Below are 72,089 nucleotides of genomic sequence, written 5' to 3' on the forward strand. Positions count from 1 at the left end.
ATAAAACAGAGCACTCAATGGGTTTTAATAAAAATTACAAGTTTACCCTAGGGTCGACTCATGACTAGGAAAATTCAAAAAAAATGATGGAAAAAATTTTGAAAAAATTTGAAACTTGAGGGAAGGGTGTCTATTTAAGAGATTGATCATATGAATAATAGTTTTGAGCTTTTAAAAAAGGAGAGATGAGAATTGAGCTCAAAATTTAGTTCAATGAATTTTTGGTAAAAAAAACTTAGAATCAGAAAGATACTTAAGCTGATGGATCAAGGATTTTTAGTTCTCTCCTAATTTCACAAAATCTATCTTCACTTAAGGCCTTGGTAAAGATGTCAGTCAATTATTTTTCAGTACATACATAATCAAAAATTATATCATTATTTTGGATATGTTCTCTTATAACATGATGTCTAATTTCAATATACTTTGACCTAGAGTGCTAAATTAAATTTTTAGTTAGATTAATAGCACTAGTATTATCATATCTTATGAGAGTTTTATTGAGTTTGATACCAAAATTCTCAAGTTATTGCTTAATCCATAAGATTTGAGCACGACAACTTCTGACTGCAATGTATTCGGCCTCGGTCGTAGATAGTGCTACCAAATTTTACTTCTTGCTAAACCAAAAGATTAAGTTAACTCCTAGAAATTGGCAAGTTTTACTAGTACTTTTTCTATCTAATCTATATCCAGCAAAATCGGCATTTGAATAACCTATTAAGTCAATTGATGAGTCCTTAGAATATCATAATCTTAGAGTTTGTGTACTTTTTAAAAATTTAAAATTTTTTTAACTATATTTAAATGTGATTCTTTTGGATTTGATTGAAAGCGAGTACATAGACAAACACTAAATATAATATTTGGTCTACTAGCAGTTAAATACAATAAAGAACCAACATGCCTCTATAAAGTTTTGAGTCTACATTTTTACCTCCTTCATCCTTGTCAAGCTTACATGATGGGCTCATGGGGGTACCAATTATTTTGGAGCCCTCCATTCCAAATCTTTTGAGTAGTTCTCTTATGTACTTGCTTTGGGTGATGGAGATCCCTTTGTTTGTTTGATTTGGAATCTGAGGAAGAATGTAAGTTCTCCCATCATGCTCATCTCAAACTCTCTCTGCATGAGTTTAGCAAAATCTTGACAAAGAGTTTCATTAGTAGATCCAAATATAATGTCATCAATATATATTTGTATAACTAAGATATCATCATAATTTCTTTTAATGAAAAGGTTTGTATCTATATTTTCTCTTGAAAAACTATTATTAAGCAAGAATTTAACCTTTCACACCAAGCCCTAGGTGCTTGTTTTAAATCATATAATGCTTTGTTTAATTTGAAAACATGATTAGGAAAAAGCATGATTTTCAAAATCAGAAGGTTGTTCTACATATACTTCTTCAGCAATATAACAATTTAAAAAAGTACTTTTGACATCCATTTGGAATAACTTAAAATTTATAAAGGATGCATATGCAAGTAAAAGCCTAATTGCTTCTAATCTAGCAACAGGTGCAAAGGTCTCATTAAAATCAATTCTCTCTTCTTGATTATAACCCTTTGCAACCAATCTTGCTTTATTCCTAATTACATTTCTCTGTTCATTCAATTTATTTCTATATATCCATTTTGTGCCAATTACTGGATAATTTTTTGGTCTTGATGCTAAAGTCCATACATTATTTCTTTCAAATTGGTTAAGTTTCTCTTGCATTGCATTAATCCAATTATAATCTTTTTCAGCTTCATCTATGGTTTTAGATTCAAAATGAGAAACTAATACAAAATGATTGTATACATCTCTAAGTGAAGAACGAATTCTTACTCCATGTGTAGGATCACCAATGATTAATTTTTTGAGGTGATTGTGATCATACCTCCATTCTTTGGATAGATCATTTGTACCTTGAGATTGTTCTTGTTGTTCTTCACCTTCATCCTCTTATTTATTTTCATGTTCTTCTTCATTTTGAATTGTTGAGTCTTTTAGGATGAGCTCCTTCATCTCTTCCATAAGAGGATCTGCATCATCAATACCTTCACTCTTTCTTGAAGGAAGATCATTAGTCTCATCAAAAACAACATGTATTGACTCTTCTACTACTAAAGTTCTTTTGTTGAAAACTCTAAAAACTTTATTAGAAGAGGAGTAACAAAAAAAAATAGTTTCATCAGATTTTGTATCAAATTTTTCTAATCTCTCTTTACGATTGTTCAAAACAAAACATCAGCAACCAAAAACATGAAAAAATATAATATTTGATTTTCTTCCTTTCCAAAGCTCATAGGGTATTTTTTTTAGAATTGGTCTAATTAAAGTATGGTTTAAAATGTAACATGCCATGTTAATTGCTTCCACCCAAAAGTATCTTGGGAGGTTGCTTTCACATAGCATGGTACGGGCAATTTCTTCAAGGGTTCTATTTTTTTTTTTACTACCTCATTTTATTGAGGTGTCCTAGGTGCTGAAAAATTATGGTCAATACTTTTTTTATCATAAAACTTTTTAAAATCTTGATTTTCAAATTTGATTCCATGATCACTTCGAATATTTTGAATTGAAAAACTTTTTTCATTAGTAACTTTTCGATAAAATTTTGAGAACACATGGAAAGTTTCATCCTTATGTGCCAAAAAGAAAACTCATGTAAAATGAAAGAAATCATCAATAATTACAAAGCCATATCATTTTTCACCTAAACTAGTAGTTCTAGTGGGTCCAAATAAATTTATGTGCAATAATTTTAATGGCCTAGAAGTTGAAACAATATTTTTAGATTTGAATGAGATTTTTATTTATTTACTTAGTTGGCATGCATCACAAATTCTATTCTTTTCAAAATTTAGTTTAGGTAAACCGGTAACTAATTCCTTTTTAATAAGTTTTGAAAGTGAATGCATACTAATATGTGCAAACCTACGATGCCAAAGCCAACTAGTCTCATTAATTTTGGCATTCAAAGCTACTAAGTATTGCATGTTTATCTTAGAAAGATCATTCAAATCTAGTATATAAACATTACCATGTCTATGTCCTTCATCATTGGGACTAGTTACTATGCATAATGAAGATTCAAAAATAACTTTATACCTTTTGTCATAAAATTGACTAATGCTTAATAGATTATGTTTCAAACCATCTACTAATAAAATATTTTCAATATATTTGGAGGGAGTGATACCAATGTTACCTATACCGATGATCTTTCCTTTGCTATTGTCTCCAAAGGTGACCATCCCTCCATCTTTTGCATCAAATGTGATGAATTGAGATTCATCACCGATCATATATCTTAAGCATCTGCTATCAAGATATCATTTTCGATTTATTCATTAGGATGCAAGATACACCTACATATAAAAATCAAGTTTTGACTTTAGGTACCCAAATTTTTTTGGATCCTTTTTGGTTAGTCACAATGGTTCTTTTTGGAACCCATATTTTTTTCACATTAGAATTTTCAGATTTGTTAGAGAAATATGTATAAGATTTATGTTCTACTTTACCATATTTAAAGCAAGTAATATTTAAAAACTTGTTGCTTGATGAGTTCACAAAGATATTTTTTAAAAATTTTTATTTCTTTAAAAGGTTGTAGCCAAGACCGGCTTTATCATAAACGGCCTTTTGATTATCAAGTATCATTTGAAGTTTATTTGAACTTAGAGTGAACTTTTTTATCATAGATTTTAACTTAGCAATTTTATTTTTTAAGTTCAGATTTTTTGTGTCAAGATCAATTTTTTATTTGAAATAATCTCATTTTCTTTTAGTAGAGATTGATTCTTTGATTTTAATTCTTTATTCTGTATTCCTAACTTCTTTAAATCATCAATTAGATCATAAAATACTTTTTGAAGTTCTTCAAAAGTAAAGTCATTAGGAGTTTCAGTGTTTACCTCATTTTCATGTGTCATAAGGCACAAGTTGGCTTGTTTATTTGAATCTTCTTCTTCGGAGCTTGACTCATCACTATCACTCCATGTAGCCATCATAGCCTTTTTTTTATACTTCTTGGGGCCCTTCTTAAGTTGTGGATATTCGGACCTAAAATGCTCTGGCTTCTTACATTCATAACAAATAAGAGGCTGCTCCTTATCCTTCTCCTTGCTATGCTCTCCTTTTGTAGGTGGCCTCTTCCTCATCCCTTATTTTTTTTCTTCAAAAATCTTTTAAACTTTTTCATGATGAGGGCTATTTCTTCATCTTGCTCTTCATTTTTTGTTTCATTGGATTTCTCATCGAGTTGAGCAATGAATTTAAGGGTGATTGTCCTCTTCTTCTTAACATCTTCTTCTTGATATTGTTTCATGCTTAGCTCATGTGTCATTAGCAATCCTAGAAGCTCCTCTAAGGGTAAAATATTCAGATCTTTGGCTTCTTGGATTGCGGTCACTTTGGCCTCCCAAGTCCTTGGTAAAGACCTAAGAATCTTTCTCACAAGATCACTGTTAGAATAAGACTTACCAAGACTTTTTAAATCATTAATAATATCCATAAAATGAGTAAATATTTCAGTTATTGATTCATCATGCTCCATTTTAAAGAGTTCATATTTATGCACAAGCATGTTAATTTTTGATTTCTTAACTTGATTAGTACCTTCATATGTTACTTCTAACCTATCCCATATTTTCTTAGCCAACATGCATGTTAAAATGTGATTAAATTTATTAGAATCTAAAGAATAATATAAAATATTCATGGCTTTAGCATTGAGTTGAGCTATTTTCTTGTCAACCTCATCCCATTCTCTTTCAGATTTGGTTGATTCTACACCATCAATTATCTTAGTGGGTGTGTGTGGTCCATTAACTATGATACTCCATATATCATAGTCAAGTACTTGAATAAAAATTTTTATCCGAGCTTTCCAATAGGTGTAGTTTGACCCATTGAAAAGTGGAGGACAGTTTGTGGACTGTCTCTCGGCTAGGGAAGCGCCAACTTGAGTTGCCATAGATCTTTAGCTCTTTGATGGTTAAATCAAAATAGGACTAGAGCATCGAGCTCTGATATCACTTATTGTCCAGCTATGCAACCCAAGAGGGGGGGGTGAATTGAGTTTTTGAAATTTTAAAGTTAATTTAGAACCACAAGAATTAAGTAATAATAAGTAAGTTATATATCGTAAGTGATTTAAGCAAAGTGTAGAAATGAGATGCAAGAATGCAAGAAAATAAAAAAAAATAGATAGAGAGTAAGTAAGCACACCATAAACAATCAAGATTTATAGTGGTTTGGTGCCAACCTTGTACCTACATCTACTCCTCAAGCTCCTACTTGAGAATTTAAATCCACTAAAACATATTCAACAAGAATACAACGTCGATACCTCCGACTCTAGCTATCCCAAGCTAGAACACTTATTTCTCGAGTACAAGCCAATCCAATACAATCCGATTTAAGGTTCGGATCAACCTATCCAAGTTTTGAAACCCTTCCAAAACTAAAGATCAAGATAAAAATAGAGTATAAGAATTAATGACAAAGAAATATAAGTTTAGCTCCTTTAATGAGAAAATAAAATTTTAAGTATACTTTACACAACAAAGAGGAAGCTTGTCTAATTTTTCTCAAGGTTGTTGAAGACTTGAATGAGCTCTTGAGGGGTTGGTAAACTTGAAATAAAAGCTTCTTTTACTTGAAGAGGACTTTTTGCTTAGGGCTAAAATGAATGCTTGAATCTCTTATATTTTTTTCTCCTTTAAGTACTTTTATATCTTCAATAGATGTTAGAGAGAAATCTGGATAGATTTTTTTGAGCCGTTGGAGAGCTTTAAATGAGCATTAAATACGGCCAAAATAGACTGAAAATTAGCTGTTACAGAGATTTTTCATCACAGGGGTCGACCCTAGGGTCATCCCCTGCACAGGTGTCGTCCCCTGCACAGGGATCAACCCCAAGGGTCGACCTCTGTGGTGCAGAACAGAAAGTGATAGGGGTCGACCCTGGCACAGGGGTCGACCCTAGGGTCGTTCCTTTTGGGTGTGCCAGCCAAAAATAACGTGTCATTCAGTCCCTTTTGATAGGGATCGACCTAGGGGTCGACCCTTTTCTTTAAACTTGATTTTCTCTCAAAATATACATCCAAAAAATATAAAATTACCTTTAATAGATCACAAATTTTTTATTCTTACTCTTGAGGCTTTCAAATCAAAACTTGATAAAATTATGATTTTGCCCTTGAAATACAATAAATCTTTTTCCAAGCTAAAATCATTAGTAACCCCCTCAAATATTTTGTAATCATCAAAATTAATTTATGGAGCAACACCAGAGGAGGGTATAGCTATTTCATTATGTTCATAGATGATCTATCTAGGTATGGATACATCTACTTGATGAAACACAAGTCTGAATTATTTGAAATGTTCAAATGATTCCATAATAAAATAGAAAAATAAACAGAAAAAAGTATTAAAACTCTTCAGTCTGATCGAGGAAGTGAATACCTTTTCAGTGAATTTCTGATATATCTAGGAGAGAATGAGATTCTCTCCCAATGGACCCCTCTAGAGACACCACAGCATAACGATATCTCAGAAAGGAGAAATCGAACATTGTTGGACATGATTCGGTCGATGATGGGATTTGCAACTCTGTCAATCTCTTTTTGGAGATGTGCACTTGAAATAGCCTGTCTTATACTCAATAATATTTCAAGCAAGTTAGTTAGTAAGACACCATATGAGATATGGTCAGGACGTAGGCCAAATCTCTCTTACTTTAGGGTTTGGGTGTATCCGACTTATGTTAAACGATTACAAACTGACAAACTCAGTCCTAGGTCCGATAAGTATAATTTTGTAGGGTACCCCAAGGAAACAAGGGGATATTACTTTTACCTACCTGTTGAATAAAAGGTATTTGTCAGCAGTAAGGCACACTTTTTGAAAAAAAAAATTTAGTGAAGGAATAAGTGCCTCTAAAATCAAGCTTGATGATGTTCGACAGGTAGAAGAATCGACACTAATGATTGAATCTGAACCAAATTTGATAAGATCAAATTTGGAGCCCAATGAACAAACATCCTTAAGACGATCCGGTAGAGTACCGTATCAGTCGGATAAATACCTAGATTTCTTGGTCTGGGATGGAGATCCTATCGAACTCGATGAGAACGATGAAGATCCGATTACCTACATGGATGCCATGTAGAGGTCTGACTCTGATAAATGGCTTAAAGCCATGAGATTCAAAATAGAGTCCATGAAAGTCAACGATATATGAACATCAGTTGACCCACCTGAAGGGATTAAACCCATAGGGTATAAGTGGATCTTCAAGAAGAAGAGGGGTGCAGACGGAAAGGTGGAGATCTATAAAGCCTGTTTGGTTGCCAAGGATTATCGTCAGCATTATGGTATTGACTATGACGAGAAGTTTTCTCTTGTAGCAATGCTCAAATCCATTTGGATCATGCTTGTGATAGCAGTATACTTAGACTATGAAGTCTGGTAAATAGATGTGAAGACAGCTTTTCTAAATGGAGAGCTGAACGAAGAGATATATATGATACAACCTGAAGGGTTCATATCCACAGATGAGTCCAAGGTGTGAAAGCTTCAGAGATTCATTTATGGATTGAAGCAAGCATCTCGGAGTTGGAACATACATCTTGATAAGGTGACCAGAACATATGGCTTCGTTAGGAACGGAGAGGAACCCTACATATATAAGTGGATAAATGGTTCAATAATTATATTTCTTGTATTGTATGTGGATGACATTTTCTTAATCGAGAATTATGTCCCTGCATTACAGGAAATAAAAGTTTGGCTGTCGTCATAATTTTTCATGAAGGATTTGGAAGAAGTAGCCTACATCCTAGGGATGAAGACTTATAGAGATAGATCTAAGAGGCTGCTCGGACTCTCCCAATTTACATACATAGATACCATGCTGAAACGGATCAGCATGGAGAATTTTATGAAAGGCTATCTTCTGATAGGCCAAGGAATTTCTCTTTCGAAAGGAGATTGTCCGATAACTCCTCAAAAAAAATAGCGTATAAGTAGAGTTTTATATGCTTCGACAATGGGTTCTATTATCTATGTGATGACATGTACGAGATCAGACGTGGCATACTCATTAGGGATAGTGAGTAGATACCAGTCTGATCCAGGAGAAAATCACTGGAAGATCGTAAAGACCATTCTTATATATTTGAGAAATACTAAGGATCAGTAGCTTGTGTGTGGTAAAACTGATTTAAAACTTGAGGGGTTCACTGACTCCAGCTTTTAGTCTGACCATGACGATAGTAAGAGTATGTCAGATTATATTTTTATCCTAAATGATGGAGCAATCTACTGAAAAAATTTTAAACAGAATACTGTGGTAGACTCTGTTTGTGAAGTCGTATATATCACGGCATCCGATGCTATGAAAGAAGCTGTATGATTGCAAAAGTTCATTGACTAGCTCAGAGTGGCACCCTCCGTTGATGGCCCTGTCTTGTTATACTGTGGCAATACTGGAGCCATTGCTTAAGCTAAGGAGCCAAGATCCCATCAGCGCACTAAACATATTCTGCACCGTTATATCTTATCTAGAAGATCATGGATCGAGGTGACATCAATCTTCAGAAGATCGACGGAAAGAAAAACCTAGCTGATCTATTTACTAAAGCTCTCAAATCAAAGAGTTCAATGATTACAAATCGAAGATGGGTATACAATACTTTATCGATTGACTTTAATCCAAGTGGGAGTTATTGAAAAATATATCCCAAAGCCAATCGTTAGACGATTGTGCTCATCTTGTAAATTATATATAAATTTTTATTAATAAAAATTATTTAGTATTTTTATTATAAATTGATCATCTTTGAACTCTTGTGTTGTAATGAAGTCTTTAGAACTATTTTTAATTGACAAAAGAGGATTTGTCGTTAAGTCTTTAAAAATATTCGTAATCAAATGATACGCTATTACTAGGACGATAGCGATATCAAGTGTAGGTCAGTGTGTACCATATGAGTTGGTTATCCTCTTAACCAAGGAGTGTGGAGACACTATTATGGTATGTAGATGAAATGTAGGAGTATATTTGCATCGAACGTGATCATGTGCCGAGCACTCTGCTGTCAAGAGTAACTCGTGAAAGGTATGGATATAAGTGTCCCTTCGATCTAAGACCACCACGGTGACTTATAAGCAACTCACTATTTTTTAGTACTGGACCATCTGAATTTCTAACTTAGTGATGGAAGGATACTGAGTGCAGTCAAGTACTTATCAAGTCAGTGTGTGAGTCAAGATAGAATTGATCCCTCTGAATTGGTAGGAGATATGCATCAGTGTATTTCAATTTAGCAAAACTTTGATCAGGATAATCTATGAGATAAATTTAAAATATTCCAATACAATATGGTCGACTTAATTAGGATTGACAGTTAAACCCTAGGTCACCTTGAGCATTTGGGTTAAAGGGATGAATTATACAATAACCATACGTCAATAGGTTCTAGAAGGTTGCTTTGTAATACTTCGACCTATCCGATCGTCGGGTCATCATTGCTAGATGGTTATATTGATTGGTATAGAAAGTTATTTCTATACTATCAACTTAGGTTCGGACCTATAGGGTCACACGTATTAAGAAGATTTGGTCAGATCTGATGGCTGAAGAGTCTAATTGAATTGTAACTCTGGTGAAGAGTCCTACTTGGACTAGGACTCAGTGGGAGAGTCCCACTGAGACTGAGACTCTACCATTTATAGAGAATTTATTAGTAATTAGATTACTAATTGACTCAATTTGATTGAGTAAAGAGCTTTGGAATAAGTCTAACTGAATTAGATTCAATTCGACTTAGATTGGGATTGATATGATCAAATTCGATTATAAAAAAAATTTGATCCTGATTCGATCAAAGTTTGGACTCAGATAATTCTTAATTGGGTTAGAAATTTGATGAGATATTTAGATTTCTAATTGGATTAGGTTCATTTCTATCAGTGGTTTCAATCTAAATCTGATTTGGATTAGAATTAAATTAGAAATGAAGAGTCCAAGTCAAACTAAGACTCTATCCTTATCTTTTGCACTACATCTAGATCTATGCCAATTTCTTCACGTCTAATTGGATTTGGGTTATGATTTTTAGCATCATGAGAGAGGATCCAATAAGGGTGGGTTCCAATAGCTGATGAGTCATAATATTATCTCTTGCCTAATTCGAATGCGATCCGAATTAGAGATAAGATGCAGACTAAAAAAAAAAAATTATATATGGTATATTATTAGCATCATATTATTTTTTTTCTTATTTTTCTTGAGGAATCCTTTGGTGTGTGAGACTTTAGATTCCTTCTCCACATCTTAAAGATTTTTTTAAAATTTTTTGAGATTCCAAAAGGAGATTTTGGCATTGATTCATGACACCCTTTCTTGGAAAGCCCTAATTCTTAGTCTATAAAAAGGGGTCTCCTCTCTTGGACATCCCATAATCAATTTTCTTGCTAATTTTTTATTTTCAGAGCCTCTTCTCCTCCTCCTCTCTTCATCCTCTAGATCTCCTATCACTTTGGAGTATCCAAGGTGCTTGTAGAAGAAGGAAGAGATCAGCTGTCGAAGTTATTCGCAGACTAGCATCTCCGAGCCCCTAATATGCGCCAATCTTCGCATGGATTTTTCTATAGAGGCTAAACAACTTCGTGTGGCTGCGAGTGATCTGAGGAACACCCTCTCCAACCATTGGATCAAAAGAGATCAAGATCAAAATTTGTTTGGTAACGATCTCTAACCTGTTTTGATTTTTATGATAGTTCTAATAGTTAGATCTAGAATTTCAGCATCGATGAGATCGATATGATTTTTATTTTTAGATCTAAAGCATATATTTTTATATCAAAGATCTTGATGTGATAGTCTAAGATTAGATCTTATACATGTGATTAGGATTAAATTATTTAATCTATTATTTTTGCTGCATAAAAATTTTAAAATTGCATGTACTGCACTACCGTATATTTTCTTCACTTAAGAGCGTTGAGACTAGGTCGGTTAAGAATAGCATTATAAGCAGATGGGACTCTGACTACTAGAAAAGTAAGCTCACCATTGATTGTCTTGGTTTCTATCCTACTATAACCGGCAAGGTAATTTCTCCCTCAATCACCATCGGATTTTTTGAGAACCCGATGAGGGGAGTATCGACCCGCCTGAGCTATCCGATCAGATTTATTTTTGAGAAAGCATCATAGAACAATACATCAGTAGAGCTTTTATTATCAACAAAAAAAATTTTTACATCATATTTTACTATCATCATAGAGATGACGACAGCATCATTATAAGGGGTTTGAATCTCCTTTACATCATTTTCAAAAAATAAGATAACATCTTCAATTCTCTTCTTCTTGGGAGATGGGTCATCAATGCCAGGTAGGATGCCGGATATCATATTGACAATACCAATGGTTGGTCGGTTGTGGTTATCAGAAGTTCTTTCTGCTGAAGGCCTGTATTCTTCGATTTTGGCCAGCTTGAATATTTGTCGAGGTAATCCCGATGCATCAAGATTTTTATCTTATCTTATAACTGCCTGTATTCCTCGGTGTCATGGTCATGATCTTGTGGAAGCAACAATATTTTTGCTTGTCTCTCTTCTCTGGAGGGGCCTTCAAAGGATCAGGCCTTCGGAGATATTTTTCTCCTTCAATTATCATCAAATTCTGAGTTCGGGGAGCGAACAGAGAGGCATAAGAATCAAAGCACCGAGGTGGGCTTCTTGACCTTGAATTTTTTCAAGATCGATTTGAATTTTCAATCTGCCATATCTCATCATTCTCTTTTGATCATTTTTTTTCATTTTTATCCTTTCTTGCCTGTCTTAAGATAGCCTCCTCTTTCTCAACTTGGGCATACTTACGCACCTAGTCAAACATCTCATCATAGGTATCCGAAAAGTTCTTATTCAGAAAAAAAATCAGATGATTGCTTCGGAGTCTTCTTTTCAAAGCAGACATAGCAACTGATTCATTGAGATTCTTTACTTTTAGGGTGGCCGCATTGAAACGAGCTACATACTTCTAGAGATCCTCTCCTTCCTATTGCTGAACAGAAAAAAACTATTTACATACTTCAAATGAGGTCTGTTAGTACCAAAATAAGTGAAGAACAGTCTCCTAAGTTACTCAAAAAAAGAAATGGACCCTTGTGGTAGTCCAGAAAACCACACCCTTGCTATCTTCTTGAAGGCTGCAAAAAAAGTGATGCACAATGGAGCATCAGAAGCTCCTTGCAAAGCCATGAAGATTCTATAACCCTCGATATGATCCATTGGATCAGCAGAGCCATCAAAAGAGTTGATGGCGAGCATCTTGAATCGGTTTGAAACTGATTCATTCAAGATCTCATGAGAGAAAGGAGATCGAAGATTGAAATTATCCTTATTCTGAGATTGACCTCCTATCTGGAGCTCCATCAGATGCTTTTCAAGATCCAGGATCTTGTGCTCCAAGTTGCGCTTTATTTGAACTTTCAGAGTACTAGGAGCAAATTCACTGTCAGCCTCGTCAATGTGGTGTTCATTTTGATGGACTAGTTGAGGGATATGCTGAGACAAAGTATTCAGGAGAGGAGCTTGTTTCAACTATTGCTTCTTCTTTTGAAGCTGTTGAACAGCTACTGTCAGAGCTTGGACTTGCTGAATAAGGAAGCTGAATTATTGAGGATCAACAGTAATTGGTTGCTGCGGTGACACCTTAGGTGCTCCTTTCGGAATGGAGGAAGAGGAATACTGAGCTCGTACTTTGACCATCTTTTGCATAAAAGAAATCAAAAGATCCTTCTTCTAGTGCCAATCTATTACTGCAAGTTTTAAAATTTGAAGTAGGGCGACTCGAATCAAGTGAGACTAGGTTGGAATGATTCTTGCGACCTGGTGAAAATTTCTCCAATCGGCAAAATTAGTAAAAAAATTCAGATGATGATCCTCCAATTTTTGATCCTCCGATGCTTAAGTCAATTCGAGCCTTAAGAACAGAGGTGGAAAAGAGTTGACGAGTAAGAGAGATTGAGTGGAACAAGAAAAGAATTAGATAGAAGCCAAGATTCTAGCATAATTTTCTACCGATAGAATCTCTCCTAGTTTCAAAGAGCAAAATCTACCTATGGAGGATCCTTGACCCTCTATTATTTATAGAGGGTATGGAGAGACCGTTCCAAAGTTTGTTAGGCTGTTAGAAGAGTTTGTTAGGTAGTTAGAGAGCCACCTGTAAGTAAGCTGGCGTACAGCTGTATATATGAGCTGGACATGAAATCGTAACCCGCTGTGGTCGGGTTGTAGAAACTACAGGGGCGTTCACAGAATGGCTAAATCCGTCACTATAATAGTTATCTTCGATATATGATCGGGATGAAATAGAGATATCATAATAGTCATCCTGGATAAAAGAGGTATCAGGGTTTAAGTCAGTAAATAATCGATCTGAATATTTTCTTATCAACTGAGATGTCATCCGAATAGAATATAAGGATGTCCTTCATTCAGATCAGTAAAATATCGAGCTGAATCTGCTAACCGGTAAATTGATCTGCTGGAATCTAGCACTTTGAGATTGATATTTTTTTGATCTCATATAATGATGCCATGTATCTTGAGGCTGATTTAATGCACCAACAGTTGAAAATAAAAAAAAAATAGTGATTCAAGGCCTGCCATGGGAAAATAATAATAAGTCAGCAAATACTCACCAATTTCCTTCTCCGATAAACAGCACAGAAGTGGAATGGCTTTTAAATCTCTTCGTAGAAATGCAAGTGGAAATCCAGCTCAAACAGCCGGTTCCAGTGAAGAAACCCAAATCCACACGGACACAAGCTTTTAGCATTTATATAGGCAGGGGAAGGGCAGAACCAGCAGCGCTTCTTCCAGGCAGGTGGGGGTGAGAACATCGCTGGCTGGTATAGTTGCATGCCAGCCCAAACAAACGCAGGGCCACCAATTTAATTTCTCTCATGTTTATAAGAAAGATTTGGTGGCTACGAATTGGTTTCTAGAGACAATCCGACAAGAGGCATGCATGATTCCGTATGAGATCAGTACAATTTAAGTTAGGCGGAAAACGAGTCAGATTGGATTTAACTAGTTGGGGGGTTAGGTCAAAAGTCAGATTGGACCTGGCCCAATGCTCTAACGTGTTAGATGGTGGTGAGAGAAACACTATAGGGCTGTTTAGACTCGTGTAAGTAAAGCTGCATGACACTCAAGTTGCAGGTGTGGTTCAGTCTGCTGTTTGGATGCATGCAAACTCAAAATTACATATTACATTGGGTTGCATGTCAATGAGTTCTGATCAGGTTTGATTGAATTTAATCGTTCACAAGTTTAGATGGATTTTATATATTACGTCCCGCATTTGAACTTTCGTCTGGATATACAGCCAAGCTTCAGTTTGCCCGCACTGATGTCTGATAGCTATCTTAGTTCGCAAATCATCATCAGACCTACAAGTCCAGATTTCATATCTAAATCATGGCGATCCAAGATGCTTGCCTCTTATATAAGCAACCACTGACAGTCCTTCGCATGTACTAATTTTATCCGCACTCTCTCTTATGGTTGCCGTCTTCAAAGCATTCATGTTGGTAGCAAGCGTTGCGAACTCATTTGGCTTGTTGTAAGAGGAGGAGAAAAAGTATTGTCAATAAAAAAATGGAGAAATATGGCATAATTAGTTAGAATTTTTCAAAAGAGAGAAGAGGAAATCTAACTTTCCTACAGAAATAAAATTCTTCCATTCCATAGAAAAAACCGATATGTTACCATTGCTTTAGGATTAGAGTAAGTTTTTGTCAAAAATACTTTCAAACTTTTAGATAGAATAAGATCTTTTCCTTTATTAGAGATATAACAGGTATTTTTAACAACTTTTCAAAAGAAAATAGATATTCAACTAAACATAAATTATTCTAAAATATAACACTTTCCTGTGATCTACCAAATGTGCAACATCACTTTTCCAAACATCAACCTCTCAAGGAAAAAGTTCCATGAGGAAAAACTTTTCTCACAAACCAAACGAGTCCCATAAAACAAGAGCACAGAACTGATGGATTTGAATGACAAGGAAACCAGCGGATCTGAATAATGGCATAAAACTGGCAGAAAAAGGCATGCATCATCCAACACAAATAGGTTAAAGGTTTCATCTAACTATGCCTTTCTCCAGACTATGAAATATACTTAATTTTCACCAAAGAAAAAAAAAAGATATTAACTTACTGAAAGTCATAATGCCCATAACAATTTCATAAACATCATCATTATTAAGATATATGGTAGCTCGCACTAGCCAATTAATCAACTGCCGGAATGCAAACTACACATATAAACCATATTAGCAAGTTAATCAGCCGCTGGAATGCAAATCATTTGGACAAAACAAATCCGATTGCCAAACTATGACACCTTATTTTAACTTCCAGTAGCTGGTCGAGTTACACTGACTGGACTTTTATCACATTATAACTTGTAAGTAGACCAACAGACAAATTCACAAGCAGTTTACGTTCCTATAGCCCACATCTGACCTGGATTAACAGGTGTAAAGCAATATTTTTAATCAAATGTGAGCAAAATCTCCCTGCAAGATACTTGCACTGGCTCAATAATTCAAAAAATTGCACTTAATGTACAATAATATTACACCAATCACCTTAGCAAGCTCTGCTGAATTCATTCTGCTTTTCTTTAAGGAGATCATATTATTAATGGAAAAAAAAAAAGAACAAAGCTTGTGTCAATCAGGCCACAATAACACATTTCAATGGTATCCCTTCAGCAGCAGAAAACAATATATTAAAAATCGAACCATCTCAAAATCTAATTCAACTTGTGCAATTCTCTGAACTTTTCAAGATAGCCATCTCATCTAAAGCCACGATGCAAGGCACAGATAGATGGCTTCAATGCTTGCTTTAGCAAGTTATTACTTCTTGTGAACAAGATAGGATTCCCAGACTTCATCGGTAGGTGGTGGTGGCTGAATCCAGTGCCCAGGTATCCGACTGCACCCAATTTTTCACCAAACAAGAGCTATTAGTTAGAGGAAAACAAAGGTTAGGAACAGTTTTTTCACTTTGTTCTTCATGTAGAATGATGGGAGATTTGGTGAAAGAATGAAGAATAAGACACAGCACTGCAATATTTTAAGCAGCGCTAGCAGATAAAAGCCATTTTTGCATCAGAGTAGAACCAACTGTTGAGTGAATACATGGTTGTCCCTTCAGAATCAATCAGATAGCAATATACAATAACTATAGAATTGAATTTGAAATTGTTCTCGTCATTCCTCATTTTCCACAATTAAAAATAATTGATATTTAAAAGCAAGGACTCGGATCCCAGCGGGACACCGGAATAGAGTACCATCCCATATGTCAGGACAGAACTGTCCTACTAGCATCCCAGCATTACAATCAGAATATCTTGGGACATCCTCCATCCCAATTATCGGGATAGGGTGGGACAGCGGCACGTCCTGTTCTATGAAAAAATCGGAACAGCCCAATCCCATAGGATTTATGCACATTTTGAACCCTTACAAGGACAGTATGTCGCAAATATTTCTTGAGAAAGTAACATGATGAAACAAAATTGAGAGGATCAAATTATCACAGAAAGAGAATGCAAATCAAAGATTTTATAAAATATTTAGCTTTCATCAGTTTTTGACAATATTGTAAGAGTTATGGGTGACCTATGAGAGGGTTCAGAAAGGACATTCATGATACTGTATTCTTTATCAAATTGAGTATTGAATGCTGGAATATATTTCAAAGATCAAAGAAAGCTGCATCATTACTTCCTATTTCTAGCATAGCTCACATGAGTTAATGACAAAGTCGTAGGGAACATACCTTCCTCCAGGTCTGATGTAAGCATCCCACACTTTTCTGACCTGAAAATGAGATAGAATCGAATAAGTATGTGCATGATGATGATGATATCTATCAAATCACATATACACAAAACTGCAGAAATCATATGCTTTGGACTACCCGTATTTCAGTAAGGTAGAAGAGCAAACAAAAGAATGAAAGAGTTTCAGAAATAGAAGAACTAGATTACAAGGGGATCAAACTTTTAAGATACCTTGAAAGGCATTTATTTTACAAACCAAATTCAAGCCTTAACAGCACCCTATCAGTGATATTAATGGAACACCGGATCAAACAGTCTCTGGCATTCAAGATATCACCATTGGCATCACCTATTGTGCCATTAAAGAAATCATCAAATATACATTAAATCACCTGTGCTCTCACACTAGACTGTCATAATATCCAACTAGTTTAGAGAGAGAGAGAGAGAGAGAATTAAGTTTAGAAAGATATTAAAGAAAGCAAAGAAGTCAAGAGAAACACAACTTGCATGGTTGGGCAAATTTGATACATCCAAAAGGTCATGTCTGCACCTTCTTGAGTTATAAAGGTAGATCCTGAGAGATTTAAAATGTACGTTCAAGATTTCCATGGCATCATAAAAGGACATCTAGCAGTTGCACCAAAGTCCGCATGCCTAAGTGCATATCTAAAATTGTCAACAGTATGTATGAGTATTTGTACAAGAAGGTGACCACCATGGTTTTCAAAACCGGATCGAACCACCTAGTTCAGGGCGTGCCGAACTAGATTGGCGCTGAACCAGGTTGGTTTGGCTTTGGTTTTCGGCACCCAACCAAAAAAAAAAAAAAGAAAGAGAACCACCTGCTTCGACCTTGAACTGCATGGTTTCGGTATGAACCGGATGGTACGCAGCTGAACCGAGCCAAACCGCCTGATTCGGCTTTCTTTTAACATAAGTTGAGACAGAGAAGAAATCTTTCAACTTCTTCTCTGTTTCTCAGCCTCTCTCTCTCCGTTTCTTACTCCCCAACACTGAGAGACATAAGAAGACTCAAAGAATACATGGATTAAAGCTTTTTAAAATATCTTTCTCAAAACCATGCTCTCTTTTCTCTCTTCCTCTCTTTTTTTTTGAAAAATTCATGAAAATGAAAAAACAAGGGGAAACCATATCAATTTTTTTTTTTTTGATATGATTTTAATATATGTTATAAATCTATGGATGATCTATATAATGATACTAAAATCATTAATTTCGTTAAGTATATAATTTTTTAAATTAAAAATATATTTTTAAAATAAAAAATAAAAAAATAAATTTCAAAAAATAACTGTAAAATCAGATTATCATTTAGAAACTTGCAAGCTACTTTTGACATAAATTTGATACCCATTTATTAACGTTTTAATGCATCTTGCGCATAATGGCCTAGGCCTAAATTTGAAAAAAAACAGCATTCCATGCATGTCCACCGTCTAAGAAAATTATATGTAGAATCCATGGTAAGATTCTACATCGATCTAAGATTAAATTATTTTTCAAAATTTTCAAAATTTTTAATATATTTTATTTAAAAAATTAAAAAATAATTAAAATATTAAAAAATATTAAAAAATTAAATAAATGAAATCTATCATTTTTACATAATTATTGAAATAATGTGCTGATCAATTTTCAGGAATAGATCCATCAAAGAAGAAAAAGGCTCCAAAACGTGACATTGATTGGGAGCACGGGGAGATGATCTCATGTCGGCATCATTGGAGATGTAAATAATGTAGTATAGAATTTAAGAGAGGAGTTACACAGTTGAAGCAACGTTTGGCTGGCGGCTATCCGAATGTAACTATATGCTGTAAGTATCCACAAAAGGTCCATCCGTTAATGAAGAAACACTTCACTGAGTTTAAAGCAGTGAAGAAAAAATTTGATGAAGAAGGCAGATGTAGATCATCGACGAGCAGAGCCACCTTTTTATCACTCTAGGAAGTCAGAGAAAGGATCTGCTCCAGATGATGAGCAGACACAAATTGATACTGCCATTCGGACGAGCTTGGATGATCAATGATAGCTAGAGAAGGTAGCCAAGCACAAAGCTCGATTTGAGCCGTCAGCTTATGAGGATGGGTCAGGCTTAGGGAGCACTGCAGCAAAGTCTGAATCACGATTTAGAAGGACATCCTCAGTTAGAAAGTTCATCAATAGAGGCACTAGCCATCTTGCATTCATGTTGGGAACATTTGGCAGTATAAAAAAATTCTCTAAGAAGATTCCAACAGGAGCCACTATCCACAACTTGGATCTATAGGTATTTTCTAGTAGAGATTCCAAGCAACAAAGGATTGATACTATGTTGAAGAAAAATAAGAAGAATGATATGTGGTGAGATATTGGATCTTGATTTCACTTTAGTCACATCCCAGCAAATGCAATAGACAACCCATATTATCGCTCTGCCATTTCATCTATACAGAATGCTGATCCAGGTGTAGATCCTCCGAGACCAAGAAATATCCATGGTGAACTTCTTGACCAGAATAAGAAAGGCCTTGAAAAATGGATTGCCTCGTATCAGAGCAAGTGGCCGGTATACAGGTTGACTGTGATGGATGATGGTTGGACTGGTCCTATTAGACGAAGCATCATCAACTTCTTGACATATTATGATGGAAGAATATTTTTTCACAAGTCTGTTGATGCTTCGACTGAGATGCATGATGCCAGCTACATCCTCAGATTAATAAAAGTTATTGATCAGATAGGAGAGCGGAATGTCGTGCAGATTATTGCAGATAATGGACCACAGTATAAGGTTACAGGAGAGATTGATGGAGCAACGACCATATATTTTCTAGATCCCGTGTGCTGCACATTGTATCAATCTGATGTTGATAGATATTGGAAAGATTCATAGGATGCAGAAGGTAGTAGAGTCAGCACAAAGCATCACTAGATTCATCTACAACCATACATGGGTCCTACATTGATGTGGCAGTTTGCTGGGGGTGATATATTGAGACCAAGTGTAAAACGATGTGCTATTAATTATATAACACTTAATAGCCTGATTGAAAAGAAAGTATATCTGTGTCAGATGTTTGTCAGTCATGAGTGGCAACAGAGCAGATATGCTCAGACAGGCATTGAGGGAGCAACGTGCAAAGCTTAGTGACGAGACAGTTATTCTGACAGCAGATCGAGAAGATAGTGGTGGCTATCAAGCCTCTATATGAAGTGCTTCGGATCGTGGATGGTGAGCGATGCCTCCAGATAGACTTTTTATATTATATGATGGAGAGAGTAAAGGAACAAATCAAAATGACAGATCCACAACATGTCGATGAGCACATCAGGATCATCGACCATCGATAGAGCTATCAAATGAGTAAGGAGTTACATTTAGCAGGTAAGCAGCAAATTAAAAATTCTTTTAAAATTTGTATAAATAAACTTAATCAATTATGAAAATCTACATGCAGTTTATTATCTGAACCCGAGATTCCAGTACTCCATACCTGGTATTGGCATTGATGAAGAGCTTTTATCCATCCTACAAAATGTAATAGACAAGATGGAACCTGATCTAGACATCGCGTCTGTGTCTTGAATAAGTTAAGTTCAATGATGTTTATTAACTTAGCTGTATCTTCAACAACTAAGATTTTATAACAAATAATTTTTTTATAGACGAAAATATTTAGGGAGGGCACAAAATCATTTGGAAGTAATGTAGCGCTCATAAGTAAATCAAAGATGAATCTAAGTATATATTAATAAATCTATTATCATATTGACATGTTCAATCTTCTTTTTAATTTTGCTAAATTTTAATGATTTTGTAGCTGAATGGTGGATGCATTTTGGTAGATCCGTACGAAATTTGAAAGATGTTGTCATCAAGATCCTCTCCCAGATAGTTTCATCGAGTGGATGTGAGCGCAATTGGTTAATCGTTGCCTTTATCCACAGCAAGCAAAGGAACCGTCTAAAATAGAAATGCCTCAATGATCTTGTGTATGTGCACTATAAATTAAGGCTGAGGCTCAAATGCATTGATAAGAAAGTTCAGCTGAAGAACTCAGATCCGATTATGAGTGATTTTGTTGATGAAGATGAAAATCTGATGATCAGATGAGTTATGAGTCAGTAGCAGGAGCTAGAGCTTGATGAGCCAGGATCACCTCCACGACCTGCCTGTTTTGTTGCTAATGAGGCTGGGGTGGATGCCTCTCAATGGGCAAGTAGCAACATTCCACATAGGCCTCCAGCCGATACGCCACAGCATCCACCCTCGCAACCTAAGCAACCAAAGCAAGGCTGACGAGAGGGCAGGCAACTGCTAGGCATAGAGACGAGAAAAGAAAAGGCAGTTGCAGCTCCAGTAGAGAGTAAGCATTCGGTTCACTCAAATTTAGACACCAGACAAAACAGTAATGATAGTTCTTCAACTACTCATGGATCTGATGATCATGGAGGGATTGGAGGGCAGGAGATGCAGCTAGCGGATGGTCTTCAATTTACTAGTGAGTCTCAGTTTACGCACGCCACACAGATTAGGGACATGGTGTACGAGCTGATAGAGCCCCTGACGATACGATTTTATACAGACAACGGGCTCCGCGAGGTCGTTCAAGATATGATGCAGCTACAGATAATCTCGCACATGGAGTAAGATCCATAGATATATCAGATTTATCCTCGTATTCTGAATCCTCTTACCTGCAGCCATAGGCAGCCTATGATCCTTACAGATATGGATATGAATATGGTGCATCGGAGATATCTTCCAATGGCTACTATCCTGTGCAGTCCGGAGCATCTTATGGGTCGGAATTTGCTGTCGGTATATTTGGATGAGCCTCTTCACAACCAAGCTATCAGTCCGACGATAGCTCTCAAAGTCAGAACCTCAGTGAGAGATCGAGGATGAGTTATGATCCAACATGCCTACCTTATGGAATGAGCATAAAGGATTATAATGCTATATGGCTAGAGAGATGGACTGATGTTCTTCGTGACTATATAGATGATCCTGCTATTTATGGACATCGACGATCGATCAGATTCTAATGATCAGTACGTATTGAGTATTCTTAAACTTTTTAATTGGTTTAAGCATTTTAGAATCCAATGATATCTAGTCCATGTATTGATTATTTAGGATGCTAAATAATATAATGTTATGTTTAAATTTGTGTCGCATGCAATTAAAGATGTATCGGAGTGATACGAACATTAATGAATATCACTAAATATCATTTTGGACTTTAAATTATTTAATAACTCATAAAAACTTAATTGGACATCTTCCACCCAAAAAAAAGAAAAAAGCAAAAAAAATTGGTGTGCCGGTTTGGCCAGTATGCTGCCGTACCGGTCGGTATGGTACCGATTCGATACCGTACCGAACTGGCCAGTGATCGAGACGATCATCGGTACCGATTTTTAAAACCTTGGTGACCACCTTTAGTTTTTTTAATAATATCAAGAAGAAAGTACAACTCTCAATAGGTTGATGACCTTACTATCTAGATTGTACATGATCCCCCCTCCCCCCCCCCCAAACCAAAACACACACAAACAAAAAGATGGAAGGAGGAAGGAAGAGAGAGACGGAGAGAGAACAAAAGAAATGTAACCAATAACACATGCATGCATAGGAAAACTGCCATTTTTGATTCCTCCTCAATGACCTGGAATTTCTGTGAGGAGCTCTGGAAACAAGAAAAAACTCCAAAAGGAAAAAGATAAATGTTTTACAAGGTGTTACTCTCTGTAGTCAGAAGCAACATAACTGATTTGCCAAAACTGATAAATGTAATTCTTAGGAAATACATTGCTTAACATCACAGAGATGCACTGAGAATTTTGTGGCACCTGTTACCGGCATCTGAGCAATGTGATCATGCTTAGAAAGTTAACTGCAAATTGACTTAGTATTCTCATAAAATAAGTGGCTCAAATCATATACATAACAGGTAATTAGTACACTCAAAAAGTTAAAGTTGCACATGTGTTTCATCAAATTACCTCAATTAGTGTTCCCATATCATTGCTGCTTCCATGATAATAGTGGTAGAACTCAAATGGTAAATTGGCAACGAAATCATGGCCTCCACCACAACTTTGACCTTCAACTTTTGGTTGTTCAGATTTCACATTTGCATTTAGATCTGAACTTCTTTCACCTTCAATTCCACCTACCTTGTCTTGATTCACTATCACCTCACCTTTATCATGATTTACATCATTTTCTTCACTGCTTACACTGTGGATAGCTTTTCTAGATTCCTGGACTGTTGCAATAGCATCCTTAGCAGCATTCGTGTCAGCAGCAGCTGCAGCTTGGCGCTCCTCTTCTTCAACTGCAGCTTGCACTCGCTCAAGAAATTTATCATCCTCTTCAGGGAGAAAATGACCTGTACAAGTAAAAGCTTACATAAAATTCAATAGAATTAATCTTATATTACTGGACCCTTCTATTGATCTTATATTATTGGACCCTCCAGATTACCCACAACCCATTTGTTCTATTTGATGATCAACCAATGGGTCTTTTGTACAACAGAAACTGTAGTTTCATTTGGCTAACATGCATTATACTAGATTCAACAATTCTTACTCTCATGACTATGAAGGTGTGAAGGTTTCAAGATGCCACCAGCACTGATGCAGACAAATATACACAAATCCATGCTAATTTTTGGAATCAGAAAGGCAGCAATTTTTGTCAGCATCGCAAGTGGAAATAAAATCCAGTCCTGCCTTGTGTGATGAATGAATTAATGCTCATCACATGCATCTCATTACAAGGAGTAGAGTTGTCGTCCAAATTGATCGTCCATCTCAATGTATAAAGTTATCAAACAATACATTTCAAGTCAAGAAGAAATGAGCTTTTTAAATAAAGTTAGCAATGTATGCACTCAAGTAATATGAGCAAATCGATTTCCAGCACAGCTGAACTAGATATGATCCAAGATAAAATATTCCAAAAATAAATAAATACAAAGCTGAGAATACAAATATATATGTGATGCAGCAGAGGGAACATGCCTTGTTTCTTCAATTTCTGAATTCTGAAGGAGCGAAGCTCTTGCAACTTCTCCACAATTAATACAAGCTCAAGCTGAAATTAGACAATTATTGGTTGAGAAAACAAAATTTCCAATGCCAAATGTGTTTATAAAATACCCTCCAACCAAACATCTATGAGAAAACAACTAGAGGAGGAAAAAGCATTTTTCCATTACATGTAAATTTATTCTACATGAAAGAAAACTAAATTTAAAAGAAAAAATGCAAAGGAAAGTGCCAGCAATGATTAGCAAGAATATGGACTTAAACTAAAAATATATACCACCAAATAAAGCACAGTAACTGCGAATAAAAAGAGATATTGGGCATGCTAGAGTTTACACTCATATTACTAGAAAAGAAGTAAAAACTCAGAAGATGTCGTCAGCAAATGAAGCTCCGCAGTTAATTTAAGATTGAGCCCGAGATTTTCTCAAAGAAAAAGATCATTCCTGTTGGTGCAAAAATCTGCTTGCGCCGGAGAAGCTGGAGTCGGGGAAGCCGCGGTCGCCGCCGGGACCTGCAAGGGAAGTCTAAACCGGAGGTGGGGTTGTTCCGGCAAGACCCTCCGACGCTCAAGTAAGTTTTCTGCCTCAACAAGAATGGAGTGCTCGAACGAAGAATTTAGCAGAGTTTTGAGATAAGGAAGAATGAGCTTAGAGAATAACGTATCTGGATCTCCCCTTTTTATAGGCGGAGGAGGCAACGGATTGATGGCGACGTTTGTAACTGTCCGGTAGTGGGCCGCCCAGGGTCAGAGGAATTGATTGCGAAAGGTAGTGGGGTAGACCCGTGGCTATTGTCATAGCCTGCCACGTAGGGCCCGTTGCAGGTGGTGGAGCGGCGTCCGTTGCCGCTAGCTATCAGCGAGTAGTGGGATCGTGCAGCACCTGCCACAGGGAGCGGAGCAGAATCGTGGCTGTTGATACAGCCTGTCAGAGAGTAATGGGTCCGCCGCAGGGGGTGATGGAGCCATGCGGAATCCGCTACAGGAAGTGGAACAGGATCATAGTTGTTATTGTGATCTGCCAAGGGACGTGGATCTGTTGATTGAGGCTCGGCAGTGATCGGAGATTGGCCTTTGTAGGAGTCCGGGAGGAGTTCTCCTTTCGGTTGAGGTCGTGGGTGGAGTCCGGCTCCGGCAGCTGATACTGAGGTCGGAGATTGAGGGCGGAGCCCGGCTCTCGCAGGAGTCCGGGCGGAGCCGTTCCGCTGTCGAGGGAGGAGCCCGGCTCCCGTAGGAGTCCGGACGGAGCCGTTCTGCTGTCGAGGGAGGAGCCCGGCTCCCATAGGAGTCCGGGCGGAGCCGTTCTGCTGTCGAGGGAGGAGCCCGGCTCCCGTAGGAGTCCGGGCGGGGCCGTTCTGCTGTCGAGGGAGGAGCCCGGCTCCCGTAGGAGTCCGGACGGAGCCGTTCTGCTGTCGAGGGAGGAGCCCGGCTCCCGTAGGAGTCCGGGCGGAGCCGTTCTGCTGTCGAGGGAGGAGCCCGACTCCCGTAGGAGTCCGGGCGGAGCCGTTCTGCTGTCGAGGGAAGAGCCCGGCTCCCGTAGGAGTCCGGACGGGGCCGTTCTGCTGTGGATTTCGGCTGCGGGTATTTTATACCCAACACCAGTCCCCCTACTTCCGAGTTTGAATTTCAAGCGAAGGAAGTACATAGAGAGAGATGTGCGCAGCCGAAATTGCCCCCTCGATCCCTGCGCACTGCCGCCCCCACTTAATGCGCGCACGCCAGAATCCGTTTTTCGGTGAAGGCGACTTGAAAAGTCTTTTCGGAACCCCCGCTGAAACGCGATCCCAAGCGTCGCTCTGCGGGAATCTGTGAGCGATTAACCCTCGATGGCGGTGAAGGGGATAAGCGCGCCACGCGGCACACACCAGTTGGCCCAGGAATACCCGCCGCCATAACTGCGCCAGGATCCATCGGCTATTTAAACCCCTCAGTCCCTTCGTGGTTTCATCCTGGCGCTGTTCTTTCATCTGAGGGTCCTGCTTTTCCAGTCCCTGTCTCTGTCTCCTTCCCTCACACCATGTCCTCTACTCGGGAGGTTGTCCTTGAGGGAATTTTTAGGGTTTGGAGGAAAGTGAGGAGGAGAATGGCGGCTGGTGAAAATCTCCATCGTTCTAAAGGGAGCCCAAGGAAGAATTCCTTCAACAATAGGGGTTTAATAACGGGGGTTGTCGGTGAAGTTATTCTGCCCGTGAATCTCGGAGTAGCAAGGCGGGGTGATACCGGTCAAGAGGGCAGAATAGACGTCATAAGCCATGGCGGGATCCTTGACGCCGTCGGGGCCGAGAGACCAGAGGCGGTCGGCGTTGACGGTGGGGCAGTAGAACTTGTTGCGGGGACGGTGGAAGTAACGCATGCCGACCTTGCCGGAGCGTCTCGGGTGGCGGCCGTCGTGGTGCATTCGGAGATGAGGCATATCTCTGGTGTCCCAACCGCTCCTGAAGTGGCTACGGTTCTTCTTGAAACAGGTCTTCGCTATTGCCGCCGTTACCCCCACCGCCTCCGGAGATCTATCCCACCCCTTTCCCGTTAAGGTTGGGACTTCGGGAACAGAATGAGACGAGATGGGGCGAGAGCTGTTACACGCACTGGAGAATGCGACTGAGAAGGATAAAGACGGAGTTCATAGCTCGAAGCGGCCTCCGGTTCATCCTGCTCGGACCGTGCTCGCAATACTTGCGATGACGTGTATCTTCTTTTTTCCTGACCCACCGGGTCCTGTAACGCGTACTTCTGTTAAATGAAAAAGTGATTTCAGTACCTTGTTTGCATCTTGTGTTAAATAGCTGTCTGCCGAACTTCGTCATTTTTCTTTTCTTCTCTTTGTCCGTGTTACGTCGTTCCAAGGTCGTCGGCGACCTTTTCAGTTCATGTGGGGTCGTCATTCGCCGAGCTTCTTTTCGGCTTTTATGCCGTTAGGAGATACCCACTTGTCAGGTTTGCTGGGATTTTTCTCCGCTGAGGTCGGGGCTAAGTTCGGCTCCCTTGATAATCCGAACGGAGAAGCCCTCGGAAGTTGGAGTAGTTTGGTCTTCGTAAAAGTCAGGGCAAAGTCTTTCTGTAATCAAAGTCATAAGTAAAGTCCGGCTTCCGTAGAAGTCCGGGCGGAGTTGTCCTGTAGCTGATGTTGGCGGTGGAGCCCGGCTCCCGTAGGAGTCCGGGTGAAGTTTCTTTTTCCTCTCTTTTTTTTTTTTTTTTTTTTTTGAAACCCGACTCCCGTAGGAGTCCGGATAAAGTCTTCTTTGGCGTAGGGACCCGGCTCCCGTAGGAGTCCGGGTGAAGTCTTTTTGGCGGCGGGACCCGGCTCCCGTAGGAGTCCGGGCAGAGTTTTCTTGGCGGCGGAACCCGGCTCCCGTAGGAGTCCGGGCAGAGTCTTCTTTGCGGCGGAACCCGGCTCCCGTAGGAGTCCGGGCGAAGTCTTTTTTGCGGCGGAACCCGCGGCTCCCGTAGGAGTCCGGGCGAAGTCTTTTTTTGCGGCAGAACCCGGCTCCCGTAGGAGTCCGGGCAGAGTCTTCTTTGCGGCGGAACCCGGCTCCCGTAGGAGTCCGGGCGAAGTCTTTTTTTGCGGCGGAACCCGGCTCCCTTTGGAGTCCGGGCAGAGTCTTCTTTGCGGCGGAACCCGGCTCCCGTAGGAGTCCGGACGAAGTCTTTTTTGCGGCGGAACCCGGCTCCCGTAGGAGTCCGGGCAGAGTCTTCTTTGCGGCGGAACCCGGCTCCCGTAGGAGTCCGGGCAGAGTCTTCTTTGCGGCGGAACCCGGCTCCCGTAGGAGTCCGGGCAGAGTCTTCTTTGCGGCGGAACCTGGCTCCCGTAGGAGTCCGGGCGAAGTCTTTTTTGCGGCGGAACCCGGCTCCCGTAGGAGTCCGGGCCTTCCACTTTGCTCATGTCAGGACGAGGTTCTTCTCCTGTTCCTGACAGGGCTGCGGGGGTACATTAGGGCGTTGCGAGGCCTCTCCTCCCATCCGGTCTAAAAGAACCGGGCCTTCGACTTTGCTCAAGTTAGGGCGAGGTTCTCCTCCTGTCCCTAACAGGGCTGTGGGGGCACATATGGGCGTTGTAAGGCCTCTCCCCCCATCCGGTCTAAAAGAACCGGGCCTTCGACTTTGCTCAAGTTAGGGCGAGGTTCTCCTCCTGTCCCTAACAGGGCTGTGGGGGCACATATGGGCGTTGCAAGGCCTCTCCCCCCATCCGGTCTAAAAGAACCGGGCCTTCGACTTTGCTCAAGTTAGGGCGAGGTTCTCCTCCTGTCCCTAACAGGGCTGTGGGGGCACATATGGGCGTTGCAAGGCCTCTCCCCCCATCCGGTCTAAAAGAACCGGGCCTTCGACTTTGCTCAAGTTAGGGCGAGGTTCTCCTCCTGTCCCTAACAGGACTGTGGGGGCACATATGGGCGTTGCAAGGCCTCTCCCCCCATCCGGTCTAAAAGAACCGGGCCTTCGACTTTTATAAGGTTGCCCTCTCGTTTTTGATACCGTCTGCTTGAATTGTCCCAGACAAATGGGCACGCATTTTTTGATTAGGACGAAATCACTGGTAGTACATCCGCAAGTTTTCTGAGCTCCACGGTCGCAGGAGGTCGGCTCCTCCGAGTTCCTTAAGATAATAAGTTCCAGGTCAGACTACTTCTTTGACCTCATAAGGTCCCTCCCAGTTTGGGGCAAGCTTCCCCTGGTCCTGTGGTTGTGAGACAGCAGCTCGCCGGAGCACTAGATCCCCTGCTTTGAATGCCTTGTTCTTGACTCGGGCGTTGTAATATCGAGCAACTTTCTGTCTGTAGGCTGCCATTCGAACCTGAGCAATCTCCCGCCTTTCTTCCAGCAGGTCGAGGTTGGCTCTGAGACTTTGCGCGTTTTGGGGTTCGTCGAATGCCACGACTCGTGCCGACGGGAGTTTGAGCTCGATCGGGATGACGGCTTCCGCACCAAAGGCTAAAGCAAAGGGAGTCTCTCCTGTAGGCAACCTCTGGGTGGTCCGATAAGCCCATAGCACATGATAAAGTTCGTCCGCCCAAGCTCCTTTTGCTTTTTCGAGCCTGGTCTTAATCCCCTGCAAAAGGGTTCTGTTTGTTACCTCGGCTTCGCCGTTCGCCTGGGGATGGGCTACTGATGTGAATTTGTGGGAGATGTTTAGGTCTTCACAGAATTCAGCAAATCTGGCTCCCGCGAATTGCCGTCCATTATCAGTGATTAGGGTTCTAGGCAAACCGAACCTGCATACGATTGATTTCCAGACGAAATCCTGCACTTTCGCCTCTGTGATTTTTGCTAGTGGCTCAGCCTCGACCCATTTGGTGAAGTAGTCGATTGCTACAAGGAGGAATTTCCTTTAACCAGACGTCATGGGAAAGGGGCCAAGAATATCCATCCCCCACTGCGCAAAAGGCCATGGGGCACTCAAGGGTGTAAGCTCGGTAGCAGGTTGTCTCTGGACGTTGGCGTATCTCTGGCATCGATCACACTTTTTGACATATTCGATTGAATCATGGTGCATTGTTGGCCAGTAGTACCCTTGGTGGAGTAGCTTGTGGGATAGAGACCTGGCACCCAAGTGGCTTCCACAAGCTCCCTCATGTACTTTCCATAAAGCGTAGTCAGCTTCTGAGGATCGGAGGCATCTCAAGAGAGGCAAGGAGTACGATCTTTTGTACAATTTGCCCTCATAAAGGATGTACCGGGAGGCTTGATTTCGGAGTTTCCAGGCTTCTTTCGCGTCCTGGGGGAGAATCCCATCTCTAAGATAGGTTATTAGCGGGTCGACCCAGCTGGGCTCGTGGTCGATCTCCATTACGAGTCGCGGTTCCTCCGTACTTGGATATTTTAAAACTTCAAAGAGGACGCCTTTTGGCAATTCGGCCGGAGCCGATGTCGCCAGTTTGGAGAGAAGATCGGCTCTGGTGTTCTCCGACCTTGGAATTTGCCTGATGTCGAAATTGCCAAAGGCAGGGATGAACTCCTTCACCTTCTCAAGATATTTGGCCATACTGTCCTCCCGCGCTTCAAAGCTCCCGCTGACTTGCCCCACCACAAGTTGGGAATCGCTGTGCACCCGGAGTTGACCTATTCCGAGCTCCCTGGCGATCCTCAATCCTGCGATCAGAGCTTCATACTCCGCTCCATTGTTTGTTGCGGGGAATTCGAAACGCAGAGCGTACTCCGCAACGACTCCCTCTGGGCTGATCAAGATCAGGCCTGCACCCGCGCCTGCCATGTTGGAAGATCCGTCCACATGGAGGGTCCAAAAGCTATCGGAGGAACTGGCTTCTTCGTCGGGGGAGTTCGGTTGAGTCCTCAGGTCGTCAATTTCGTTTTGCTCAGGTTCGGCCTCCTCGGGGATGGTGCATTCTACTATGAAATCCGCCAATACTTGGGCTTTTATTGCCGGTCTAGGTTTGTAGTTGATGTCGAATTCTGTGAGCTCGATTGCCCATTTCGCCATTCTCCCGGAGATATCAGCTCGGTGCAAAACCGCCTTGATCGGTTGGTCGGTGAGTAACGTCACCGTGTGCCCTTGAAAGTAAGGCCGGAGTCTCCGAGCTGCAATCAACAAGGCGTAGGTCAGTTTTTCTAATTTAGTATACCTGGTCTCGGCGTCCCTCAATACGCGGCTAATGTAGTAGACCGGTCGCTGGACTTTCATTTTCTCTTTAACAAGGACAGCTGCAAGGGCTGTGGGAGAAACTGCCAGGTACAAAAATAATTCCTCCTTGGGCTCGGGCTTCGCCAGCAGTGGGGGCGAGCTAAGGTAGCTTTTCAATTCTTCGAATGCCTGTTGGCATTCAGAGGTCCAGTAGAAGTTCTTCGGCTGCTTGAGGGTTTGAAAGAAGGGCAGACATCGTTCGGCCGACCTCGCGACAAAGCGATTAAGAGCCGCGACTCTTCCCGTGAGGCATTGAACCTCTTGGATCGACCTTGGGGCAGTCATATTTTGGATGGCGCGAATTTTCTCCGGATTGGCCTCGATCCCGCGCCCCGACACCATGAAGCCCAGGAACTTTCTTGAGGTTACCCCAAAGGCGCATTTGGTCGGGTTCAGCTTCATTCTATACTTTCGAAGAGCGCCAAAGGTTTCCTCGAGGTCGGCGACATGATTTCCGGAAGACCTGCTTTTCACGAGCATATCATCCACATAAACCTCCATATTTCGGCCGATCTGCTCCTTGAAGATTTTGTTCACCAGTCGTTGATAGGTTGCGCCCGCATTCTTGAGGCCGAACGGCATAACCCTGTAGCAGTAAAGACCGCGATTAGTGATAAAAGCAGTCTTCTCTTCATCTTCCGATGCCATTCTAATCTGGTTATAGCCGGAGAATGCGTCCATAAAAGTGAGAAGCTCATGGCCCGAGGTAGCGTCCACCAGTTGGTCGATCCTGGGAAGGGGGTAGCTGTCCTTTGGGCAAGCCTTATTCAGCTTTTTGAAATCGATACACATCCTCCACTTGCCGTTTGCTTTCTTGACCAAGACAACATTGGAGATCCACTCTGGATAATTGACCTCCTTGATGAATCCGGCCTTGAGAAGTTTATCCACTTCCTCGGCTATTGCCTTCTGCCTCTCCGGGGCATGACTCCGGATTTTTTTTTTTGTTGGCCGATGTTTAGGGTCGACCGCCAGATGATGTTCCATGACTTTTGCGTCAATCCCCGGCATATCCGCCGGGACCCATGCGAAAACGTCCGCATTCCTTCGGAGGAAATCCACGAGATGCGTCCGCACCTCCTCCTCCAGATTGGAGCCAATTAACACCACATGCTCCGCATTCCCATCATTCAAAGGAATTGGTATTAGGTCCTCGATCGGACCGCCCCTCTCTTCAGTGAGGTCATCGCGTGCATCCAACCCGTCGACCGGACAGAGGTCCGCTTGATCGCTTCTTTGCAGGGCAATATTGTAGCAGTGCCTGGCCAGCGCTTGGTCTCCTCGAATTTCTCCAATCTCCTTGCCAGTGGGGAACTTCAATTTCAAATGGTAGGTTGAAACAACGGCTCTGAGGGCATTGAGGCCGGGTCGGCCAAGAATTGCATTGTAGGCAGATGGTGCTTTTACCACCAGGAAATTCACCAGGGCTCGGGACTGCTTTGGATGTTGGCCCGCGGTCACAGTTAGAGTTATCATTCCTTCCGTCGGAACGGCGTCACCAGTAAACCCTATCAAGGGGGAGTAAATCGGCCTTAGATGACCGCCAAGAATGGCCATTCTCGAAAAGGCACTGTAGAATAAGATGTCGGCCGAACTTCCGTTGTCGACGAGAATGCGACGGACGTCATAATTTGCTATGTTCAAGGAAATTACGACCGCGTCGTTATGAGGAAATTGGACTCCCTGGGCGTCTTCTTCAGTGAAGGCTATGGGTTCTTCAACTTTTTGTCGCTTGAGGGGTGCAGCTGATGTGCTGATTGCCTCCTGCCGGGATTCCCCCGAGATGACGTTGACGGAATCCGGCGGAGACTGGTCATCCGGCCACCCTTTATCGGCAACCATAGCCGGAGGTAGTTGTGCAGAAACCTCGCGAGAGGGCATCGGATGGGGAAAAGAGGATTGGATGCCGGAAAAGATGGCCGGAAGCGGGTCCGTTGAGCGCTCCTTCAAGAACAAGGGTGCTGCGAAGGCACAGGCCCTTCCTCTAGCGCCAATCCTGTTGGTGCAAAAATCCGCTTGCGCCGGAGAAGCTGGAGTCGGGGAAGCCGCGGTCGCCGCCGGGACCTGCAAGGGAAGTCTAAACCGGAGGTGGGGTTGCTCCGGCAAGACCCTCCGACGCTCAAGTCAGTTTTCTGCCTCAACAAGAATGGAGTGCTCGAACAGAGAATTTAGCAGAGTTTTGAGATAAGGAAGAATGAGCTTAGAGAATAACGTATCTGGATCTCCCCTTTTTATAGGCGGAGGAGGCAACGGATTGATGGCGACGTTTGTAACCGTCCGGTAGTGGGCCGCCCAGGGTCAGAGAAATTGATTGCGAAAGGTAGTGGGGTAGACCCGTGGCTATTGTCATAGCCTGCCACGTAGGGCCCGTTGCAGGTGGTGGAGCGGCGTCCGTTGCCGCTAGCTATCAGCGAGTAGTGGGATCGTGCAGCACCTGCCGCAGGGAGCGGAGCAGAATCGTGGCTGTTGATACAGCCTGTCAGAGAGTAATGGGTCCGCCGCAGGGGGTGATGGAGCCGCGCGGAATCAGCTACAGGAAGTGGAACAGGATCATAGTTGTTATTGTGATCTGCCAAGGGACGTGGATCTGTTGATTGAGGCTCGGCAGTGATCGGAGATTGGCCTTTGTAGGAGTCCGGGAGGAGTTCTCCTTTCGGTTGAGGTCGTGGGTGGAGTCCGGCTCCGGCAGCTGATACTGAGGTCGGAGACTGAGGGCGGAGCCCGGCTCTCGCAGGAGTCCGGGCGGAGCCGTTCCGCTGTCGAGGGAGGAGCCCGGCTCCCGTAGGAGTCCGGGCGGAGCCGTTCTGCTGTCGAGGGAGGAGCCCGGCTCCCGTAGGAGTCCGGGCGGGGCCGTTCTGCTGTCGAGGGAGGAGCCCGGCTCCCGTAGGAGTCCGGGCGGAGCCGTTCTGCTGTCGAGGGAGGAGTCCGGCTCCCGTAGGAGTCCGGGCGGAGCCGTTCTGCTGTCGAGGGAGGAGCCCGGCTCCCGTAGGAGTCCGGGCGGGGCCGTTCTGCTGTCGAGGGAGGAGCCCGGCTCCCGTAGGAGTCCGGACGGGGCCGTTCTGCTGTCGAGGGAGGAGCCCGGCTCCCGTAGGAGTTCGGGCGGAGCCGTTCTGCTGTCGAGGGAAGAGCCCGGCTCCCGTAGGAGTCCGGGCGGGGCCGTTCTGCTGTGGATTTCGGCTGCGGGTATTTTATACCCAACAATTCCCAAGAATTTGCATGCATGGTTTTCATGCTTTAGCCTTAATATATTGTTGAACACAAACAAGTGAGTCAAGATCATCCACTGGTATGAGTAGAATGGTAAAGGAACTTTCTGGCTGTAGCACTAGCTAGGATGAAAGGTACTTAATTACATAACAAGACAGCTATCAGATACAAGTTCATGCATGTAAAAAGGGTATCATCCTGAATAAGGAACACAAACATATTGGTAATCATGGTCCATTCATCCTATACTTGCAATGTCTCTAGACCATTAAACACAGGAAAATAACACGCTTTTCAAATATAACATAACAGAAGTCAACTGTGAATTGTTGAACAGAAAAAAAAAACAAGTTAACTGATTAATAAATGCTTGATCATAAATACATTCCAAGATTGCATTCAAAGCATCTATATGATATACACATTTAGAAAGTCTCACCTCAGATTCTAGTCTTCTTTTCTCCTCGTTAGCTTTGAGTTTTGCAATTTCCTTCATTTTTTCTACCTGCAATACCCATGGTTACATTAGCCTTAGCAGAAGATGAAACCCACAAATTGTCTTAACTAAATAAAGGTAAGATCATACGGCAGTCCAGCTAATACTAATTAATGCTTGAGATCAAGACTTTAAATCCTGTGGGATAAAGATGTCCTAGTTTCTACATGAAATGGAATGCTCTACTATCCCATTCCGTCCCAACAGCAGTCCCGGTCATGCATCCCGATAGATATCCTCCATCTCTCCCCTTCTTCTTTCCTTGCTTTCTTTCATTTTTCCTTTTTTTCTTTTTTTTCCTTTCTTTTCCTCTACCTTTCTTTCTTTCCTTTTCTTTTTCTTTTCCTCTACCTTCCTTTCTTTCCTTTCCTTTTTTTGTTCCTTTTCTTATCTCCTCCTTCCTTGTTTTCATTTTTCTTCTTTTGTCCTTTCATTTTTTTCTTTTCTTCATCTTTCCTTCCTTTTCTTCTTTCCTCTTTCTTCTTCTCTCCCTACATGAATGGGTTTCCGAGTTCTAAGCCTATCCTTATCTTGTTTTCTCATAATAATGGGGAGTGATAGCTGGGATGCTGCCCGTTCCGCCGAGATGTAAAACCTTGCTTAAGATATTTTAGAAAAGAGCAGATGCTACTTCCATCCAAAACATACTATTTTCTCCTTCCACTGCTCAACACTGCAACTAGAATACAATATTGATCACAGCTCAATTCACACCCTATCAGCTATTACTTTGTTGGATTATTAAGATGATCTGATAAGGTAGAACTTCAGTCAGCCTGTGTCCCATTACCAACCCAATACCCACCATGAAATGGTCTTTCACTTTGACATGTCCTTCAGATCCTACTTATCTAGACATTCTACTCACCTCTGAACCCTAACTTGAAAGACCATTATTTAAAATCCTTCACATGCATTACCAAGATTCCACACCCAGTCTCAAATAACAAGGCCTTTCATATATTCATCAACCTTCTAACATGAAAAATCCTTGATTCCTGGACATGAAACTAGGGTCCTAATTCATCAAATGAAGTATCCTAATTGTGGGAAATGCTCTCCTGTCTCCCATAGATTTCTTCCACAAGATGCAGGAGTTATGAAATGGCAAAAGTGATAAATCATGAATCATATTCACCACTCTAACAAATCAATGCACAAAATGATATCTGAAACAAAAGCAATAAATATGCGTGAAAAATTTATTCAAAACAGGGAACAAGAAACCAAGACATGGGGCAGGTAAGGAATGTACCAAAAACTGCTGCAATACCACTATAATATAGCCAAACACTTTTCCCCTTGGACTCATCATATAGTATGTAACATGAATTGCACAACATAGCTTTCACAAAATCAATCCTAAATTTGCAGGAGAGTAGCTTACACTTTCAAATAAGCAGTCTCCCACATCCGTATCTATATCCTAGTTATGCCTGTTTTAAATCATAACCACAACCATCTAGCCTTTTCCCAACTATTTGTGGTCAGCTTTATGGATCCTCACTTGCCAACTATTTATCACTACTAGAAGACTAAAAATCTTAAATAACTCTTACTCATTTATCGCTACAACAAGGTTATGTTGCACCAGGTCGCTCATGGGCAACGACCAAAGCAATCTTTGTCCATTTCTCACTCCAACCGGGTCACACTGTAATGGGTCATTTATGGACAATGACCTAACCGGCCATTGCTCATTTGTTTACTACAACCAAGTCACATAGTGGGTTGCATATGGAGAATAACCTAACCAACCCTACACTTCAAGAAATCAGGCCCCTAATCTACACCCAAATTTCAACTTAAGCACCTCTTAAAGTACTTGTCTATAGAGCTTTTGATGTACAAGAATACATGAGTATAAGCTAGCGAAACATCAAAATGAGCAGATAACATGGTACCTTGCACCTTGCAATGTCCTTGGCAATCTCCCTCATCCTCCATTCATCAGCTTCCTGATCAGCTTTTTCATAATCTTCACGCTCCTGTGGAACATTAAACATCCCATAAAGTACGATCAATTTACAAATACAAAGCAGCACGATGGCTTGTGATAACAGACAGCTCAATAACTTTAGTATGGTTATCAATATTCATCTAGAGATGAACAAAGGTGCTCTGATTTGACAAACAAAGCATGAACAACCTTGTTGATTAGTTCTGCAACACGTTTTCTCTTTCTTTTCTTCCAACATTTGTTCCTTCTAGACTTCTGCAGCTTCTGAGCTAATTTTACCGCCACCGACCTTTCTTCCCATAGACTTGCTTGATTTGTGATTACACAGAAAGGTATAAGTTGCTTTTTAAGAGTAGAAAATATAGAGCATGCAGCTTCCATTGCAAGAGACTCTTGAGCATTTAAACTGATCCTCTTTGCTTTAACTGTCTCAGAGCATTGCAGAAGAATGTCATTCTCAACATGCTGAAAGGTGTCTCCGGCGATGGTGTCATTTGAAGATTGCAAGATTTTTCTTCCTAATAGGTGATCATAGGATAAGAAGTCATCTCTGTCAGCATTATCTTGTCTGGAACTTCTAATACAATCAATTTCCTCTAGTTCTTTCTGCCTGTTCAAGACATAATCTTGATTATAAGAATGAGGTTAAAGAAAAATGAAAAATAACCAAGACATTTAGAAAACAAGAAACGTACACCGCTTTCATCAGATCAATAGTTTCTCTTAACTTTCGTAGATGCTCATGCACATATTCTGGTTGCCAGAAAGAACTTCCAGCAGATTGAAGAGGTTGCCATGCTAGAGACTGAGGAGGTGGTGCAGATGATGATAATTCTGGAATCATAGTGCAAATGCAGGAGAAAGAAGCAACTGCATGGGATGCAATTCTCATTTGTAAACAACACAGATAACTTGCAGCAATTTACCAAATACGAAATTATCATATATTCATATAGCAAATAACAGACATGGATGGAACACAAGAAAGAAGCGTGTGTAATGTTAGATAGCCATTTATGCTTGAAAAGTCTTCACAAGCTTCGTTTGTTTGCAAGCATGTCATACACAATGTACCTTGGCCCTTCTGTCTCGTCAACATTCATCAAACACATATCATCATCCATTCCAATCACACAGGCCTCCTCAAGATGGTTCTCTCAAAAGGCACCAATTTCAAAGCAATATACATGCCACACATGGAAAGACAGATGACACATACAACAGACACATACATATAAATCAGGTCCCTTGACTGGATCAATGACACATTTATAACTAGCAATCAAGCTGACATCAGATCTCTAGCTACAGCTGGGTAAGGACTGGTTACAGGATACCTGAACCCCTACATTATCACTTTCAATGAATGTAAAAAGAGCCTCCTCGATGAAAGGATTTCAGTAGTCAAGCTGATTCATGGTCCATTTTTGCTGGATGTGTTGGCCACCGACTGGAGGCTTGTTATGCCAAAGCAAGAAAGGCCCAATCCTTCTTTCTCCTATATCAAACTTTGGCATCTAGCCTCACCTCACAAAATACAAGCCATTATATTGTAAGTTATTCAGGAAAAGTTCCTAAACTCAACAGTTTTAGACAAAATGGTGGAAGTACATAGCCAAAAGTTCTCATGAAAAATGGAAATATAAAGACAATCCTTTTCGCTGCTTCATTTATCATGGCACCATAAGGTTTCTAATTACAATTTCTTTGGGGTTAGGAATATGCTACCCATCACAAGGTTGAGGCCATTGTATGATTGGTTGCTCGTGGGGAAAAAAACCCCTAGCTTTGACCGTTTTAAGAAAGAGGAGGTACTACCTCATCACTAGTGGTAAATAATGTCTTAAATACCTACAAAAATCAAAACATCAAATCTTGCATACAAATCCACAGTCAAAATGAAGAATAGATAAATAAATTTCATTATCCAAAGAAAATGCACCACATGAGTATCATTCAAGTCATCAATGAAATATCGACCAAACCAAGTTTGCAAATTAGGACCCCGAATAGTTGATCAGTGCAAAATCTGTATGACCACTCAAAGACCATATGTGGAGAAGGAAGAATCTGTAGTACTTTCTCGTTCTAAGGAGTACAGGAAAAAAAGAGAAGCACCCGTCTTTGCCATGGTGCTACTATATGGTCTTGTGGTGGAAATGAGAAGAGGAGAACAAGACGGGAAAATAAATGAAATGAAAACAAAATTGGTGCAACCCTAATTTGCTCGTTAAGACATGTTAACAACAGGAAAAGATTGGAAGGAACAGGCACTTTTGCATGCTACTAGTTAGCTGGCTTGTGTGTTCAACATAAATGTACAAGAATGGTTTGCAAGATTTAAAAATGCTAGAGTTATTTTTAATATAGGCAGAATATATGATATATGGGCTTGATAAGATCAAGGCCTGGAAGGCATAACATGAGGAAAGCTCAGGGCAAGTCACTCTGCTCAGGGCAAGTCACTCTGCCCAGGCAATGATGATAGCTTGTTATCCATCATGTGAAGGAAAAAAATAAAATAAAATGACCAGGATCTCTGATAAACATGTGGGTGTGTGCTGGATTCATCAATAGTATAAATCCAAATGACAAAAGCAAGGCTGAAGAAAAAGAGTGATCAAAATACTATTAATAATTGACACAGATACTATTGATAATTATCATAATAAACGCATGGAATATGATAATTTTTTTACAAGGACTTTGCAAATTCCCTAATTTCCCAACATTGACTTAAGAAATGACATTCTGAGACAAGGGAATATGCTAACATATTGATCAGGCAGAAGTTTCAATTGCAAACAAAGAAAATATAAGTGAAAAGAGATAGAATCTCTTGGTTCCCTTTTTTCAATCTAACAGTTCTGCCATATTTACCTTCTCTGCAACCCAATTTGACATCAGAGGAGTGTGAAAATGGCTTAGCTCAAAATACAATAGAACTTCACTTGATAATTGATCCTAATAGCAATAGTTAAAAATCTTATCACTGTTAAAATCCTTGTAGCTAATACTGCAGTGACTATTAAATTTCATATCTTCAAACTTAGAGTTGCCAAGCAAAAAAAAAAAAACAAACAAACAAACACAGAGGAGGAATATGTCAGGTAGCATCAAAGAAATTGTTTTTACAATACATTAGGATAAAGCCGCAGGACCCAAAAAAATATTAAGAAGACGTTCCTGATAACAAAATAACAGCATTTCAACGAACACAAGGATGGCATGGACTAGATAAATAACAACACACAACAGACATATCCGATACGAGATATAACCATCAAAGATTAGGCAAGCCCAATAAAAGAATAAAATAAAGAATTCACATCTCCCCTATAAAAGAAGTCCTAAAACCCAATCAAGCAACCGGTCACAGGCAGAGCAAGAGAAAAGCAAAGCCGTACATGGGAAAACAAATCTTTTTTTGATTTTCTAAAACCAACAACCTTTATGTATACTTCGAAGCTAAACTAACAAGGACTGTAATTAACCTGTTTGATGTAAAGTGTAAGAAACGAGAGGAAGAAACGCCAAAGAGGAACCAAAATAATTTTACCAGGGTTCGCCTTCAAAGAAAACCAATCACGCAAGCGAAGAGAAAATTTATTGAACGAGCCTGATCAAGCCTAGGGATGGCGACGGATGGGATGAGAAGACGGAAGCCGCTCGAACGCGAGGCTTTAGATTCTTTTTAGTTTTTGGAGAGACGTCTGATGGATCTCACTATCGATCCCCGGGTTTCGTTTGTTTGGTGTTTGGCTTTTCATGGTGGTAGGGCTTTAGCGTGCAGCGCGAGTCCCGCGCGCATGACTTGCTGCCTTCTTTTAACAAATTAATAGTATGTTTAGCGTATCTTAGAAAACATTATTTTGAAAAAAAAAATATTGATAGAACTTAATAAAATGAAATTGTACCCAAAAAAATAAAAAATGAGAATATAAATATGTTGATGAATAAAAAAATTAATAAATTTTTTATAATATTTATCGATAAAAAAAATGATCCTTAATAACGCACCTTATAACATGATGGGATTAGATGTCTGTCGGGTTCCATTTATCTGGAACCAATTCAATATGGTTCTGCATTTGGTTTCAAGAACCAAATCTAACTTGATAGCCTAGTACTGCAACCTAATTGGGGTTCCATTCATCCAGAACCAATTCAATATGGTTCTACATTTGGTTTCAAGGACCAAATCTAACTTAATAACCTAGTGCTTCAAACCTGATCTCTGCATTTCTATTCAATCTCGGTTTGGGTTATCTGGCTCTCAGGCCCCGTTGCCGCCATTAGTAGAGTTTGGGTTTGATCAAGTTTGCCTTATAACTCATTTCGAGCCTAAATTCCTATATCAAGCTTAATTTTTTTACTCTAAAATTTGGGTTTGATCAACTCCCCTTGCGAATTAAACCAACTATGAGTATTTTTCCAACCAGGTCAAATCAAACTGTGCTTAATTTAAGCTTTAATTATGCTCAGTTAACCTCAGCTCCAGTTTGAAGTTTAAGTCCTGTTTATGCACATACTGACCTAACATCCATTTAGAGCCACTGTAAGAAGCAAAACATCAAAAATTCCATCTTTGCTATCCTTGTCAAATTTTTTATTTAATTATTGGATACAGATGAACTGGAAGGTCTCAAAACAATGAACATGGTGACCATTATTTTAAACCTTGCTACGGATAATGTTCTGTTTAGATGTCCTGTTGCAAAAACGATGGATAGCATGACAGGGCCTTCTGTACTGAACATGATTACTAAAACTAGAAAAGCAGGAGAGCTCGCCACCTGCAAAGATGAGGATGCTGTACATTAGCTTTGAGATCACTTGAGAACTCAATGTAAAAATGGGTATGGAATTTAGATTGCTTTCACTGTAATGAACAATGCTCCCGAACAAAATCAAATGCTATGGCATGCTATCTATGCTTAGCGTACTGAGTCGTTCAAAATATCCATACTGCCCTTTTAAGCCCTCGTCTCTTGCAAACATCTGGAATGCTTTTGAGAAGGCTACTAGCTGCTCACCTTGGATCAGCTTTTGGCAAGATCAAAACCTAAGAATAAGCTAAAAATTTGAATGCAAGCCAACTCCTGTTTAAGCCGATTCTTCGATCAATAAAATTTTGTTACTGCTCTGCGTCCTTAAAGCTTCCTCGGGGAATGCCAACTCACCCCTTTTGGGCTGCCTGAAGGCCAGAACCTTTTTCCAATTTACAAGGCACATCTTTCTCATTTTGGATGATCTACATTGATTCCTTTTTATGTAACAAAGATCCCTAGAGAGAGGAAAATTTTCCAAATACTTTGCTTCATCCCAAAATGTCAGGAATAGATGGTGAACAACTTATTTGCATCTCAACAAAACAACTGATTTTCATGATAATAATGAGTTTCTGGCCCGCATAAGTACAAAATTCACCAACAAGAAAAATAAAATTCAGACGCTGGGGATAATGGAATCTGGCTGTTTCGAATACCAAAACCCTACAAAAGATATGGTAATGAATAACAGGAAAGTTAATAAACAAGAGAGGTGAGGGTCAAGTCGGGAAAGTTCAAAAACTTATATTACAGTTGTTAGTATGGTGCAATATGGGAACTACGAGGCTTGATACTCGAATTCTCATCCATCGAAGTTGGCTTGGCAGGTATGTTGAACAATGGGATGGACAAGAAGAAGCCCGAAACGACCTTAGGCCTCCTAAGGAGAACAGGGAGAACCGCCCCACTACAAGCATCATCAACACGATCACAAGCGGAAGGCTGGATGGAACACCCCAGGATCTTGACCGAGCAGAAGAAGACTCGGCATAGAAGAAGTCGAAGACCAAGGATGCTATCACATTTTCTAATATTAACCTAGCTAGGTTCAATTCTTACATGACAACGTAATAGTTGTATCTCTCATTATTGCAAACTATGATATACACCACATTCTAGTAAATAATGGAAGCTCGATCGATATTTTATTTTATGATGCTTTTTGCAACATAAATCTCTCGATGAATTAACTACAGAAATTAGATTCCCATTTGGTCGGCTTCATTAGGGACTCAGATCTTGTAGAAGGAATCATAACCTTGCCGGTCATGGCCAGATAAGAGCCTCGATGATTGATTGTATCACTGAAATTTTTGGTGATCAAGGTCCCATTGGCATATAATGCCACTTGGATCTGTTGAAAAATATGTTCCAAAATCAATCGTCAACCTGTTGACAATTATGCTATTTGATGTAATTGTATATGAATTAATTAATAAAATATTTATTTAATAATTTTCATGATAATCTTGTACATCTTCTATATCGAACTTCTGTGTTATGATGAAAGTCCTTAGAATTATTTTAAATCGATAAAGGAGGATTTATTGTTTAGTCCTTGAATGAGTTCGCGACCAAATGATATGCTATTATTAGGATGATAAATATATCAAGTATAGGTCGTTGTGTGTCATATAGGTTGGTTGTTCTCTTAACCAAAGAGTATAGAGATGCTGGTATGGTATGCAGGTGAAATGTAGGAGTATATTTCACTGAACGTAACCAACTTCGGAGCATTCTGCTGTCAAGAGTCACTCCGAAGGGATATAGGTATAAGTGTCCCTCCAATCTGAGATCACCACAATGACTTGCAAGCAACTCACTGTGCTTTGGTACCGGACTACCTGAATTTCTAATTCAGGATCAAAAGATTTTTGGACACAGTCAAGTACTTGTGAAGTCGATATGTGAATCAAAATGGAATTGACCACTCTAAAAAATTGAAGAGAATGCTTTGTGTTTCAATTTAGTAAGATCTTGACCAAGACAATCCTTGTGAGGAGTCATAGGATTTATCAGGTTGAGATACATAATGGATGCACTGTTAAGAATTGACAGTTTAAACTCTAAGTCATCCTAGCATCAAGGGTCAAAGGGATGAATTATACGATAACTATATCCAAATAGGTTCTTGAGTGTTGTTTTACATACATTCGGCCTATCCAGACGTCGGATACCATTGCTAGATGGTTACTCCGATTGATATAGGAACCAGTTCCTGTGCTATCGGCTTAGGTTCGAACCTATGGGGTCACACATATTAGAAAATTTTTTTCGATTACATAACTAATCTGAAGAGTCTCAGTGAATGGGGACTCTGGTGAAGGGTCTCACTGGACTGAAACTTTACTAGAAAGTCCCACTAGATGGAGACTCTAGAGAAGAGTCCCACTAAACTTGGACTCTATCATTAATAGAGAATTAATTAGTGATTAGATCATTAATTAGTGTAATATGATTGAGTATTAAAGTCTGGATCAAGTTTGATTGAATTAGATTTAATCAGATCAAGTCTGATTAGATTATGAGATGACCTAATCAGTAAGGGAGAAATGATCCTGATTTGATCAGATCTATGGCTCAATTAATTTGTTGATTCGATCAGATTTAATTAACATTATAGAAGCCTAATTAGATTAGGTTCATCATGTTTTAATTGGGTCTAATTGGATTGGATTTGAAAGAAATTCAATTGGTTAAACCCTAGAGTTCCAAATGAATGGGACTCTCTCCCTTGCGCCACCCAAATTATCTCACACCTTTTCTCACCACATAAAATTAGTTTGTATATGAGAAAATCAAAAGATAACCCTTCTTTTGTCATCCATTAAGGATAGGAATTGGTTGGTTTTGATTTGAATTCAAAATAGTTTGAATTTCAACCTAAAACCTTATCCATATCCTTCCACAAATTGGCTGTTTTTGAAGGGGCCCATTATGTGGGAGAAAAGGAAGTCTTCTTGATTGTTTTTTGTTGGGTATAAAATACCCCCAGCCGAAGTTTGTAGAAGACCGACCCTTCCAGGACTTTTTCGGCTTCCGACCTTGTGTGGCATCTCTCTGAACCCCCTCGACCGTTCGAACTTCTCTGATAATGAGCTTCTGCATTCATCTATCGGGCCGCTCCAAAGGCTCTCTGGGCCTCACTATCAGCCGACCTTCTATAGTAATCAACTATTCTCTGAATCCCTTTCGGACTTCTTTCGATTGCGGACGACCCTACTCCGAACTTCTTTCGTACTTCGTCAATATCCGAGCTTCTCCGACAATAAGATTTCTACAGTAACCAGACTCCATCCAAGTTTCTACGGTGGTCGACCGCCTTCCGGATCCCAACCGAGCTCCTGCGAGAACCGAACTCCCATTGCAGGCAGTCTACTCTGGATATCTACTGTAAGCGAATTCCAGTCGAGCCTCTACTGTAAACGAATTTCTTCTGAACTTCTATTACAGGTAGACTTCAGCCGAGCTTCTCCATAGTGGATGGATTTCGGATGAGCTTCTACAACGGGACAGGCTCCACCAGCCAGGACACTACTCTGAGCTTCCACAACAACTGATCCTCATCCAAGCTTCTGCAATAAGCGGCCTCCTTTCAGCCTTCTGCAAGAATCGGACTCCGTCCGAACTTCCATAGTAGATGGATTTTTGATGAGCTTCTATAACAGACGGGCTCCAGCAGCTGGATTTCTACAATGGTCGATCGCCTCTAGATCTCCAAAACTCCTCCAATGGACGAGCCTCCCCAATGCCATCCGAAGTCCACCACCGGCCGACCCTCCGCCAGATTCTTCATGAAACTGGACTTCTCCGACGGATAATCTTCAGACGAGCTTCCACATCAGGCAAATCCTAGATGGACTTCTCTAGCAATTGGACTTCTATCGGACTTCGTCAACAGAAAGTCTTCATCCGAGCCTCTACAGCAAATGGCTCCCGCTTGTAGCATCAGCGTCCAAGGCATCCGACAACAGTAGACTCGTCAGCAACCTCAGAAACATCCGAGCTTCTCCTAGATCGATGAAATAGAGAGCCATTCTGCTCCATCAGACATCCCAACCGAGCTCCAACAGACAGATCCGAACTCTCTAGCAAGTCACGATAATGGCTGCTACCTTATCCCACACTCTGTAACGGATTCCATGCGGCTCCACTACTCTCTGGCAAGCCACGACAAGGGCCACTACCTTACTCCACTCTCTAGCAAGTCGCAACAACGTACACCACTCCACTCTCTGTAACAAACTCCACGTGGCCCTGAACGGCCCCTGACGCCACTACTCTCCGTAACAAACTCCATGCGGCTCTGAACGGCCCACTACCAGGCGGTTACAGACGTCGCTGTCAATCAGTTACGCTCTTCGTCTATAAAAAGGGACCCTCAGATACGTTCTTCTCTAAGCTCAAAATTTTATCTCGAAATTCTGCTAAAATTTTTGCTCGAGCACTCCATTTCTGTTGAAGCAGAGTACTGACTTGAGCGTTGGAGGGTCTTGCCGGAGCACCCCCAACTCCGGTTTAGACTTCCCTTGCAGGTCCCGGCGGCGGCCGCGGTCATCCCAGCTCCAACTTCTCCGGCTTCAGCGAAATTCTGCACCAACAGAATTGGCACTAGAGGAAGGGGCCTGTGTCTTTGCAGTACCCTTGTTCTTAAAGGAGTGCTCGACGGGACTACCTCCGGTCATCTTCTCCGACATCCTCTTCTCCTTCTCCTACTAGATCTCCACCTGATGCCTCCCCGAAAGGCATCCACGAGGCGATCCACGGCTAGATCTCAGGCTCCGACCTCGCCTCCAATTTTTCAGGCTCCTCCTCCTCCTCCGACAATGGCAGTCGGCATGGAGCAATTCGACCTACTGGTTCAGCAGGTCAGAGGCCTCACCGAAGCAGTGCAGGCCATGCAGCAGCAGCAGCAACAGCCGCAGGCGTCAGTGCGGTTGGAAAAAACATCATCGAAGTCCCAAAATCCGATAGTAGGGCGGGCCACTTGGACCAGTCGCCCTATCTTCCCCGGAAAGGAGAATCCGAGGGTGGAGAGCCCTCAGTCTGATCATGATTCCACTCCCAGAGGATCCCTACCTCCATTCTGCCAGAAGACCCTTGAGACGTGCAGCCGAGAGGACCTCCTGGATCAAAGGCTCCAGGAGATGAACCGGCGGATCGAAGAGCTCCGCCACACTCCCCCTGCTTATGGTGAGGACATCTGTACTGACCCTCCTTTCTCTCAAATGATCATGTAGGAATCGATCCCGTCAAACTTCAAGCTCCCCCAATTCGAAAGCTACGACGGGATCTTGGATCCGGTTGACCACCTGGAGGCCTTCCGGACAATTATGCTACTCCATGGCGCGCTAGACGCCATCCTGTGCCGAGCTTTTCCATCCACTCTGAAGGGAGCAGCAAGGAACTGGTACTCGACGCTAAAGTCGGATACTATCTTCTCCTTTGATCAGATGAGCCATCAATTTGTGGCTCATTTTGTTAGCAGTCGGCATCTCCGAAGAGGTTCGGAGTCCCTTATCAACATCAAGCAGAAGGAGGGAGAATCCATCCGAGCTTACGTCAACCATTTTAACGTCGCCACGTTGGAGGTCCAAAATTTGGATCAATCGATCGCGATGGCCGTCCTGAAGGACGGTCTCCAAAAGAATGATCTTCTATTTTCCCTGAAAAAGAAATATCCCAGGGACTTTGCTGATTTGCTGGCTCAGGCCGAAGGATATGCCCGAGCAGAAGAAGCCTTCAAGATGAAGGACGAGGAGGCCGCGAAAGAGTGACAGACGAGAGACTCCAGCAAGTCCGCAGTTGAAAAAGAGCCGAGTGAAGCTTGGCGGCATTCTCAAACTCCTCCCGAGCACAGGCATGTCCGGACTCCTCCCCGAGCTCGTAAGCGGAGAAGCTCGGACCACAAAGTTCGGCGGAGCTCTCCTCCGAAAAGATTTCACAGTTACGCCCCTCTCAACACATCGAAAACTCAAGTGCTGATGGAGGTTAGGGAGCAGCTGCCAAGGCTGGAAAGGATGTGCACACACCCCGGGAAGCACAATCCTAACAAGTTCTGCCTCTATCATCGTGACCACGGCCACGACATAGAGGGGTGTATTCAGCTCCGAGACGAGATTGAGGAGCTCATTAGACGAGGTCGGCTCGACAGATTCATTCGACGTCGATCTGAAGGTAGGGAAGATCGGCCTAGGGCTCTGCCGCAGTCGGAGCCACCAAAGAGGGAGGAGTAGCCTGAAGATCGGTCTTCGATTGGGATTATCAACTCTATCTCAGGAGGACCCCGACGGGGAGCAGACCTTCCGCGGCTATAGGATTCGAAAAATCTATGGATGTATTACCAATAACTTTGCCTTAAATAAAAATTTCGTATTTGTATATTTTTCTTTTAGCACGGGCTTATAACGACAGAAAGTAACTCCCTCATTCAATCAAAATTAAGCGTGTTAGGAACAGGAGAAAAATCTCATCCTAACATGAATAAAGTCGAAGGTCCAGTTACTTAAAAACCGGATGGGGGGAGAGGCCCTCGCAACGGCCCTTATGTGCCCCCACAGTCTTGTTAGGAACAGGAGGAGAATCTCGTCCTAACATGAGCAAAGTCGAAGGCCCGGTTACTTAAAGACTGGATGGGGGGAGAGGCCCTCGCAACGGCCCATATGTGCCCCCACAGCCTTGTTAGGAACAGGAGGAGAACCTCATCCTAACATGAGTAAAGTCGAAGGTCCGGTTACTTAAAGATCGGATGAGGGGAGAGGCCCTCGTAACAGCCCATATGTGCCCCTACAGCCTTGTTAGGAACAAGAGGAGAACCTCATCCTAACATGAGCAAAGTCGAAGGCCCGATTACTTAAAGATCGGATGGGGGGAGAGGCCCTCGCAACGGCCCATATGTGCCCCTACAGCCTTGTTAGGAACAGGAGGAGAACCTCATCCTAACACGAGTAAAGTCGAAGGTCTGATTACTTAAAGACTGGATGGGGGGAGAGGCCCTTGCAGTGGCCCTTACGTGCCCCCATAGCCCTGTTAGGAACAGAAGGAGAACCTCATCCTAACATGAGCTAAAATTGACTATCGGAAATAAGAGGAGAACCTCATCCTGACACAAACAAAGACCCAGTCGATCAAGACCGAATGGAGAGGAAAGCCTCCTCAATGGCTCCTCTACGCTCTCATGACCCCGTTAAGAGCAGAGGGAAAACCCTCACTCGAACACAAAAAAAAAAAGAGGGGGAGATGAAAAGGGAAAGCGACGAACTATGCCAGCAACAAATGAAAAACAAACCACATCAAAGACACAAGGGACCTCGTCTCAACGAGGAAGGATACTCCTATCAAGAACCCTCAGTCGTTAAGAGAGAACTCGACATAGGCTGAGGAGAAATCGACTTCCTTAAAGTAATGAAAAGTTTGGATCCCCAAGCTCGAGCACCGGGAGGAAGCGTCGAACTCAAATGGCCTCGAAAAGACCTACAATCATGAACAAAATAGGCAAATCAACACGGCGACGATCGAAAACCTTCAAACAATGTCGGTATCGAACAAGACAACAGATAAAAGAAATTCGATAAACAATGACTCAAAGCAAGAATAAACGAGGAATTACAAACAACACTGACGCCAAACAAGATGGAAGACAAAAGAAGTTCGGTAAACAACCACTTAATACAAGAGTGGACAAGGTAATGGAAATTTTCTTTTTCATTTCATTAGTGAAGTATACATTACAAAGCTTTGTAGGCCAAAAAAGAGAAACAACAAGAAAAGAAAAAGAATACATGGAAGGATAAAAGATAAAAAAAAAGAGAGCTCTAAGGAAGCCCAGCTTCTTCTGACTTCGACCTCTCGATTTCGGTCCCTATTAGGGATTGCTTTAAGTTTTCGACTTCTTCCTCTAGTTTCATCTTTCTCAGTAGCATATCCCGGTACATCTGGTGGAACCACCGGCTCTCTCCCTCCGACTCTCGAAGCCTCTTCCTCAGGACCTCGAACTCCACCTCGACATCTTTGACCACCTACTGCTCATGGACCAGCTGAATCTTCAGCCGCTGCAGTTCGGCCTCCTCCCATCCGAGGGCCACAGATAGTTCTGCCATGGTCCCCCTCAAGGAGCGAAGCTCGTCAGAGCCTTGTGCGGAGGCAGGCTGGACTCTCTCAGACAACTACCTCTGAAGGCAGGCAACTTCGTCGGTCGCCGTCTGGAGCCTCCTTCGGTAGTCATCTACTTGTTCGCTCCAGCCGACTCGGTAGGCGTTGTAGTTTGCCTCGGCATCCTGCAGCTGCTTTTGAAGGTCGGAGAACTTCTTCGACCAGTCTCGATCACTGTCGGCCTGGATTGTGAGCCAGGATGAGCTCCCTTTCAGCTGATCGATCTTCTCCCGTGCGACCGCCAGCTTGACTTCAAGGAAGCTAATCTTGGAAGCCTGAGTCCAAGATCGATCGCTGGCACATTTTTAGAGTTCCTCAAGCACCATCATGAAGTCGGCCTTCCTCCGGGTGTATTCCATGAAACCTTTCTTGTGGAGGTCCTGAAAGTGAGTAACCTCCGCAGTGGCCTCTGAATGGCTCTCCCTTAGCCGATGAAGTTCGTCTTCCAGCTTCTTGGATTTCCTCATCAACTGACGAACTCCTAGAACCGCTAGAAGAGGAGATATCGGAAGACTTTTTAAATCAAATGGAAGCCACAAAAATCTCAAAAAAATTAGAAGAAATAGCAAACAAGCCCTCGAGGAAGCTAAACGAACAGAATATGAAGAAGAAAGAACAGAAAAACGATAAGAAGTTCCAGAACTAACCTAGGTTGGCCCAAGGAGTGCAGGAAGACGGCAAGGATGATGAAAGTTGACCCGGAGGATGCTTAAGGCCGAGAAGGATGCTAGAGGAAGCTGGAGCTCTCAGGAAAGAGGAGGGGAACTGAGGGATTCTCTCAGGCAAAGTGAAACCCCTGAAGGAGGAGGATGTGTTTAAATAGACCCCGGGGTTCGATGCAATAATGATTGCGGATCTCCTCTGGCTGACCTGCACTCGCCACATGTCCCACTCACCATGACAGACTGCTGAAAATGGCTGGCAGCTGACAAAGTCATTATTGCATCGTACCTAGAGCCATGCTCCGACAAAAATTCCAAAAAGAAAAAATCTTTTCCGAAAAGACTCCAGTACCAGCATGCCGAACGCCAAAATATCTTGCAACCACCGAGTGCGAAAATCGAGGGGGGGCAACTTCGACTGTGAGAATTTCTCTGTACTTCATTCATTCGGAACCCGAACTTGAAAGTAGAGGGACTGGTGTTGGGTATAAAATACCTCTAGCCGGAGTTTGTAGAAGACCGACCCTTTCAGGACTTTTCCAGCTTCCGACCTTGTGTGGCATCTCTCTGAATCCCCTCGACCGTCCGGACTTCTCCGACAATGAGCTTCTACATTCATCTACTGGGCCACTCCAAAGGCTCTCTGGGTCTCACTATCAGCCGACCTTCTACAGTAATCAACTATTCTCCGAATCCCTTCCGGACTTCTTCCGACCGCGGACGACCCTACTCCGAACTTCTTCCGTACTTCGTCAATATCCGAGCTTCTCCGACAATGAAATTTCTACAGTAACCAGGCTCCATCCAAGTTTCTACGGTGGTCGACCACCTTCCGGATCCCAACCGAGCTCCTGCGAGAGCCGAACTCCCACTGCAGGTGGTCTACTCTGGATATCTATGGTAAGCGAATTCTATTCGAGCCTCTACTGTAAACGAATTTCTTTCAAACTTCTATTACAGGTAGACTTCAGTCGAGCTTCTCCATAGCGGATGGATTTCGGACGAACTTCTACAACGGGACAGGCTCCACCAGCCAGGACACTACTCTGAGCTTCCACGATAACTGATCCTCGTCCGAGCTTCTACAATAAGCGGCCTCCTTTCAGCCTTCTGCAAGAATCGGACTCCGTCCGAACTTCCATAGCGGATAGATTCCGGATGAGCTTCTATAACAGACGGGCTCCAGCAGCTGAATTTCTACAACGGTCGATCACCTCCGGATCCCCCAGACTCCTCCAGCGGACGAGCCTCCCCAACATCATCTGAAGTCCACCGCCGACCGACCCTCCGCTAGATTCTTCATGAAACCCGACTTCTCCGACGGATAATCTTCAGACGAGCTTCCACATCAGGCAAATCCCAGATGAACTTCTCTAACAATCGAACTCCTACCGGACTTCGCCAATAGAAAGTCTTCATCCGAGCCTCTACAGCAGATGGCTCCCACCTGTAGCATCAGCGCCCAAGGCATCCGACAACAGTAAACTCATCAGCAACCTCGAAAATATTCGAGCTTCTCCTAGATCGATGAAATAGAGAGCCATTTCACTCCATTAGACATCCCAGCCAAGCTCCAGCTGACAGATCCAAACTCTTTGACAAGTCACGATAATGGCTGCTACCTTATCCCACACTCTGTAATAGATTCCATGTGGCTCTACTACTCTCTAGCAAGCCACGACAAGGGCTACTACCTTACTCCACTCCCTGGCAAATCGCGACAACGGACACCACTCCACTCTCCGTAACAAACTCCACGTGGTCCTGAATGGCCCCTGATGCCACTACTCTCCGTAACAAACTCCGTATGACTCTGAACGGCCCACTACCAGGTGGTTACAGACATCACTGTCAATCAGTTATGCTCTCCGTCTATAAAAAGGGACCCTCAGATACGTTCTTCTCTAAGCTCAAAATTCTATCTCGAAACTCTGCTAAAATTTTTGCTCGAGCACTCCATTTTTGTTGAAGCAGAGTACTGACTTGAGCATCGGAGGATCTTATCAGAGCACCCCCAACTCCGGTTTAGACTTTCCTTGCAGGTCCCGACGGCGGCTACGGTCATCCCAGCTCTAGTTTCTCCGACTTTGGCAGAATTTTGCACCAACATTTTCTATGCCCAATTTTCTCTAATAAATATTTTTTTAAGTCAGATAAGGATGAAAAAAAGTTGGAGTCAAATTGAAATTCAAAATGATTTGAATTGCAACAAACTCCAGCTCTTATCTTGTCTTACCTGGTTTGTGCGACAATCATAAAAAGGCCATAATTTTACATGCCAACAAGAGAGAGCTTTTCACCATGAGATATTAGAGAGAAAGAGGGGCCAAAATCTTTCTTTGGGGCATGAGTTTTGGGTGGTTTTCTTTCTTCTTTGGTGTGAACAAAAGAGGAGACCGTTCTCCTCTCGAGTAAGAAATCTAGAACTGTTCTAAGTTTTTGGATGAGAAAAAAATCAAAGGGAAGAGAGTCTTTATCAGATTTTTCTCTACCATCCAGCATCCTCCTCTGATCTATTTTCAATATTGAAAAGATCCAAGATAATTAAAGAAGCAGATCAAATCAGATCTGCCATCAGAAGCCGACTGTACGAGCTAGCACTCCCGTGAAGGGCTGATCGGTCCGAAGAATTTCATGTGGACCATCCATAAAAGTCAGACGCTTGTGTGGCTATGAGCGACCAAAGAAGACTTGCAGATCTATATTTTTGATCGTGAAGTTTGACTACCTATGCTCAGGTATTGGATTCGGAATCCTAAAAGTAGTAAATTAGATCTATTACTAAATACTGTTTTTGGTTCACATGCTTGTCATTTTAAATTCAGATTTTTATGCATATAAATTTATGTCATAGATCTATTTATAAGAGTTTTAAGATCAGATCTTATATATATATTTATAGATTAAATAATTTAATCTAATATTCTTTCATTAAAAATTTTTGAAATGTATGTATGAAACTCCTGCGCATCCCAATGGTGGTATTAGAGTAAGGTTCGATATGATATGATATTATATGCATATAGATCTATAATTTAATTTAGATTAAATTTGATATATGATATTTAAATCTAAAATTAGTTATAGATCTAATCGTACAAACTGATATAAGATTGTCCTGCTGTAAAGTTTATCCCTTACAGTGCAAAGGTTGTCCTAATTTGTGCTGATCTTTATAAAGTCTGATTTTTAATTTAAAGTATGTAAAATTTATTTATGATGATTATTATTTAATTTTAATATGATCAAAATATAATAATTAGATCTGAAATAATTTAGATTAGATCTAAATTATTTAGATTAAATGAGCTGAGTATCGAAGTAATCGGATTAGGTTTGTCACCAGACCATCCGGTCATAAGAGGTAATAAAGATTAGATCTCTCTTTTTTCCATTCAATTGGATCCTCTTATGATGTGTAAGGGTGCCATTGTGACTATATCCTATGAAGATGAATGTGAAAAGAAAACTTTACTTTTCTCAAAATCTTAAGATTATGTATATAATACATTGTATGAAAAGTAATTGCATCTAATCTTTGTAAATAAAATCTAGAATCATGAATATGTTTAGAATAGTTTTAAAATAATTTATGATTGATTTTATTACTATTTATATAGAATTATTTTGATGTGAAATTAATATAATTGTTATAGTTCGCCTGTTGAGTCGACTCAGTATTATTTGGGTTGACTCAGGACCCTGATTCCTTAGCTCAATTTCTGTTGAGCTGACTCATTGTTACAGGCTAAAAATTATGATTAATAGTTCATCATCAATAAGTCAACTAAGTCTCAAAACTTAGTCGATCTATTGTGATGAGTCGGCTCAATCCAGAGGTGAACCGATTCAAGTTTCAGATCTAAATGATTATGCATAAAATTAATTATAAAAATATTTTATAAAATTTAAAATTATTTTTAAATATCGAACCCCTACCCACAGCCTCAAACATAATTAAGAATTAAGTTGAACCTATTAGATCTAAAATTATGAATTAAAGATTTAATATCATTCGCATAAAATATAGGTGATGGGTTTATGGGTTAGCTTAATCAGGTCCTCCTAATTGGGTTAGACCTAGGGTTAGAATCAAAGATCAAATAGACTAAGAAAAAAATTAGATTAAATCAAGATTTTTCTAAAGCCATTACAATAGTTATAGTTCGTTGAGTCCATGTCTTTGATTAGACCCAAATGGACTTTGATCTTAAGCTCAACAGTCGAACCCAAATCCATAAGTAGATCCAATTGAAACTGATTAACCAGTTGGTGTCTAAAGTAAGTCTGACAGTCTTGATCAGTGGTCATTGATTGAGAGCTACTTGCATAGATTGAGTCTATGATGAGTTAATGGCATATCCCTCTCATCGATCTCACTTACCTAGCCAATATGGTGAATCAAGTTTTGATCAGATCGCTTAATGATTAGGATTGACCCATGCTTACTAGAAAATCAGTTTGATTGATTTAGGTGCCCCTAGTTTAACTTATCTTTATCCTCGATATGACTTGATGAAGTCAGTGGGAGGATTGATGACTTGTCAGTAGGATCGATTTGTTTTTAGTCCACCCTAATATGACTTGGTGATGTCAGTAGGAGAATTAAAATTAGTGGGTCTATGTATTTAATTCTATTAAATTGGGTTAACCAAATTCTCTAAATTATTAGGTCAACCAAATTCTCTAAATTATTAGGTCCATAAAATGAGCTAGTTATGGTGATAACTAGATCATAGCCTCCTGTTAAGGTGAATGGTAATAGGTCCATTATTTTTTATTGATATTGCAGGTGCCATCCATCTGGTATTTCTCTGAATGATAAAATTATTATTTATCATATAATGACTCTGTTGTACTATCTGATGAATAGTTAGATTGGCCGAACCATACTCGGCTCGATTATTCATTAGTTAAAATCACTTAGTAGGTTCATGTTAATGGTTGGACCTAACTAAGACTTTCGATGGAGGTCCATCACCTACTGAAATAAAATTTGGGGCAAAATTAATTACTAAAAATTATTTAGAGAAATTATTGATTGAGAATCTACCCATAGATGCATATGGATTGGCTGAGCCATACTCGGTCCTATATGCAGTCTGTGTGGATTCTAGTATCTGCTAAGAAATTAAGGTAATTTTTCGAATTGAAGGTAGAGGCTACCAATTCGTATAAAATAGTGGGAGAACTTTTAGACTAAAGTTTATATCTTTAGGCTTGATTAATTCATATACTAATTAGATCTGTATTTTTCTTTCTTTTCAGAAATGGCTAGTAATTTGTCGCTCCACTCACTGTTTGACAGTGATGAGCTTATTGAACCCAACTTTGATAGTCAGTATCAGAAGTTGAATATTGATCTTGAGCCCAATCTAGCTAAAAAATTTAGGCTGAATCGAGTAAAGTAGACTATGACCCAAATAGACTCAAGAGAAATGAGCAATTAGTTGCTGATCAAGGTGCTTATTTGATAACACCTTATAATTTCTCTATATATGATATTACTATCTAGGTATTGGATACTGAAAGTCCAGTTCATATATGCAATTCATAGCAAGGACTTCAAGTTAGTAAAAAATTTGAGAACGACGAGAGACTCCTAAATGTGGGAGATGGAAGTCAAGTTTCAATCCAGACTTTAGGAGTCATCGAGCTTGTTTTCAAGTCTAATAGTGTTATTTTAAGTGATTGTCACTATTGTCCATCTTTCTTGATGAATATAATCTCTATTGATCTTTTGATAAAAAATGATTATAGTTTATCAATAAAGAATGATTATTATAATATCATTATGAATAATGTTATAATAATATGAGAATAATTAAGAAATAGCATCTATGTATTGTCACAGCCTATGAGTGTAATGTACATTCCAAATAAATATCTAAAGTTAGATAATATCACAGATGCCTACTTTTGACATTACAGGCTCGGTCATATTAACAAAAGCAAGATAAATAGGTGAGCACAAGAGGGTATCCTCAATATCAATGATTGTGAATCATTATCGATTTGTGAGTCTTATCTTCTTGAAAAGATGACTAAGTCATTTTTTACTGAAAAAGGTGAACGAGCTAATGAAGTTCTAGGTCTAATACATAGTGATGTTTGTGGACCTATGAATATTAGTACCAGAGGAGGGTATAGCTATTTCATTACATTCATAGACGACCTATCGAAGTATGGGTATGTCTACTTGATGAAACACAAGTCCGAATTATTTGGAATGTTCAAATGATTTCGTAATGAAGTAGAGAAACAAACCGAAAAAAGTATTAAGCTCTTTGGTCTGACCGAGGGGGTGAATATCTTTCTAGTGAATTTTTGACATATCTTGGAGAGAATGGGATTCTCTCACAATAGACTCCTCCAGAGACACCACAGCATAATAGTGTCTCAGAAAGAAGGAATCGAACCTTGTTGGACATGGTTCGGTCCATGATGGGGTTTGCAAGTCTGTCGATCTTTTTTTGAGGATATGCACTGGAGACAGCCTATTTTATGCTCAATAATATTTTGAGCAAGTCAGTTAGTAAAATATCATATAAGATATGATCAGGGCGTAAGCCGAACCTTACTTACCTTAAAGTCTGGGGGTGTCTGGCTTATGTCAAACAATTACAAACTGACAAGCTCGGACCTAAATTCGATAAGTGTAATTTTGTAGGGTATCTCAAGAAAATGAGGGAATATTACTTTTACCTCCCTGCTGAACAAAAGATATTTGTCAGCAGTAAGGTATACTTTTTGAAAAAGGAGTTTCTTAGTGAAGAAATAAGTGCCTCTAAAGTTGAGCTTGATGAAGTTCGACAGGTAGAAGAACCGACATCAGTAACTGAATCTGAACCAGATTTGATAAGATCAAATCTGAAGTCCAATATACAAACATCCTTAAGGCAATCCGATAGAGTACTACATCAGCTGGACAGATACCTAAGTTTCTTGGTCCGAGATGGAGATCCTGTTGAGCTCAATGAGAACAATGAGGATCCAGTCATCTATATGGATGCAATGCAGAGGTCTGACTCTAAGAAATGGCTTGAAGCCATAAAATCTGAAATGGAGTCTATGAAGATCAATAATGTGTGGACATTGGTTGATCCACTTGAAGAGATAAAATCTATAGGGTGTAAGTGGGTCTTCAAAAGAAAAAAAGATGTAGACGGAAAGGTTGAGACCTATAAAATTCGTCTGGTTGCTAAGGGGTATCGTCAACATTATGGTGTTGACTATGACGAGATGTTCTTTTCTGTGGCAATGCTCAAGTCCATTCGGATCATGCTTACGATAGCGGCATACCTAGACTATGAAGTCTGGCAAATGGATGTGAAGACAGCTTTTCTAAATGGAGAGCTGAATGAAGAAGTATATATGATGCAACCTGAAGGGTTCACATCCACAGATGAGTCCAAGGTGTGCGAGCTTCAAAGATCCATTTATGGATTGAAGCAAGCATCTCAGAATTGGAACATACATTTTGATAAGGTGAACAAAACGTATGACTTCATTAAGAACGAAGAGAAACTCTATATATATAAGTGGGCTAATGGTTCAGTAATTGTATTTCTTATTTTATATGTGGATGATATTCTTTTAATCGAGAATGATGTCCCTACATTACAGAGAATAAAAGTATGGCTGTCATCACAATTCTCCATGAAGGATCTTAAAGAAATAGCCTACATCCTAGGGATGAATATCTATAGAGATAGATCTAAGAGACTGCTCGGACTCTCCCAATCAACGTACATAGTACCATGCTAAAATGGTTCAGCATGAAGAATTTCAAGAAAGGCTATCTTCCGATAGGCCATAAAACTTTTCTTTCGAAGAAAGATTATCCGACATCCCTCAAGAGAGAGAGTGTATGAGTAAAATTTCATATACCTCGGCAGTGGATTCTATAATGTACACTATGATATGTACAAGATCGGGTGTAACATACTCACTAGGAGTAGTGAGCAGATACCAATCAGATCCAGGTGAAAACTATTGAAAGGTTGCAAAAATCATCCTTAAGTATTTGAGAAATACTAAGGATTAGTGGCTCGTTTATGAAAAATCTGACTTGAAACTCGTGGGAAACACTAATTTCAATTTTCAATTAGATCGTGACGATAGCAAAAGCATATCGGGATATATCTTTATCCTTAATGGTGGAGTTGTTTGCTGAAAAAGTTTAAACAGTACACCGTAGTCGATTTAGTTTATGAGGCAGAATATATCGCGGCATCCGATGCTGCAAAGAAAACTATGTGGCTGAGGAAGTTCATCATCGAGCTTGGAGTGGCACCCTCTATCGATGGTCCAATTCTGCTTTATTGCGATAGTACTGGAGCCATAGCTTAGGCAAAGGAGCCAAAGATACATCAGCAAACAAAGCATATTCTGCATCGCTACCATTTTATCCGAGAGATTGTGGATCTAGGTGACGTCGACTTTCAGAAGATCGATGGAAAGGAGAACCTGACTGACCCATTAACTAAAGTCCTTATGATAAAGGAGTTTGAAAATCACAAAATGAAGATGGATATGCGATACTGTGCCGATTGACTTTAGTACAAATAAAAGTTATTGGGAAATATATTCTAAAATCAATCGTCAGCCTATTGATGATTGTGCTATTTGATGTAATTGTATATGAATTAATTAATAAAATATTTATTTGATAATTTTTATCATAATCTTGTATATCTTCTATATCAAACTTCTATGTTATGATGAAAGTCCTTAGGACTATTTTAAATCGATAAAAGAAGATTTATCATTTAGTCTTTGAATTAGTTTGCGATCAAATGATATGCTATTATTAGGACAATAGATATATTAAGTGTAGGTCGTTGTGTGCCATATAGGTTGGTTGTCCTCTTAACTAAAGAACATGAAGATGCTGGTATGGCATGCAAGTGAAATACAGGAGTACATTTCACTAAACGTGACCAACTTCGAAGCACTCTGCTGTCAAGAGTCACTCTGAAGGGATATAGGTATAAGTATCCCTCCGATCTGAGATCACCACGGTGACTTACAAGCAACTCATTGTGTTTTGGTGCCGGACTATCTGAATTTTTAATTCAGGATTGAAAAATTTCTAGACACGGTCAAGTACTTATGAAGTTGGTGCATGAATCAAGATGAAATTGACCACTCCAAAAAATTAGAGAGAATGCTTTGTGTTTCAATTTAGTATGACCTTGGTCAGAGCAATCCTTGTGAGGAGTTAGAGGATTTATCAGGTTGAGACACATAATGGATGCACTGTTAAGAGTTGACCATTTAAACTCTAAGTCATCCTAGCATCAAGGGTCAAAGAAATGAATTATATGATAACTATATCCAAATAGGTTCTTGAGTGTTTCTTTACATACATTCGGCCTATCTGGACATCGGGTACCATTACTAGATGGTTAATCCGATTGGTACAGAAATCAATTCTTATGCTGCTGACTTAGATTCAAACCTATGGGATCATACACATTAAAAATTTCTCTCCGATCATATGGCTAATCTGAAGAGTCCCAGTGAATGAAGATTCTGGTGAAGAGTCCTACTGGACTGGGACTCTGCTAGAGAGTCCCACTAGATGGGGACTTTAGAAAAGAGTCCCACTAAACTTGGACTTTATCATTAATGGAAGATTAATTAATGGTTAGATCATTAATTAACTCAATTTGATTGAGCATTAAAATCTGGATCAAGTTTGATTGAATTAGATTCAATCAGATCAAGTCTAATTTGGTTATGATATGACCTAATCGGTAAGAGAGAAATGATCTTGATTTGATCAGATCTATGGCTTAATTAATTTATTGATTTGATTAGATTTAATTAAAATTATTGGAGTCTAATTAGATTAGGTTCATCATATTTTAATTGGGTCTAATTGGATTGGGTTTGAAAGAAATCCAATTGGTTAAACCCTAGAATCCTAAATGAATGGGACTCTCTCCCTTGCACCACCCAAATTATCTCACATCTTTTCTTACCACACAAAATCAATTTATGCATGAGAAAACTAAAAGATAACCCTTTTTTTATCTTCTATTAAGGATAGAAATTGGTTGATTTTGATTTGAATTCAAAATGGTTTGAATTTCAACCTAAAATCTTATCCATATCCTTTCACACGTTGGCTGTTTTTGAAGGGGCCTATTATGTATGAGAAAAGGAAGTCTTTCTGATTATTTTCAATATCCAAATTTCTCTGATAAGTCCTTCTTTAAGTCAAATAAGGGTGAGAAAAAGTTGGAGTCAAATTGAAATTCAAAATGGTTTGAATTGCAACAAACTCCAACTCTTATCCTGTCTTACCTGGTTTGTGCGACAACCATAAAAATATCATAATTTTGTATTCCAACAAGAGAGAGCTTTTCACCATGAGATATCAAAGAGAAAGAGGGGTCAAAATCTTTCTTTGGGGCATAAGGTTTGGGTGATTTTCTTTCTTCCTTGGTGTGAACAAAAGAGGAGATCATTCTCCTCTCAGGTGAGAGACCTAGAAATGTTCTAGATTTTTGGGTGAGAAAAAAATCAAAGGAAAGAGAGTCCTATCAAATTTTTCTCCACCATCCAGCATCCTCCTCTGATCCATCTTCAATATCAAAAAGGTTCGAGATGATAAAAAAAAGAGATCAAATTAGATCTGCCATCAGAAGTCGAGTGCATGAGCTAGCACTCCCGTAGAGCGCTGATCGGTTTGAAGAATTTCGTGTGGACCATCTGTAGAAGCCGGATGCTTGTGCAGCTATGAGTGATCAGAGAAGACTTTCAGATCTACATTCTCGATCATGGAGTTTGACTACTCATGCTCAGGTATTGGATTCAAAATCCTAAAAGTGGTAGATTAAATCTATTACTAAATGTTGTTTTTGATTCACATGCTTGTCATTTTAAATTCAGATTTTTATATATATAAATTCATATCATAGATCTATTTGTAAGAGTTTTAAGATCAAATCTTATGTATATATTTATAAATTAAATAGTTTAATCCAATATTCTTCTACTAAAAATTTTTGAAATATATGTATGAAATCCCTACGCATCCCAATAGGGTCAACCAAGACTGAATACCCTCGGAGCCATCATATCAACATATCATCTATTAATGAGATTTCCAACAAGGCATGGGATCAAAAAAGTCCGAGGAGACTAGATCCTAGCTTAGAAATGATATATGGCAAGTCTCCGAGGAAAGTGCCAGACACAGACCTTACCCATCGAGAGATTAGATATGCGGGATGAGTTGGAAGAACAACAAGGAAGACCAGTTGAAGAGCTGTTCATAGTCCAATTAAGAGATGGTGACCCAACTAAGGTCATTTATATTGGCTTACAGTTAGGGGGAGAAATCCAGGCCTGATTTGTCTCATTCCTTTAAGAAAATATTGATATCTTCGTATGATCAGCTACAGATATACCCAAGGTCGATCCCAAAGTAACAGTGCATCGGTTGAATGCAAATCTAGAACATCTACCAATCCAATAAAAGAAGAGAAATTTTACCCCTGAGCACCAAAGGATTATTGAAGACGAAGTGAGCAAATTTTTAGAAGTGGGTTTTGTCAGGGAAGTCAGTTACCTAGAGTGGTTGGCTAATATGGTGTTGGTGAAAAAGACAAATGGGAAGTGGCGAGTCTGTATCAACTTCACTGATCATAATAAGGCTTGCCCTAAAGATAGCTTTTCCTTACTTCGGATTAATCAGCTCATTAATGCTACCTTCAGCCACTATCTCCTCACATTTATGGTGAAGGATGTCGCACATCCAGAGACATGCATGTAAAAACCAGAGCATGTAAATTTTTAATTTTTAAAAATCATAAACATAGTGGAATAAAAATCTGATCTAGATTAAATATTTTTAATCTATCTAATATGCATGAAATAGATCTAATCTACATACCATAGGATCAATCACATGCTTTTAAGATGCTGAAATTTAAATCAGATTTAAACTAGAACAAAAATTTAAAGATCTGATCTCCATACCTTGGTATGGATCGATGATCTCTACTACTAATGATCGTGATAATCTGATGAGATTACTGTAAAGCCACACATACATTTAACTTCTACAGATATCCATATGAAGCCTTCAATTTGATCAGAGGTTTGCGTCTTCACCAGGATGCTAGCTCCCTTACAGAAGATGCCTCCTTAATGACTGATCTTGATTCTTCTACAAATCTCTCAGACTTTCTAAAGAAGAAGGAATATAGGAGGAAGAAGAGAAGATGAGAAAACTATAAGAGCCCTTCTCTTTGTTTTCTTTTCTCTATTCTAAAGCCCAATGCCCTAAAGGATGAAACCCTAGGACCACACCCACTAGAGGAAGCCCACGTCCCTCTCTTTATTTTTCACATTGAGAAACCCTAGGAGCCTTCACGCTAAGATGAAATATGCCCAAGGATGTCTCACACTCATATCTCTATTTTTATCATGAAATTTGATTTCTCCTCTCATTTCACACACAAAAATATTTTCTTTTTATGTTTGGCATCCAAGGATAGATAAGCTTAGGATTGAATCAAATTCAAAATCTAAATCTTATCTCAATCTTTAAGTGGTGTGGAGAGGGGATGCATGAGGAGCCTTGGCATGGATTTCATCACGCAAATAAGGGCATGAGATACTTCCTAACATGAGAAAGAGAGTTAGTGTGAAAGGGGTTGGCATGGATTCATTATGAGGAGTAGACTGTGACTCCTCTTTTGGTGCTAAATAATTTCTAACCAATTTAGAAATGGGTTACACCTAAGAAAGGAAATAATCCTAATCCAATTAGAAATTCAATCTCCTTAACAAGATCCTAATCTAATCAGAAAATTAGTTGAACCCAATTCCTAATCAAATCAAAAAATTAGTCTCCTTGCAATTGGGTTATTTCATATCTCAATCAGACTTGATCTAATCAAATCCAAACTAATCTAAATTGAATTCAATTCAATTAGACTTGATTTCAGCTCGATTGCTCAATTAAATTGAGCCAATTAGCAATCCAATTGTTAATTAATCTTCTTGTAACTCACTAACTCTTAGTGAATTGCTGTATTACAACTCTTGCACTAGATTAATCATCAATCATATTGATGATTAGACCCAATGGCATTTCATAATCGCTAACCAACTATCTGATCAGACAAAGACCTCTTTTGTGTATGACCCAATAGGTTTTATTCTATTTGATAGTGAGATATACTGTAATCCCTATCACAATATCATCGAAACTTCTTTCGACCTATTGAAATAATTTCAACTCTATCCATCAAGGATCATCGATCATCAAGATAATGCTCGACGAGTCTCACGATCCATCAGTGACACCTAGCAGTATATAGTAGCAATCCAGTAAAATAAAATATTAAACCTCTAGATACAGTTATCGTGTAGTTCGATTCTTTTATCGTGAGTCCCAACAAGATGCAGATCAAAGATAACTCATCAAATTCGTTCGTCTGTCATATATTAGATTCAATCAACTCGAGTCTATGTGAAATCTTATGAAAACTTCTTTCCATCATTCACTAACATGGCCATAGATTTTAAGACTCAGTCTCATGGACTGCATAGAACTTCTTCCTATCTATCAGGGTCAACAAATCTCATCTTGATGCATACCCTATTCCTATAATGGACCTACTGCAACCAACATACACTGCAAGATTTCGAATAGCTAGATAACCAAATGATTGTGTAGTCAAACTACAGTAATTCTACAGTGAACAGTCGAGGTACCATAGGTCAAAAAATTATCTACACAACTACAACATCGAGTAAGTCACTGACGAGTGGGCAGCCATCCAAATGACTTCTTGTATTGATCATGCTTAGTACCCTTGATCTCTATCAAACACCTACACTTTCATTTTAGTATCCCTATACTGTCGACTTAAGACTTGTCTATCCATGAAGGAAAGCGATCCATGCACCGATCTATCTGGATCAGTCATCATTTTCATGATAATCCATCGATTGAAAGTATTTAAGAATTAACCATTAATGACACATACCTCAAATTCTCAACTCTTTAAAATACATGTCATCATCTATTAATTTCTCAGAGATTCATGGATACAATTTAAACACAACATGAATGGTAAATAATCCAAATTTTATTTATTTTAAAATTTTAATTATAAAATTATATCCTTAGAATGTGTATATATGTCAGCCAATCTGGCTTATAAGACATACATCTAACAAATACCCACTTGACCTAAAGTCAATTGGCCATGAATCTAAGCTCCATCTTTTCAAGGTGAGCTTTAGTCTTTTATTGGCTCAGCGGCTTGATCAGTAAGTCAGCCACATTCTCTATGGAGTCCACTCTCTGCACCTTGATGAATTTTTTCTCAAAGTATTCATGAATCAAATGAAATCACCGCTTGATGTGCTTGGACTTCTGATGAGACCTCAATTTTTAATGAGCACTATGGCACCATTGTTATCGCAGAAGAGTGGAATGGCATCTGATGGCATCATACCCAACTCTGTAATGATCTTTTTAAACCAGAATTCTTCCTTAGTGGACTTCAATGCGGTGATATACTCTGCCTCCATGGTGGAATCTACAATGATCGGTTGCTTGAAACTCTTTCAGCTTACTACACCACCATTATACAAGAATACAAAATTGGATGTAGACTTTTTATCATCAATATGAAACATAAAGTCTGAGTCTGTGTATCCTTGCACCCATAAGTTTCCTCCTCCAAAAATCAAGAAGAGATCCTTAGTCCTTCTCAAGTACTTAAGGATATTCTTCACAGCAATCTAGTGCTTTCTATCTGGATTTGACTGATATCTATTTGTGACACTCACAGCAAAAGCAATATCAGATCGAGTACATAGCATAGCGTACATGAGGCTCTCTACAGCAGAAGCATAAGGGATCTTGCTCATACGCCGAATCTTCTCATATGTGCTAGGGCACATCTTTTTGGAGAGATGAACTCCATGCCTGAAGGATAACAGACCCCTCTTGAAATTTTTCATGCTAACCACTTCAGTACTTTCTCTATGTACAGTTGCTGTGATAAACCTAGTATCCTTTTAAATCTATCTTTGTAGACCTTTATTCTCAAAATATAGGATGCTTCTCTAAGCTCTTTCATGGAGAACTCTTTAGACAAACCAAACTTCCATAGAAGTCATCATGAGAATGTGATTTCCAATTAAGAAGATGTCATCCACGCATAATATGAAAAATGTGACAGTCCTCCTACTGACCTTTTTGAACATGCATAGTTCTTCCTCATTCTTGATGAAACCAAATAATTAGATCGCATCAATGAATTGAGTATTCCAACTTCAAGATGCTTGCTTTAGTCCATAGATGGACTTTACAGCTTGCAGACCTTGTGATCTCCATCACTGAATGTGAAACTTAGAGACTGCTCCATATAGATATCTTCCATAAGATATTCATTTAGAAAGGTAGTTTTCATATCCATCTGTCAAATCTTATAGTCATGAGCTGCTGCAATAGCAAGTAGTATTCGAATGGATTTTAGCATGATAACTGACGAGAAGGTATCCTGATAGTCAATGCCTTCGCACTGACTATAATCTTTAGCCACAAGCCTAGCTTCAAACATCTCCATCTTTCCATCTGAATTGATCTTTCTCTTAAAGATCCATTCACATGCAATAGAAACTATTTCTGCTAGTGGATCTACCAAGGTTCAGACCTGGTTGGTATGTATTGAGTCAATCTCTGACCTCATCACTTCCAACTATTTTTTGAAGTTGATGTCTGATATCGCCTTGTCATAGATTTTAGGATTATCAACATGGTTCATATCACCCATAAGGAATGTTTTCTCTACATCTTCTTCTAGCATATCCATGTATCTTTCAAGAGGACATGTGATCCTACTAGATCTATGAGGTGGAATGGGTTTCACAGGCTCTATGACTCATTGCTCTTCAGAGACACTCTCTTCGAGCTGAATTTTTTTTTCGCTATCTTCATCCTGAATAAAATCTCTTTTCAAAAATCTTGCATAATGGCTTACAATCACATTGTGATCCTCCGGAAGGTAAAAATAGTGCCCCGAAGATTCTTTTGAATATCCTATAAAATGAGCTCTTATAAATCTAGCCTCTAACTTGTCCATCTGTTGTTATTTGATATAAACTAGACATCCTCAAATTCTGAGGTAACCAAAATTCGATTTCTTACCATATCATATCACATATGGTGTGGTAAGAACAGATTTAGGAGAAACCCTATTAATTAAGTAATTGATAGTCATCAAGGTATATCTTCAAAGAAATAAAGGGAGGTCGGTGAAGCTCATCATAGATTGAATCATATCCAATAGGGTCTGATTTCTCCATTTTGAAATCTTAATGAGCTGAGGCATTCCAGGTGGAATCTATTAAGAGACTATACTATTTTCTTTGAGATAACTAAAAAATTCTCTACTCAGATATTCTTCTCCTTGATTTGATCGAAGTATCTTATTGATTTTCTTAATTGATTTTCTCATTTGCTTCTCTACCTCATATTTGAATTTCTTAAACCTTTCAAAGACTTCAGATTTGTATCTCATAAGAAATACATATCCATACCATGAAAAATCATCAATAAAGGTGATGAAGTAGAGATAACCTCTTCTGATTGGAACATCAAATGGGCTACATGCAACACTATATACCAGAGCCAGTACCTTTATGGTCCTTTCTCTGTATCCTACAAAGGGTAGCTTGATCATTTCTTTTGAAAGTAGAACTCACAGACTGGAATTGACTCATCAGAGAATGAGTTTAACAGACCATCTTTCACCAGTCTATTAATCCTTTCTTCTCCGATATGACCTAGCTAGCCTAAGGTGCCATATGTACTTTAGGTTAATCTCATCTCTAGATCTCTTAAATCCAATGGTACTAACAGTTTGCTCGGATAAATTAACTGATTCATCTACATCAATATGTAAATGATAGAGACTGTTGACTAAATGACCATATGCAACCATTTTATTTCTAAAATACATGGTACAATGATCTTTATTGAAACTAATTTCATAATCATCCTATGTTAAGCATGAAATAAAAATTAAATTTCTACTCGTATTAAGTACACAGTAACTGCCTCTTAGTTCTAAATAAAAATCAGATGACAATTGAAAAGGATAGGTCCCTACGACCACAACAGTAACTCTTGCTCCATTATCTACTCGTAAGGTCATCTCTCCTAGTCTCAACCTTCTATATTCCTTAAGATCCTGCATTGAAGTGCATAAGTGTACACTAGAATCAGAGTCTATTATCCAACTGGTAGTAGAAAAAATCATTAGATTAGTCTCGATCATGAACAGATCCGACATATCTTCTAAAGATGTGTCCCTTGAACTTTTCAAGATCTCCATCGATATTTTTTTGGTCTAAGATACAACCTAGCTTCTCGAAACTCAAAATACCTTTCAAGTTTCTTAGCCAATCCTTACAGTTGAAACCTGACAATTAGTTGATTTCTAAGATGCAAGCTAACCTATTAGAGGCAAATAATTTCCTACAGAAAGAAGAAGTTTCTAGTTAGACTTTTATAATTGATTTTAGTTTATTTTAAAAAAATTATTTTAAAAATAAACTTAGCTCCCACTATTTTTTTGAAGCTCTCACTATTTCTTCAGGTCCCAACACTCCTCAAATTAGGAAGCAAAAATTTTTTCGTGAGTTAAAGTTCCTAGTGGGTACTGTGGTCCCATCGATTGGCACATCATCTCATCTGACAGATCTTGATGAATGTGTTAATCAATGTGTGGATAACTCTTGCCTAATACTTCTCAAATAAATTACAGCAGACTTGGTCTCTAAGTCTGGAGACCTCACTTGATAGATCTTGACCTCATTCCTTAATTAAGTCAGACCCACCATTGAGCGTGAGTGAAGCCGTCATTGGACCCTCACCTAATAGATCTTGGATCGAACCCCATCTCCACCCTACTACAAATAAAGTGGTTGCTTCTCTCCTGATGCAATTGAACCACTGTATCCAGTGGAGAGCAATCAACATCGGAGAGGGCACGATACTCTACAATAGTAGAAGACCCCTCGACTTAATATTATTGAGGAGGTTATTAATTTAGATCTCTTTAATTCTTAATTAGTCATAACTATTATGACTAACCCTAAAGATGTGGGCTAGCTCGAATCATCAAGCAACCACATCAAGACTAATCAACCAATTAGTCAGAAAAGTGTAAGATCAGTGGAGGTCTCTCCGTTACTTTTTTTAGACACCAATAAATTGACCAGATCAATGAATAGAATCAATGAAATAACCATATTTCTTTAGATTGAACTATACCACTTTTCTTAGACACCAATAGGTCAATCAATTTTGAATATGTTAGCTTGTATAACTTAAGCTCGAGCCACTGAGCCAAATCAGATCTTTGAGTTAATCGATCCGACATTATACTGTTAATCGATGTGATCAATCTACAACTATTGGATTGATCTCGAGTACTCTTGATCTAATCCCAATCAACTCTTGATTGGGTTGGATTAACCGCTCATCTCGATTGAGCCCTACCATGTACTAATCGATTATCCAAAAGTAATCGAATTACTAGACCTAATTGAACTACTCAAGCCCAAACCCTCATTTTTATGTTTAAGATTAAGATCTTAAATTTTCAATTTCAGATTTTAATCTTAATTTTTGATTCTTAATATTTAATTTTAGATCTTTAATTCATAATTTTAGATCTTTAATTAAGTGCATTATAAACATAAGGTAGTTTAGATATCAAAACCACTTTAGATATCAAAACTACTTTCAGATCTAAACTAACAATCCATATATCTTGTTGGTGTAGAATTCTGTCGATGTCGGAGAAGCTGGAGTCGAGGGGATCGCGTCCGCCGTCGGAACCTGCAAGGAAAGTCTAAACCAGAATTGGTGGTACTCCGGTAAGATCCTCCGACGCTCAAGTCAGTACTCTGCCTCAACAGAAATAGAGAACTCAAATGGAATTTTAGCAGAGTTTCGAGATAGAGTTTAGAGCTTAGAGATGAACGTATCTAGGGGTCCCTTTTTATAGATGGAGAGCGTAACTGATTGACAGCAACATCTGTAACTGTCTGGTAGTGGGCCGTTCGGTGCCATGCGGAGTTTGTTACAAAAAGTAGTGGCGTCAATGGGCCGTTCAGAGTCACGTGGAGTTTGTTATGGAGAGTGAAGTGGTGTCCGTTGTCGTAACTTGCTAGAGAGTGGTGGGGCCACATGGAATCTGTTACAGAGAGTGGAGTGGGGTAGTGGCCATTGTCGTGACTTGCCAAAGAGTTCGAGCCTGATGGTTAAAGCTCGACTGAGATGTCTGATGGAGCGAAATGGCTCTCTATCTCTATAATCTAAGAGAAGCTCGGATATTTTTGAAGTTGCTGATGAGTCCACTGTTGTCGGGTGCCTTGGGCACTGATGCTGCAGGCGAAAGTCATCTGCTGTAGAAGCTCGGATGGAGACTTTCTATTGGAGAAGTCCAGTTTCATGAGAAATTCGACAGAGGGTCGACCAACAGTGGAGTTCAGATGGCACTGTGGAGGTTCGTCTGTTGGAGGAGTCTCGAGGACACTGAGGAAGGTCGAACATTAGAGGAGTCTGGGATTCAATTCTGTTGTAGAAGTTCGGACGGAGTCTGACTCTTGTAGGAGTCTGAAAGGAGGCCGCTTATTGTAGAAGCTCGGATGAAGATCGATTGCCGTAGAAGCTCGGATGGAGATTTCTTATTGTAGAAGCTCGGAGTAGAGACCCGACTGGTGGAGCCTGTCCATTGTAGAAGTTCGTCTGTGATCCATCCACTGTAAAAGTTCAGACGAAGTCCGGTTCTTGTAGGAGCTCGAATAAAGTCCACTTGCAATAGAAGTTCGGAGTAGAGATCTGGCTAGTGGAGCCCGTTCGTTGTAGGAATTTGTCTGGAATCCATCTGCTGTAGAAGTTCGAACGAAGTCCGACTCTTGTAGGAGCTCGGATGAAATTTGGAAGGCGATCGATCGCCATAGAAACTTGGATAGAGTCTGGTTACTGTAGAAGTCCTGCTATTGGAGAAGCTCGGACATTGACGAAGTCCAAAAGAAGTTTGGAGTAAAGTCGTTCGTGACCGGAAGAAGTCTGGAAGAGATTCAGAGAATAGTCGAACACTGTAAAAAATCGGCTGATAGTGAAGGTCAGAAAGTATTTGGAGCAGCCTGGTAGATGAATGGAGGAGCTCATTATCGGAGAAGTCCAGATGGTATTATGGAAGCTCGGACGGTCGGGGGAGTTCAAAAAAATGCCACACAAGGTCGGAAGCCGGAAGAGTCCTGGAAGGGTCAGCCTTTTACGAACTTTGGCTGGGGGTATTTTATACCCAACACCAGTTTCCCTACTTTCAAGTTCGAATTTCGAATGAAGGAAGTACAGAAAAATTTTCACAGCTGAAGTTGTCTCCCTCGATTTTCATACTTGGTTGTTTTCAGATATTTTGACATTTGGCGCGCTGGTGCTGGAGCTTTTTCAAATCGAGACGATCCGAAAAGATTTTTTTGAAATTCTCTATTGGAGCGTTGCACTAGGTACGGTGCAATAATTATTCTGTCAGTTGTCCGGGCAATGGAGGAGTTCAAAACCTCCTCCGAGATGAGGGATCTGAAGGTCCAGTTCGGCTAGGCCGCCTACATCAAGGGCTTCGAGCTCCGTCAGGAGAAGGTGGTCGAGAAATTTCTCAGACTGGACCTCGGCTTCCTGGATGAGGCATTCGATGATGAAGCCAGGCCTTCTGAAGCTGCTGTCGGTCTTCCTCCAGCCGGGACTTCCTCGACTGCCGCGGTCGACCTTACGAGGGCGTCGAGCTCCCCCACTTTTGCCCCAGAGATTCGAAACCTCTAATTATATATATATATATATATTGTAATTTTTTCTCATTTTCTTGTACTTAAGAACTATTTAATCAATGAAATTGGATTCTTCTTTACATAGAGCTCTTTTTTCTTATTTTGCATCCTTTTTCTTCTCTTTTATCTTCTTGCACTGATTTGCATTGTGACGCTCTTGTCTCCTAACAATAGTGCCCTGTCAAAGCTCTTTCCCTGCCACAGGGGATCCCTTTGAAGTCGCCGATCCAGGATCTGAGAAGGGAAGTTCGTTATTTAACAAAGAAATCAAAGTAGTTGGATGACAAACTTCACCAGCTAAGGAAGAGCCATTCGAAAGCCACTGCAGAGGCTACTCGCTTTCGAGACCTCCACAAAAAGGGCTTCATAGATTACACCCGGAGGAAGGCTGACTTCGTGAAGGAGCTTGAGGAACTCCAAAAATGTGCCAACGATCGATCTTGGACTCAAGCTTCCAAGATCAGCTCCCTTGAGGTTGAGCTGGCAGCTGCATGGGAGAAGATCGGCCAGTTGGAAGAGAGCTCATCCTGGCTCACAACTCAGGCCGACCGCGATCAAGACTGGTCGAAGAAATTCTCCGACCTTCAGAAGCAGCTGCAGGACGTTGAGGCAAACTACAACGCCTACCAAGTCGGCTGGTGCGGGCAAGTAGACGACTGTCGAAGGAGGCTCAAGACGGTGATCGATGAGGTTGCCCGCCTTCAGAGGCAGTTGTCTGAGAAAGTCCAGGCCGTTTCGGTACAAGGCTCCGATGAGCTTCGCTCCTTGAGGGGGACCATAGAAGAACTGTCCATGGCCCTTGGGTAGGAGAAGGCCGAATTACAGTGGCTGAAGATTCAGCTGGCCTATGAGCAGCAGGCAGTCAAGGATGCCGAGGTGGAGTCCGAAGTTCTGAGGAAGAGGCTTCGGGAGTCGGAGGACGAGAGTTGGCAGTTCCACCAAATGAATCAGGAGATGCTGTTAAGAAAGAAAGAACTAGAAGAAGAAGCTGAGAACTTAAAGCAATCCCTGATGATGGCTGGAACGGAGAGTTCGAAGTCAGAAGAAGCCGAGCTTCCTTAGAGCTTTTTTACCTTTTATTCTATGTATTCCTTTCTTTTCTTGTCGTGTTTTTTTTTGACCTTCAAAGGCTTTGTAACGTGCACTTTACTAATGAAATGAAAAGAATTTTTTTTTATTACCTTATCCGTTCTTGTATTAAGTTATCGTTTATCGAGTTTCTTTTGTCTTCTGACTTATTCGATGTCGACATTGTTTGAAGATTCCTGATCATCGTCGTGTTGATTTGCCCTTTTTGTTCGTGAT

At 40.3% G+C, this 72,089-nt stretch overlaps 1 protein-coding gene and 1 pseudogene across 3 annotated transcripts; one reads left to right on the forward strand and one right to left on the reverse strand.

Moving 5' to 3' along the window:
* Positions 1 to 15,607: 15,607 nt before the first annotated feature.
* On the reverse strand, positions 15,608 to 40,056 carry LOC105034104 (U11/U12 small nuclear ribonucleoprotein 59 kDa protein). Of its 3 annotated transcripts, XR_012142133.1 has the most exons (10): positions 39,813 to 40,056; positions 36,949 to 37,123; positions 36,443 to 36,863; positions 36,198 to 36,281; positions 34,237 to 34,302; positions 23,932 to 24,004; positions 22,906 to 23,294; positions 17,122 to 17,239; positions 16,887 to 16,927; positions 15,608 to 16,034 (listed from the first exon to the last, which is right to left on the reverse strand). XR_012142133.1 is itself a non-coding variant. In XM_010909128.4 (9 exons), the coding sequence occupies exons 2-9, from the start codon at positions 37,095 to 37,097 to the stop codon at positions 15,956 to 15,958; spliced, it is 1,302 nt and encodes a 433-aa protein (XP_010907430.1). In that variant the 5' UTR covers positions 37,098 to 37,123; positions 39,813 to 40,055; the 3' UTR covers positions 15,608 to 15,955. The 3 variants fall into 3 exon arrangements, 2 of the variants coding, with proteins under 2 accessions (XP_010907430.1, XP_010907432.1); XM_010909128.4 differs by lacking the exon at positions 17,122 to 17,239 and having other exon boundaries at positions 39,813 to 40,055; XM_010909130.4 differs by lacking the exon at positions 17,122 to 17,239 and having other exon boundaries at positions 39,748 to 40,055.
* LOC140858607 (uncharacterized) lies at positions 21,042 to 22,222 on the forward strand (annotated as a pseudogene).
* Positions 40,057 to 72,089: the final 32,033 nt, after the last annotated feature.

The sequence above is a fragment of the Elaeis guineensis genome, chromosome 6 (genome assembly GCF_000442705.2).
Source record: "Elaeis guineensis isolate ETL-2024a chromosome 6, EG11, whole genome shotgun sequence".
Lineage (NCBI taxonomy): Eukaryota > Viridiplantae > Streptophyta > Magnoliopsida > Arecales > Arecaceae > Elaeis > Elaeis guineensis.

Excerpts from the sequence above, each read along its gene's own strand:
- LOC105034104 (XM_010909128.4), bottom strand. The coding sequence starts at position 37,097 with ATGATTCCAGAATTATCATCATCTGCACCACCTCCTCAGTCTCTAGCA. Across the intron at positions 34,303-36,197 it reads AGGACATTGCAAGGTGCAAG|GTAGAAAAAATGAAGGAAAT; the intron begins GTACCATGTTAT and ends TGGGTATTGCAG. Across the intron at positions 16,035-16,886 it reads TACATCAGACCTGGAGGAAG|TCGGATACCTGGGCACTGGA; the intron begins GTATGTTCCCTA and ends AATTGGGTGCAG.